Source organism: Hyla sarda, chromosome 2 (genome assembly GCF_029499605.1).
Source record: "Hyla sarda isolate aHylSar1 chromosome 2, aHylSar1.hap1, whole genome shotgun sequence".
NCBI lineage: Eukaryota > Metazoa > Chordata > Amphibia > Anura > Hylidae > Hyla > Hyla sarda.
In genome coordinates this window covers 65,350,383-65,422,471 of record NC_079190.1, presented here as the reverse complement: position 1 = coordinate 65,422,471, position 72,089 = coordinate 65,350,383, and the positions used below count along the sequence as shown (strand labels likewise).

The window sequence follows — 72,089 nt, the reverse complement described above, 5'->3', positions numbered from 1 at the left end:
GGCCGTGAAGTCTGGGGGCGGCCGATGAAATGCTTGAGTTCCCAAGAAGGCAATCCCACTGGGATGACATGTCAGTAAACTTACATAAGAGAATACAACTTAAGTTTCTATTGGCTTTTTGTTTTTGACCAGTAAGGAACAACACTTTCCATTGGTAGTACGTATGGTGTCATCATATTCAGGGGTTTTCTGACTGGAGTTTGCTGAGGTCATGGTGCATCAGCTAGAACTTATAAATAGCAGTGATGGCTGTGAATAGTTGCAATTGCTATAATTAGGGATGAGTGAATCAAATCTCAGGATACCAGACGGGGGATTAGACGGATGCAGGTATAAACAGATCCCAGCATGTGCCCCCATAGAGCCCTGGTTATATCCTCCCCTCATGTTTTTGTAGGAGGCTGCTCTGGTTAGAACAATTTTTATTGTTTTTAATTGTACTGTGTGTTTTTGTATCCATGTATTTTTGTACATCATTTGCAAAGAAAGATTAATATTTTATACAGAATATTGTTGTTATTGATAGGTGTGCACTGCACTTTAGTATATTTGATATTTTGGGAAGGCAAAAAAAAGCACTTTTTGCATTCTGTCTAGGATTTATATCAGAATACAATTGGATTAAAGATCACCACCAAATTTTTTTATTTTTTTTTCCAATTAAAGGTTTATTGAATTTTTGCAGTTACAGAAATAAGCAAACAAAAATAACTGGAAAACTTGTAGGTTAACAGAACAATGCAAAAGGGTGTAAATCACATAGCAAAAAAAAAATAAAAAATACAAGCTTCAGAGGTACCACTGATGAGTACACATATAAGAAGGAAACAACATCAATCCAATGTGGTAGGTTTGTAGTCACCTAAGGGAGGGGGCACTTCCAAAATTAACAAAGACCTCCTCTAATTCCCTACTGACCTTGGCCAGTTAGCATGCTCCTCCATGTGGATGTGGTATTCCAGTTTGGCAGTATCTACGAGTGCTTTTTTTGAAAAAAAATCCTTTCATAGGGCCTCAAATACACTATGAAAGGATTTGCTGCACTATAGCCAACAAGATTCAACTCTTTGGTTTATTGGCATGTGGCAGCCACAGGGAGTTAAACAGATTGTGGTATTGTACATGACTCAGTGTGGTGAGATGTATCACTTTGTGATGCCAGGGAACCGTTAACCTACACGGTCCGAGGTTAGGACAGCTTGTCCTGGGGCAGGCGTGGGATAATGAATACACTGATGCCAGGTTATGGATAACTGTCTTTACTGAGACAGAAGTACATGTTACAACCCTCACAGTGCAGATTAGAGTAGAGGAGATGTAGACTAACCCTTGGAAGCCCTGTAGACATGTTGTGACGTGTAGTTTATAACAGCCACTTGGCTTTACTTGTAGCAGGCTTGAGACTTTAGACTTAATGCTGAGGCCGCCAATGCTGATTAGAGTTCTGATAGTGTCCAATTAACACTACACCACCAGGGTATGAATTAGCACTGTGTGGCCCATCGACTCACCGACTCTGCCTGGGCGGGGAACACTTGCAGAATGGTGCAGTCACTTGCTTGAATGTTTACTTTGAGCTTCCCTTGAATCACCACACAGTCCTGCTGTCTCTTCTTCACACTGCAGCTCACACTGAGCTCTGCACTCTGAACTCTACACAACTGAACAGAATAACTCCTCCCCCTTCACTATATAGGGCTTAGCTAGAGGGCCTCCCATTGGCCAATCATGGTCACATGGGTACTCTGCATCATATATCCTAACAGATACCCTTCACCTGAGGAGCAGGACCTAGCACAGGCACCTGAAGCAATAATTACCTGAAAGGATGCACTCCAAATGCACTCCAATACTTGGACACCACGGGCACATTGGATTCAAGTTCAAAAGATATTGATTTAATAAAGATAAGACATGGTTTGCTAAATAAATGAATCTTGATGCACAATAATGGTTTATAAGGAATAACAATAACAATTCAGTAGAGGAAAACAGTAACCCAGAGTTGCAAGCAGTTACATTTATTTAAATATTAAAAAATGCATTACTGTAATGTCTGGTGACAAGATACATGGCCACCGGTGATTGGCCGTGAAGTCTGGGGGCGGCCGATGAAATGCTTGAGTTCCCAAGAAGGCAATCCCACTGGGATGACATGTCAGTAAACTTACATAAGAGAATACAACTTAAGTTTCTATTGGCTTTTTGTTTTTGACCAGTAAGGAACAACACTTTCCATTGGTAGTACGTATGGTGTCATCATATTCAGGGGTTTTCTGACTGGAGTTTGCTGAGGTCATGGTGCATCAGCTAGAACTTATAAATAGCAGTGATGGCTGTGAATAGTTGCAATTGCTATAATTAGGGATGAGTGAATCAAATCTCAGGATACCAGACGGGGGATTAGACGGATGCAGGTATAAACAGATCCCAGCATGTGCCCCCATAGAGCCCTGGTTATATCCTCCCCTCATGTTTTTGTAGGAGGCTGCTCTGGTTAGAACAATTTTTATTGTTTTTAATTGTACTGTGTGTTTTTGTATCCATGTATTTTTGTACATCATTTGCAAAGAAAGATTAATATTTTATACAGAATATTGTTGTTATTGATAGGTGTGCACTGCACTTTAGTATATTTGATATTTTGGGAAGGCAAAAAAAAGCACTTTTTGCATTCTGTCTAGGATTTATATCAGAATACAATTGGATTAAAGATCACCACCAAATTTTTTTATTTTTTTTTCCAATTAAAGGTTTATTGAATTTTTGCAGTTACAGAAATAAGCAAACAAAAATAACTGGAAAACTTGTAGGTTAACAGAACAATGCAAAAGGGTGTAAATCACATAGCAAAAAAAAAATAAAAAATACAAGCTTCAGAGGTACCACTGATGAGTACACATATAAGAAGGAAACAACATCAATCCAATGTGGTAGGTTTGTAGTCACCTAAGGGAGGGGGCACTTCCAAAATTAACAAAGACCTCCTCTAATTCCCTACTGACCTTGGCCAGTTAGCATGCTCCTCCATGTGGATGTGGTATTCCAGTTTGGCAGTATCTACGAGTGCTTTTTTTGAAAAAAAATCCTTTCATAGGGCCTCAAATACACTATGAAAGGATTTGCTGCACTATAGCCAACAAGATTCAACTCTTTGGTTTATTGGCATGTGGCAGCCACAGGGAGTTAAACAGATTGTGGTATTGTACGTGACTCAGTGTGGTGAGATGTATCACTTTGTGATGCCAGGGAACCGTTAACCTACACGGTCCGAGGTTAGGACAGCTTGTCCTGGGGCAGGCGTGGGATAATGAATACACTGATGCCAGGTTATGGATAACTGTCTTTACTGAGACAGAAGTACATGTTACAACCCTCACAGTGCAGATTAGAGTAGAGGAGATGTAGACTAACCCTTGGAAGCCCTGTAGACATGTTGTGACGTGTAGTTTATAACAGCCACTTGGCTTTACTTGTAGCAGGCTTGAGACTTTAGACTTAATGCTGAGGCCGCCAATGCTGATTAGAGTTCTGATAGTGTCCAATTAACACTACACCACCAGGGTATGAATTAGCACTGTGTGGCCCATCGACTCACCGACTCTGCCTGGGCGGGGAACACTTGCAGAATGGTGCAGTCACTTGCTTGAATGTTTACTTTGAGCTTCCCTTGAATCACCACACAGTCCTGCTGTCTCTTCTTCACACTGCAGCTCACACTGAGCTCTGCACTCTGAACTCTACACAACTGAACAGAATAACTCCTCCCCCTTCACTATATAGGGCTTAGCTAGAGGGCCTCCCATTGGCCAATCATGGTCACATGGGTACTCTGCATCATATATCCTAACAGATACCCTTCACCTGAGGAGCAGGACCTAGCACAGGCACCTGAAGCAATAATTACCTGAAAGGATGCACTCCAAATGCACTCCAATACTTGGACACCACGGGCACATTGGATTCAAGTTCAAAAGATATTGATTTAATAAAGATAAGACATGGTTTGCTAAATAAATGAATCTTGATGCACAATAATGGTTTATAAGGAATAACAATAACAATTCAGTAGAGGAAAACAGTAACCCAGAGTTGCAAGCAGTTACATTTATTTAAATATTAAAAAATGCATTACTGTAATGTCTGGTGACAAGATACATGGCCACCGGTGATTGGCCGTGAAGTCTGGGGGCGGCCGATGAAATGCTTGAGTTCCCAAGAAGGCAATCCCACTGGGATGACATGTCAGTAAACTTACATAAGAGAATACAACTTAAGTTTCTATTGGCTTTTTGTTTTTGACCAGTAAGGAACAACACTTTCCATTGGTAGTACGTATGGTGTCATCATATTCAGGGGTTTTCTGACTGGAGTTTGCTGAGGTCATGGTGCATCAGCTAGAACTTATAAATAGCAGTGATGGCTGTGAATAGTTGCAATTGCTATAATTAGGGATGAGTGAATCAAATCTCAGGATACCAGACGGGGGATTAGACGGATGCAGGTATAAACAGATCCCAGCATGTGCCCCCATAGAGCCCTGGTTATATCCTCCCCTCATGTTTTTGTAGGAGGCTGCTCTGGTTAGAACAATTTTTATTGTTTTTAATTGTACTGTGTGTTTTTGTATCCATGTATTTTTGTACATCATTTGCAAAGAAAGATTAATATTTTATACAGAATATTGTTGTTATTGATAGGTGTGCACTGCACTTTAGTATATTTGATATTTTGGGAAGGCAAAAAAAAGCACTTTTTGCATTCTGTCTAGGATTTATATCAGAATACAATTGGATTAAAGATCACCACCAAATTTTTTTATTTTTTTTTCCAATTAAAGGTTTATTGAATTTTTGCAGTTACAGAAATAAGCAAACAAAAATAACTGGAAAACTTGTAGGTTAACAGAACAATGCAAAAGGGTGTAAATCACATAGCAAAAAAAAAATAAAAAATACAAGCTTCAGAGGTACCACTGATGAGTACACATATAAGAAGGAAACAACATCAATCCAATGTGGTAGGTTTGTAGTCACCTAAGGGAGGGGGCACTTCCAAAATTAACAAAGACCTCCTCTAATTCCCTACTGACCTTGGCCAGTTAGCATGCTCCTCCATGTGGATGTGGTATTCCAGTTTGGCAGTATCTACGAGTGCTTTTTTTGAAAAAAAATCCTTTCATAGGGCCTCAAATACACTATGAAAGGATTTGCTGCACTATAGCCAACAAGATTCAACTCTTTGGTTTATTGGCATGTGGCAGCCACAGGGAGTTAAACAGATTGTGGTATTGTACATGACTCAGTGTGGTGAGATGTATCACTTTGTGATGCCAGGGAACCGTTAACCTACACGGTCCGAGGTTAGGACAGCTTGTCCTGGGGCAGGCGTGGGATAATGAATACACTGATGCCAGGTTATGGATAACTGTCTTTACTGAGACAGAAGTACATGTTACAACCCTCACAGTGCAGATTAGAGTAGAGGAGATGTAGACTAACCCTTGGAAGCCCTGTAGACATGTTGTGACGTGTAGTTTATAACAGCCACTTGGCTTTACTTGTAGCAGGCTTGAGACTTTAGACTTAATGCTGAGGCCGCCAATGCTGATTAGAGTTCTGATAGTGTCCAATTAACACTACACCACCAGGGTATGAATTAGCACTGTGTGGCCCATCGACTCACCGACTCTGCCTGGGCGGGGAACACTTGCAGAATGGTGCAGTCACTTGCTTGAATGTTTACTTTGAGCTTCCCTTGAATCACCACACAGTCCTGCTGTCTCTTCTTCACACTGCAGCTCACACTGAGCTCTGCACTCTGAACTCTACACAACTGAACAGAATAACTCCTCCCCCTTCACTATATAGGGCTTAGCTAGAGGGCCTCCCATTGGCCAATCATGGTCACATGGGTACTCTGCATCATATATCCTAACAGATACCCTTCACCTGAGGAGCAGGACCTAGCACAGGCACCTGAAGCAATAATTACCTGAAAGGATGCACTCCAAATGCACTCCAATACTTGGACACCACGGGCACATTGGATTCAAGTTCAAAAGACATTGATTTAATAAAGATAAGACATGGTTTGCTAAATAAATGAATCTTGATGCACAATAATGGTTTATAAGGAATAACAATAACAATTCAGTAGAGGAAAACAGTAACCCAGAGTTGCAAGCAGTTACATTTATTTAAATAGTTGCAATTGCTATAATTAGGGATGAGTGAATCAAATCTGACAAATCTGAATTTGTTACGAATTTCAGGAAAAATTTGATTCGTAATGAATGCGAATATCACCGAATATCAAACTATATTTAGTGTGGTCAAGGCTCCAGGGGCCAGGCATCTAAAATGGCGGATCCACATGTGTGGACATGGGGCAAGAAATCCTGGGAAGACAGCAACAAGGGTCGGCGGGATGACCCTTAAAGGGGTTATCCACCATAAAGTGATTTTAGTACGTACCTGGCAGGCAGTAATGGACATGCTTAGGAAATATCTGCACTTGTCTTGGGGCTAAATGGCTATGTTGTGAGATTACCTTAACACTGTGGCTAGCTGTTTATAAATTGGTATTTCCTGTTTGACTTTATTTTTATTTTTACTACAAATCCCACAATTCCATCTTCCTCCCTCCCACACATCAGCCACCCCACCTATTGAAACATAAATGAGCTGCATCCATTCAAAAAGACCTGTGTTTTTCAATCAGGGTGCCTACAGCTGTTGCTTTAGTTGCATATTGATCCCTGCACCCATTGAAGCAGACAGGCTCCCTGTCATCAGCTGACTTGTGAGGCAGGTCTCGGCTGCATTGCAAGCTGGGAAAAATCTGAGACAACAGTCATTTTGTATGCTGGTAAAAATAAATATTGGAGTGAAAATCATAAAAGAATTGTGAGAAAACCGTCACACACAGGTACAGAAACTATATTATGAACTCCACTAACTTTACAGCCCCTGTAGCATAGTCAAATAAAATAAAAAACCTGGAATACACCTTTAATCACATGCAGCCTATCAGCAGCCAGCCACCCCTGTGATGTCACAGCCCTATATAATCGGCAGCCATCTTGTGGCCAATCACATCAGCTTCTATTACAGAGAGAGAGAGAGACATACAACAGTGTGTGTTGCACAGAAAAGCATTTTTACAGCAGTGATTCACCTCTCAGTCACATCAGCGTTCTATTGCAGAGAGGGACAGAGAGCAGTGTGTTGCACAGAAAAGTTTTTTTACGGCAGCGATTCACCTCAAGCCCAAAACCAGCCTGGAAGCACTGATAGAGAAGGGAGTGAGATTTAATGTAACCTGTGTGTACACCTAAGTGGTGTACCATTTTGTTCCTGTTAAAGTTTTAAGGACCTAGATACTGTGAAAGGACAGGCAAAAGTACTCACCTGCTGGAGTTGTAGACAAATACTGTTTTAAGCGTAGTGGAGCGAATTGTCATCCCCATATTAGTACATACCAAATATGTACATTTAAGTGGTGTACCATTTTGTTCCTGTTAAAGTCATAAGGGCCTAGATACTGTGAAAGACCAGACAAAAGTACACAACTGCTGGTGTTGTAGACATATACTGTATTAAAACTTACTGGAGAGCATTGTCCTTCCCTCATAAATGCATACCACATACGTACATCTAAGTGGTGTACCATTTTGTTACTGTCAAAGTCCTAAGGGCCTGGATACTGTGAAAGGCCAGGCAAAAGTATACACCTGCTGGTGTTGTAGACAGATACTGTTTTAGGCGTACTGGAGCGTATTGTCCTCCCCTCATAAGTGCATACCACATACGTACATCTAAGTGGTGTACGATTTTGTTCCTGTTAAAATCTTAAGGGCCTAGATACTGTGAAAGGCCAGCCAAAAGTACACACCTACTGGTGTTGTAGACAAATATTGTGGAGCGTATTGTACTCCCCTCATATATGTACTAAGTATTTCAGGCAGATAAGTGCCAGGACATGCACAGAGGAGTGGCAGAGGCCTAATTTCATCACGCTGAGGTTGCAGCAGACTAGGGGTGAGTGGATGGAGGATTCGCAGAGAGAGGCCTGAGCTCCCGGTATCAGCTAGCGGTCGTGCCTCGACCAGCAACCCATCTGCCGTCATCGATTGGATAACACAGTTATCCATTTCATTACAAGTGACATCTGACACCCCCAGTCAATAGTCGGTGGGTTCCTCAGACACAACCCTCAGTTGGCATGGTCCGAGAGCAGTCCCTGTCCTCCCATTGGGAGCAGAAGGGGCTTCATCATCATCAGGAGAAGAGGGATGCAGGTTGCCCGTGAGGCAGCAGTTGAGCCAGCAAGGTGGTAGCATGGTTGGCAGTCAGCATGATGGCAGAAGTGGAAAGTATGGAGCCAAACATGCCGGGGTAGACCACCTGCTTCGCGGCAGCCTACCTTCCCGGGAGGTAGTGGGACAGGGGTTTCTGGAGTCGGTGGCAGTAGCAATCAATCATTGAGAACTGTTGGTGGGAAAATCAGCTACTCAGCAGTTTTTCATCAAGCATCCGGAGAATGTTAACCTGGCCTCATGTAAGATGTGTTGACAGAAGGTGAAGCGTGGTCAGGGTCCCAATGTTGGCACCACGGCCCTGCGTCAACATATGCAGAGTCACCATAAAGCGGTGACTCTGTGATGTGGTTGTTACGCCTAGCGCTCTGGGTCCCCGCTCCTCCCCGGAGCGCTCACGGCGTCTCTCTCCCCGCAGCGCCCCGGTCAGTCCCGCTGACCGGGAGCGCTGCACTGTCATGGCCGTCGGGGATGCGATTCGCACAGCGGGACGCGCCCGCTCGCGAATCGCATCCCAGGTCACTTACCCGTCCCGGTCCCCTGCTGTCTTGTGCTGGCGCGCGCGGCTCCGCTCTCTAGGGCGCGCGCGCGCCAGCTCTCTGAGACTTAAAGGGCCAGTGCACCAATGATTGGTGCCTGGCCCAATTAGCTTAATTGGCTTCCATCTGCTCCCTGGCTATATCTGATCACCTCCCCTGCACTCCCTCGCCGGATCTTGTTGCCTTGTGCCAGTGAAAGCGTTTAGTGTGTCCAAAGCCTGTGTTACCTGAACTTCTGCTATCCATCCTGACTACGAACCTTGCCGCCTGCCCCCGACCTTCTGCTACGTCTGACCTTGCCTCTGCCTAGTCCTTCTGTCCCACGCCTTCTCAGCAGTCAGCGAGGTTGAGCCGTTGCTAGTGGATACGACCTGGTTGCTACTGCCGCAGCAAGACCATCCCGCTTTGCGGCGGGCTCTGGTGAAAACCAGTAGCCTCTTAGAACCGGTCCACTAGCACGGTCCACGCCAATCCCTCGCTGACACAGCGGATCCACAAACCGCAAGCCGAATCGTGACAGTAGATCCGGCCATGGATCCCGCTGAGGTGCCGCTGCCAAGTCTCGCTGATCTTCCCACGGTGGTCGCTCAGCAATCGCAGCAGATTGCCCAACAAGGACAGCAGCTGTCGCAGTTGACCGCCATGTTACAGCAACTTCTGCCTCTGCTACAGCAGCAACCATCTCCTCCGCCAGCTCCTGCACCTCCTCCGCAGCGAGTGGCCGCTCCTAGCCTCCACTTGTCCCTGCCGGACAAATTTGATGGGGACTCTAAACTCTGCCGTGGATTTTTGTCTCAGTGTTCCCTGCATATGGAGATGTTGTCGGACTTGTTTCCTACAGAACGGTCTAAGGTGGCGTTTGTAGTAAGCCTTCTTTCAGGAAAGGCCTTGTCTTGGGCCACACCGCTCTGGGACCGCAATGATCCTGCCACAGCCACAGTTCAGGCCTTCTTCGCTGAAGTCCGGAGTGTCTTCGAGGAGCCAGCCCGAGCTTCTTCTGCCGAGACTGCCCTGTTGAACCTGGTCCAGGGTAATTCTTCAGTGGGCGAGTACGCCATCCAATTTCGTACTGTTGCTTCCGAGTTATCATGGAATAACGAGGCTCTCTGCGCGACCTTTAAAAAAGGCCTATCCAGTCGCATCAAGGATGTGCTGGCCGCACGAGAGATTCCTGCCAACCTCCAAGAACTCATCCATTTGGCTACCCGCATTGACATGCGTTTTTCTGAGCGACACCAAGAGCTCCGCCAGGAAAAAGACTTAGATCTCTGGGCACCTCTCCCACAGCATCCTTTGCAGTCTACGCCTGGGCCTCCCGCCGAGGAGGCCATGCAAGTGGATCGGTCTCGCCTGACCCAGGAAGAGAGGAATCGCCGTAGGGAAGAAAATCTCTGTCTTTACTGTGCCAGTACCGAGCATTTCTTGGTGGATTGCCCTATCCGTCCTCCACGTCTGGGAAACGCACGCACGCACCCAGCTCACGTGGGTGTGGCGTCTCTTGGTTCCAAGTCTGCTTCTCCACGTCTCACGGTGCCCGTGCGGATTTCTCCTTCAGCCAACTCCTCCCTCTCAGCCGTGGCCTGCTTGGACTCTGGTGCCTCTGGTAATTTTATTTTGGAGTCGTTTGTGAATAAATTCCGCATCCCGGTAACCCGTCTCGTCAAGCCGCTCTACATTTCCGCGGTCAATGGAGTCAGACTGGATTGCACCGTGCGTTACCGCACAGAACCCCTCCTGATGTGTATTGGACCCCACCACGAAAGGATTGAGCTCTTCGTCCTACCCAACTGTACCTCTGAGGTCCTCCTCGGTCTGCCATGGCTCCGGCTTCATTCCCCCACCCTTGATTGGACCACCGGGGAGATCAAGAACTGGGACTCTGCCTGCCATAGGAAGTGCCTCTTCCCCCCTCCCAGTCCCGTCAGGCAAACCTCAGTGCCTCCTCATGGCCCCCGTCCTGGTGACACACTGCCCCGTGCCAGGCTTCGCCCTCTGCCCTCCCTCCCCATTCCCACTCCTGCTGTACTGCCTGCCGTTGAGGAAACCCTCCAGTCTTTCTCGGTGTCCTCATCCCAGGGGAGGCTGTTACCGGACAAAGAAAAGGGGAGACCTAAGGGGGGGGGGTACTGTTACGCCTAGCGCTCCGGGTCCCCGCTCCTCCCCGGAGCGCTCACGGCGTCTCTCTCCCCGCAGCGCCCCGGTCAGTCCCGCTGACCGGGAGCGCTGCACTGTCATGGCCGTCGGGGATGTGATTCGCACAGCGGGACGCGCCCGCTCGCGAATCGCATCCCAGGTCACTTACCCGTCCCGGTCCCCTGCTGTCTTGTGCTGGCGCGCGCGGCTCCGCTCTCTAGGGCGCGCGCGCGCCAGCTCTCTGAGACTTAAAGGGCCAGTGCACCAATGATTGGTGCCTGGCCCAATTAGCTTAATTGGCTTCCATCTGATCCCTGGCTATATCTGATCACCTCCCCTGCACTCCCTCGCCGGATCTTGTTGCCTTGTGCCAGTGAAAGCGTTTAGTGTGTCCAAAGCCTGTGTTACCTGAACTTCTGCTATCCATCCTGACTACGAACCTTGCCGCCTGCCCCCGACCTTCTGCTACGTCTGACCTTGCCTCTGCCTAGTCCTTCTGTCCCACGCCTTCTCAGCAGTCAGCGAGGTTGAGCCGTTGCTAGTGGATACGACCTGGTTGCTACTGCCGCAGCAAGACCATCCCGCTTTGCGGCGGGCTCTGGTGAAAACCAGTAGCCTCTTAGAACCGGTCCACTAGCACGGTCCACGCCAATCCCTCGCTGACACAGCGGATCCACAACCCGCAAGCCGAATCGTGACAGTGGTGCTCCAGCCTGCTGCATCACCCAGTGGCACGCTGCTCCCTGTTTCAGCCAGCTAAGGCTCCACCACCTCAGCCGAAGGGAGCTGTGTGTCATACCCTCCTTCTGTTGCTCCAGATGCTCATGTTACTCCTACTTCGAGTCAGTCATTCCGCCAGCAATCCATCGGCGAAGCTATGTCCAAGAGACAACAGTATGTGTCCACTCATCCAACGGTGGAGAAGCTGAATGTGCTCCTGTCTAAGCTGCTGGTGCTGCAGTCCATTTCTTTTCAAGTGGTGGACTCTGCACATTTAAGAGAACTGATGGCTTGTGCTGAGCCGAGGTGGAGAGTCTCAAGCTGTAATTCCTTTGTGAAGAAGGCAGTACCAGCCCTGCACAATTTTGTGGAAGAGAAGGTAGTCCAGTCCTTGAGCCTGTCGGTGTGTACCAAAGTGCACTGCAGCGCCGACTTGTGGAGCCGTAACTATGGTCAGGGTCAATACATGTCCTTTGCGACCCACTGGGTGAATGTGGTTCCTGCACAGCCACAACAGAAACTTGGAAAGGTCACGCCGCTTCCACCTCCACGATCTCAGGCCATTAGTCCTTTGACAGTTTGTGACTCTGCCTCCTCATCCTCCACCATGTCCTCAGCCTCCACTGCACGGACAAGTCTCAGTGCCCCTCCAGCATACCATGTGTGCAGGGCATGGCGGTGTCACGCTGATCTTCACATGGTTTGCCTTGGCGAACGGAGTAGTGATGAGCGGCATTGCCCATATTCGAATTTGCAATTTTTTGCAAATATATAGACAAATTTCGCGTATTCATTATATTCGTATATTCACATATTCGCGTATTCGAGGAAGAAAACAGTGAGACGTGGGAAACTTTACTTTTGGTTGCTAGGGATGTTGTTGATAACCTCTGACAAGTGTATTTGCATCATTCTAATTGGCCCACAAGTGAAAAGAAGGAATATGCGAATGTTCACATATGCGAATATGCGCACATGCGAATATTCACATATGCGAATATGCGCATATGCGGAAAAAAACGAATATATAGTGAATATATTCACAATATTCGCGAATTTGCAATATTCGCGATAAATATTCGAAATGTGGATATTCGCGCCAAACACTAGAACAGAGTCACACATGGGAGGAACTGCTAAAAGTCATTCCTCAAGAAATAGAATCATGGCTTACTCCACGAAAACTGGAAATGGGAACCATGGTGACCGTCAACAGGAAGAACATCTTGTCTGTGCTGCAACAAGGAAGCCTGACATATGCGCCCTGCATGGCACACGTTTTAATCTTGTTGTCAAGCGGTTCCTGGAGTGTTTCCCCCATCTTCAAGTCATCCTAACAATGGGAAGGAAACTTTGAATTGACTTCAGCCACTCGTACACCGCAGAGCACACCCTCCTTGAGCTGCAGCGTCAGAACGGTATCTCCCAACATAGTCTGATTTGCGACGTTTCCACACCTTGGCAGTATGCAGTGGAGATGGAGGCAGGGAGTCCCTCCGAGTCACTTGCACAAATGGCACGATGCATGCTCACTTGCTTGCGTAGTGACTGCCGAATTGTCATCATTCGGCAGCGGGATGACTTCTGGCTCTCCACCTTGTTGGACCCTCGCTATCAGCACAATATGGGGGCCTTTTTTTTTACACCCTCTGAGAGGGGGGACAAACTGACCTACTATAGATACATCCTATGTAGACAGTTGGCCGATGCCTATCTGCGCCATTGTCCATCCTCTCACAGGTCTGACTCGGGGGCCCTCTGTGCTCACCTTCCACTGCCATGGCTGCTGGGGAGGGGTGGGGTGGCAGGAACAGTACCAGCTCCTTCAGCAGCAGCCTGAGTCTACAGTCGCTGATGAGTAGCTTTCTTCACCCGCATAGTGAAGCAACTCAGCAGCAGGTAGACCTGGAGCAGGACCTTAACCAGCAGGTGGTGGCATACCTTGACATGACCATGCCAACACACCTTGGCCTTCTGGGAAGCCAAACTTGATTTATGGCCACAACTAGCAGAGTTTGCCCTGGAAAAGCCAGTAGTACCAGTAGTGTGCCATCAGAGCGGGTGTATAGTGCCGCGGGAGCCATAGTCACCCCAAGGAGAACTGGTCTGTCCATGAAAAATGTGGAGAGACTGACCTTTGTGAAAATGAATCAGGCATGGATCAGCCAGGATTTCCACCTTCAATACTTATTTGTGCACACTAACACTTTTACAAAAGAGACCGTTTTCTTTTGCCTAACTGCATTATTTAATATTCTGATCTTGCCACCTTCCTGATGCCACACATCTGATGCCATATTCTCCTTTTTTCATCCACCTTCATCACCGGGAACTGGTATTGCTGCCCACTGTACCACTCTGTCACCGGGTCACTTTCAGGACTCCTGATGCTGTTGCTGCCACCTCCAGGCTGTCTCATTCTGCCACCACATGTTCTCCTCATGCTGATGCCAGCTCCAGGCTGTTTCATTCTGCCCCCATATGTTCTCCTCATGCTGATGCCAGCTCTAAGCTGTCTCAAACTGCCACCATATGTTCTCCTCATGCAGCTGCCACCTCCAGGCTGTGTCATTCAGCCACTATATGGTCTCCTCATACTTCCGCCAACTACAGGCTGTGTCATACAGTCACTATATGGTCTCCTCATGCTGCCGCTACCTCCACGTTGTGTCATTGTGCCACTATATGGTCTCCTCATGCTGCCACCAACTCCAAGCTGTGTCATTCAGGCACTATGGGGTCTCCTCATGCTGCCACCACCTCCACGCTGTGTCATTTAGCCACTATATGGTCTCATGCTGCCATCAACTCCACACTGTGTCATTCAGCCACTATATGGTCTCCTCATGCTGCTGCCACCTCCACGCTGTGTCATTCAGCCACTATATGGTCTCCTCATACTGATGCCACCTCCATGCCCTGTCATTGTGCCGCTCTGCTTTTCTGACTTTGGTTAAGAAGATAGCTTCCATCCTCTTCCTGCTCTATTTGAATTTCTAGGCAGTGAGTAATTTTCCCCAACTCTTTAGTATCAAAATTTTGTTTCAGTTTGTGAACTATTTGGTCATAGTCCCCTTCATGTTCAAAACACATCAAGATGTCATCAATGTAAATTAGGATGTCTATGTCTATTTGTTGTCTTGATTCTTTGAGTACAGGCATGGATCTGCTTTACTTCTTGAGAATCCTTCTTTGGTGAGTATTTAGTTCACCTTTTCATTCCACATTCTTGCCGCTTGCTTGAGTCCATAGATGCTCTTTTGCAGTTTGCATACAAGGTTCTTTTCCTTCTCAAATCCGGGTGGCTGTTCCATGTATAGATCCTCCTTGATATCTCCATGTAGAAAAGCATTTTTGATGTCTAGGTGCTTCACTTGCATTCCATTTCCGGCAGCAACGCTAAGGAGGGTTCTTACATAGTTACATAGTTACATAGTTAGTACGGTCGAAAAAAGACATATGTCCATCAAGTTCAACCAGGGAATTGAAGGGTAGGGGTGTGTCGTGATATTGGGGAAGGAATGGGATTTTATATTTCTTCATAAGCATTAACCCCTTAAGGACCAAGGACGTACCGGTACGTCCTTGGTCCTGCTCTTCTGATATAACGCGGGGTTACACAGTAACCCCGCGTCATATCATGGCGGGCCCAGCGTCATAGTGAAGCCGGGACCCGCCTCTAATAGCGCGCAGTGCCGATCGCGGCGCCGCGCGCTATTAACCCTTTAGCCGCGCGCTCAAAGCTGAGCCGCGCGGCTAAAAGTGAAAGTGAAAGTTCCCGGCTAGCTCAGTCGGGCTGTTCGGGATAGCCGCGGCTAATCGCGGCATCCCGAACAGCTGACAGGACAGCGGGAGGGCCCCTTCCTGCCTCCTCGCTGTCCGATCGCCGAATGACTGCTCAGTGCCTGAGATCCAGGCATGAGCAGTCATCCGGAAGAATCGTTGATCACTGGTTTCTTATGAGAAACCAGTGATCAACATAGAAGATCAGTGTGTGCAGTGTTATAGGTCCCTATGGGACCTATAACACTGCAAAAAAAAGTGAAAAAAAAAGTGAATAAAGATCATTTAACTCCTCCCCTATTAAAAGTTTGAATCACCCCCCTTTTCCAATAAAAAAAAAAACACAGTGTAAATAAAAATAAAAATAAACATATGTGGTATCACCGCGTGCGGAAATGTCCGAATTATAAAAATATATCATTAATTAAACCGCTCGGTCAATGGCGTGCGCACAAAAAAATTCCAAAGTCCAAAATAGTGCATTTTTGGTCACTTTTTATATAATTTAAAAATGAATAAAAAGTGATCGATAAGTCCTATCAATGCAAAAATGGTACCGTTAAAAACTTCAGATCACGGCGCAAAAAATGAGCACTCATACCGCCCCATACACGGAAAAATAAAAAAGTTATAGGGGTCAGAAGATGACAATTTTAAACGTATTAATTTTCCTGCATGTGGTTATGATTTTTTCCAGAAGTCCGACAAAATCAAACCTATATAAGTAGGGTATCATTTTAATCGTATGGACCTACAGAATACATATCAGGTGTCATTTTTACCGAAAAATGTACTACGTAGAAACGGAAGCCCCCAAAACAGCGTTTTTTTTTTCAATTTTGTCGCACAATGATTTTTTTTTCCCGCTTCACCATCGATTTTTGGGCAAAATGACTGACATCATTACAAAGTAGAATTGGTGGCGCAAAAAATAAGCCATCATATGGATTTTTAGGTGTAAATTTGAAAGAGTTATGATTTTTTAAAGGCAAGGAGCAAAAAACGAAAATGCAAAAACGGAAAAACCTCCGGTCCTTAAGGGGTTAATGTTATTTTGTTCCAGGAATGTATCTAATCCTGTTTTAAAGCTGTTAATTTTTCCTGCTGTGACCAGTTCCTGAGGTAGACTGTTCTATAAGTTCACAGTTCTTATGGTAAAGGAGGCGTGTCGCCCCTTGAGACTAAACTTTTTCTTCTCCAGACGGAGGGAGTGCCCCCTCGTCCTTTGGGGGGGGGATTTAACCTGGAACAGTTTTTCTCCATATTTTTTGTATGGGCCATTAATATACTTATATACGTTTATCATATCCCCCCTTAAACGTCTCTTCTCAAGACTAAACAATTGTAACTCCTTTAATCGCTCCTCATAGCTAAGATATTCCATGCCCAATATTAGTTTAGTCACGCGTCTCTGCACCCTTTCCAGCTCCACAGTTTCCTTTTATGTACAGGCGACCAAAACTGAACAGCATATTCCAGGTGAGGCATATTCCAGGTATGTTTTACAACTGGAGCAAATGCTTCATCATAATCTTCTCCAAATGTCTGGGAATATCCCTTGCCAACTAATCTTGCTTTGTATCTATAGATGTTTCCAAGCCCATTTTGACCCTAAGCACCAGAGCATTTTTTGCACTTCTGACCACTGTCACTTTAAGCATTAATAACTTTGGGATGCATGTACTTATGAATTTGATTCAGAGACAGTTTTTTCGTGACATATTCTACTTTATGTTAGTGGTAAATTTTCTTCGATACTTGCATAATATCTTGGTGAAAAATTCAAAAATTTCATGAAAAATTTGAAAATGTTGCATTTTTATAACTTTGAAACTCTCTGCTTGTAATAAAAATAGACATACCAAATAAATCATTTATTGATTCACATATACAATATGTCTACTTTATGTTGGCATCATAAAGTTGACATGTTTAGCAGAAGGGCTTCAAAGTATAGCAGAAATTTTCCAATTTTTCAAGTATATTTCAAACTCTGAATTTTTCCGGGACCAGTTCAGTTTTGAAGTTAATTTGAGGGTCTTTTTGTTAGAAATACCCCATAATGGACCCCATTATGAAAACTGCCCCCCCTCAACATATTCAAAATCTAATTCTGAAAGTTTGTTTACCCTTTAGGTGTTTTACAGGAATAGCAGCAAATTGGAGTCAAAAATTCAAAATCTTCCTTTTTTACACTAACAAGTTCTTGTAGACCCATATTTTTTTTTTTTTTACAAGGGATAAAAGGAGAAAAAGCCCCCCAAAATATGTAACCCAATTTCTCTCAAGTAATGAAATACCTCATATGTGGATGTAAAGTGCTTTTGGCGCACTAGAGGGCTCAAAATGGAAGGTGCGACAATGGGATTTTGGAGAGTGAATTTTGCTGAAATGGTCTTTGGGGGGCATGTCACATTTAAGAAGCCCCTATGGTGCCAGAACAGTGAAAAACACCCCACATGGCATACTACTTGGGAAGCTATACCCCTCAAGGAACGTAACAAATGGTACAGTGAGTCTTAACACCCCACAGGTGTTTGACGACTTTGCGTTGAAGTTGGACGTGAAAATGAAACATTTTTTTTTTTTTTACTAAAATGCTGATGTTACCCCAAATTTTTCATTTTCACAAGGGGTAATAGGTGAAAATGTCCCCCAAAATTTTAAACCCCATTTCTCTCGAGTAAGGAAATACCTCATATGTGGATGTAAAGTGAACTGTGGGGGCACTAGAGGGCTCAAAAGGGAGGGAGCGACATTGGGCTTTTGGAAAGTGAATCTTGCTGAAATGGTTTTTGGGGGGCATGGGCCATTTAGGAATCCCCCATGGTGCCAGAACAGTGAAAAACACCCCACATGGCACACTACTTGGAAACTACACCCCTCAAGGAATGTGACAAAGCATGCAATGAGCATTTACACCCCACTGGCATTTGACAGATCTTTGTAAAAGTGGACTGTGCAAATGAAAAATTACATTTTTCATTTTCATGGACCACTGTTTCAAAAATCTGTCAGTCACCTGTGGGGTGTAAATGCTCACAGTATCTCTTGTTACATTCTGTGAGGGGTGTAGTTTCCAAAATGGGGTCACATGTGGGTATTTGTTTTTTTGCATTTATATCAGAACCGCTGTAACCAGCAGCCACCCTTGTGAAAATCACCAGTTTAGGCCTCAAATGTACATAGTGCACTCTTATTCCTGAGCCTTGTTGTGCGCCTGCAGAGCATTTTACACCCACACATGGGGTATTTCCGTACTTGGGAGAAATTTTGTTGGTCTTTATTTCCTTTTACCTCTTATGAAAATGAAAAGTATAGGACAACACCAGCATGTTAGCGGTTGGAAGGCTAGTGTAGACCCCAACTTTACCTTTTCATGAGGGGTTAAAGCCCCCTCAAAATTTGTTAGGCAATTTCTCCAGAGTACAGAGATACCCCATATGTGGCCCATAAACTTTTGCCTTGAAATAAGACAGGGCTCTGAACTCCATGCGCATTTGAGGCCTCAATTTTTTTTCATAGGGGTGGACCCAGATGCAAGTGTTTCCCTTGCCTCCTCCACCAAAAATACTGTACGTCAGTTTTCCCCAAACAGAGTGCCTCCAGCTGTTGCAAAACTCCCAACATGCCTGGACAGTCAGTGGCTGTACTGGGAGATGTTATTTTGCAACAGTTGGAGGCTCCGTTTTGGAAAAACTGACGTACAAGACGTTTTTAATTTTTATTGCGGGAGGGGGGGGGGGCGATAGTGTAATGGTGTAGTGTATATGTAGTGTTTTACTCTTTATTTAGGGTTAGTGTAGTGTAGTGTTTTTAGGGTACATTCACACGGGCGGGGGTTTACAGTGAGTTTCCCGCTGCAGTGGAAAATTTGTCGCATCTCAAACTTGAAGCGGGAAACTTGCTGTAAACCCCTGCCCATATGAATGTACCCTGTACATTGACGTGGGGGGGGAACGAGGCGCGACTACAACTCCCAGCATGCACTGACAGACCGTGCATGCTGGGAGTTGTAGTTATGCAACAGCTAGAGGCACACTGGTTGGGATTTGGAAACACTGAGTTAGGTAACAGACTACTGCAGTGTTTCCGCACCACTGTCTGTTTCCAAACTCAGTGTTTCCCAATCCTTGTGCCTCCAGCTGTTGCAAAACTACAACTCCCAGCATGCATGGTCTGTCAATGCATGCTGGGAGTTATAGTTTTGCAACAGCAGGAGGCACACAGGTTGGGAAACATTGAGTTAGGAAATGGACAATGTTTCCCAACCAGTGTGCCTCCAGTTGTTGCAATACTACAACTCCCAGCATGCCCAGACAGGTGAAGGGCATGTTGGGAGTTGTAGTTATGCAGCAACTGTAGGAGAACAATTTGGAGATTACTGTGTAGTGGTCTCCAAACTGTAGCCCTCCAGATGTTGCAAGACTTCAACTCCAAGCATGCCCAGACTGCCCAGGCATGCTGGGAGTTGTAGTTTGGAAACATCTGAAGGGCCAGATGATGCCAAACTACAACTCCTAGCATGTCTGGACAGTCTCAGCATGCTTTGAATTGACATCTGGATCATTACAGCTTGGACAACACTCATAGGCGTGCGCACGGGGTGTGCCGGGTGTGCCCAGGCACACCCTAATCAAGCCCAGGGAGGCATCCGAGGCCACCATGAGCAGCCCGCAGAGGACCCCCCGTCACATTCGGGACATCCTTGTGTCCCGAAAGATCTTTTCGGGACACAAGGATGTCCCGGTTAACTTTCAAAACACAGGGGCCGCCGGGAAGTAGCGCACGCAGGGACGTCATTGACGTCCCGTGCGTGCGCCCATAGCAACAGAGGAGCGGAGATTCAAGGAAGAGGATGCGCGCGCCGGCCAGAATGGTAAGTGACCAACACGAGCTGGTGTGGGGGAAACTATGTGGGGGAAACTATACTGCACCTAATGTGGGGGAAACTATACTGCACCTAATGTGGGGGAAACTATACTGCACCTAATGTGGGGGAAACTATACTGCACCTAATGTGGGGAAACTGTACTGCACCTAATGTGGAAAGATATACTGCACCTAATGTGGGGAACTATACTGCACCTAATGTGGGGGAACTATACTGCACCTAATGTGGGGGAACTGTACAGCACCTAATGTGGAAAGATATACTGCACCTAATGTGGGGAGCTATACTGCACCTAATGTGGGGGAACTATACTGCACTTAATATGGGGTAACTATACTGCACCTAATGTGGGGGAACTATACTGCACCTAATGTGGGGGAACTATACTGCACCTAATGTGGGGGAACTATACTGCACCTAATGTGGGCGAACTATACTGCACCTAATGTGGGGGAACTATACTGCACCTAATGTGGGGGAACTATACTGCACCTAATGTGGGGGAACTATACTGCACCTAATGTGGGGGAACTATACTGCACCTAATGTGGGGGAACTATACTGCACCTAATGTGGGGGAACTATACTGCACCTAATGTGGGGGAACTATACTGAACCTAATGTGGGGGGACTTTACTGCACCTAATGTGGGGGGACTGTACTGCACCTAATGTGGGGAAACTATACTGCACCTAATGTGGGGAAACTATACTGCACCTAATGTGGGGGAACTATACTGCACCTAATGTAGGGGAACTGTACTGCACATAATGTGGGGAACTGTACTACACCTAATGTGGGGGAACTGTACTGCACTTAATGTAGGGGAACTGTACTGCACTTAATGTAGGGGAACTGTACTGGTGCAGTGCAGTTCCCCCACATTAGGTGCAGTACAGTTCCCCCGCATTAGGTGCAGTACAGTTCCCCCGCATTAGGTGCAGTACAGTTCCCCCACATTAGGTGCAGTACAGTTCCCCCGCATTAGGTGCAGTACAGTTCCCCTTCATTAGGTGTAGTACAGTTCCCCCACATTAGGTGCAGTACAGTTCCCCCGCATTAGGTGCAGTACAGTTCCCCTTCATATGGTGTAGTACAGTTCCCCCACATTAGGTGCAGTACAGTTCCCCCACATTAGGTGCAGTACAGTTCCCCCACATTAGGTGGCACCTAATGTGGGGGAACTGAACTGCACCTAATGTGGGGGAACTGTACTGCCAACCTAATGTGGGGGAACTGTACTGCCAACCTAATGTGGGGGAACTGTACTGCCAACCTAATGTGGGGGAACTGTACTGCCAACCTAATGTGGGGGAACTGTACTGCCAACCTAATGTGGGGGAACTGTACTGCCAACCTAATGTGGGGGAACTGTACTGCCAACCTAATGTGCGGGAACTGTACTGCCAACCTAATGTGCGGGGACTATACTGCCAACCTAATGTGGTGGGACTTATACTGCACCTAATGTGGGGGAACTATACTGCACCTAATGTGGCGGGACTTATACTGCACCTAATGTGGGGGGACTATACTGCACCTAATGTGGGGGAACTATACTAACTGTGTGTATGTGTGCGTATATATATATATATATACATATATATATATATATATATATATATACATATATGCACGCGCGCGGCGTGAGTTTGTGCTTTAGGGTGCACACCCTAATGCAATAGGCTGCGCACGCCTATGGCAACACTGTATAGTGGTCTCCAAACAGTGCCCTTCCAGATATTGAAAAACTACAACTCCCAGCATGGTGTGACTGTCCAAGCATGCTGGGAGTTGTAGTTCTGCAACATCTGAAGGGCCAGATGTTACATAACTACAACTCCCAGCATGCCTGGACAGTTTGGGCATGCCGAGAGTTGTAGTTTTGCAAAATTTGGAAGGACAATGGTCTCCAAACTGTGGCCCTCCAGATGTTGCAAAACTACAACTCCCAGCATGCACAGACAGCCTTTGACTGTCTGGGAATGCTGGGAGTTGTAGTTTTGAAACTCCTAGATACAGCAGTGAAGATCACTTTACGGCAATCTTCACTGCAGTATCTGGGAAACCGCCGCCGCTGCCTACACTTGCCTGCCACCTCCTGTCAGCCGCCGGTCCATGGTCCCTGGTCCCCGGTCCCCGCGTGAAGCCAGTTAACCGGCGCCGGCGGTCCCCACCGCATCCGCAGGCCCCCTTCCACATCGCTGCCATCTTCCCTTGCTCTTCCCCGACATACAGGGGCGGGCAGGCAGAGCAGGGGAAATTAACGTTCACCCCTGCCCTTCGCCCATCAGTCCTGATTGGCCAATCGCAGGGTATAGGAGGAGGTGGCACCCCTGCCACCTCACTCCTATCCTTTAGGATAATCAGGGCTGTCTATTTTCCGGGCTATCTGGTCATCAGAGACCCGATCAACAACATACAACATGGGGGGTCTCAGGACCATTTGCTTCCGATAGTTTTGTGGCCAGGAGGAAGTTCTGTTAGTGACCTAGTTTTATTTTCTTGAAGTGCTTTTATTTCTTCTTCAGCTGTAGTGTTGAGCGGCATAGGCCATATTCGAATTCGCGAATATTCGCGAATATATGGACGAATATTCGTCATATTCGCTAATATTCGCATATTCGTGATATTCTCGTTCTATTTTCGCATATGCGAATATTCGAGTGTACGAAAATTAACATATGCGAAAATTCGCGTATGCAAAAATTAGCATAAGCGAAAATTCGCATATACTAAAATTTACATATGCAAATTTTCGCATATGCGAAAATTTGCACACCGGTCTCAAACAGTAGTATTAGAGCCTTCTTACACCACATAAGCTGGAAGCAGAGAGGGATGATCACTGTGATGTGTACTGTGAAAAAAATAAAAATAAAAAAATAAAAAAAACGAATATTCGTAATTACGAATATATAGCGCTATATTCACGAATATTCGCGAATTCGCGAATATGCGATATTCGCGAATAAAATTCGAATTGCGAATATTCGCAAGCAACACTATTCAGCTGCTGTTCTCCACTGATTTGCTTCCATTCTCAGCAACATTTCTATGTCTTTCCAGGATGTTGGCTCCTGTGTTTGTTTGTTTTTTGCAGCGTATGATAACCTGCGGGGTGGTTTCCCTTTTGTCATTCAAGAGGATCTTCTAATTTCTTGTTGTTCAGTAGTGTTGAGCACAAATATTCGTAATGCTAATTTTTATCGCGACTATTGGCACTTTGCAATTTCGAATATTCTTTTTTTTTCACATGCAATTTTTTAAGCTAATTTTCCATGCAACAGGGAACAAACATAGCGAATATGCGAATTTCGTGAACATCGTCAATATATTCGCGAAATATCGCAAATTCGAATATGGCTCCTGCTGCTCATCACTATTGTTCAGTAGGTTCTACTGGCTTCTTCATTGTAAGTTCCACTTCTTGTTCTGTTTCACATTGGTCAGCGTCTCTTGCTGATTCAGTGCGCAAATCCTCTCCACATTTTTCAAGAATTGTATTATCTGGTGCTTCGCTTTCATCAAAATGAACACTGCAGCTTACTGTGACCTTGTTGGCTCTTGGACAAAGGATTCTATATCCTTTACTCTGCTCACTGTAACCCACTAGGATACCTTCTATGGCTTTGTTCTCCAACTTGGAGCATTTCTCACTTGGAATGTAGGCATATGCTTTACAGACAAACACTCTGATGTGCCGTATTTTGTGTTTTGATCCATTCCACATTTTATATGGTGTACTCTCTTTTCAATTCGGTTTTTATTAAACATTTTCAAGAATAAATGAACATGCAAATACATCAGTCGCATAGTTGTAAGTGAAGTGTGTACAAGTGATATGAAGCGGCTAACAATCCACATACATAAACACAAATGAAACATAATAGCTCAAGAGAGAGCAACAAAACAGAACTGAGGGAAGCATATTTCTCTTGGAGCACTCATAACTACCTGTTACGCTTAATATAAAATATTAACGTGAAGACAATAACAGCCTCGGAAGTGGTATATGGTGTACTCTCAATAGCTTTTGATGGGGGACTGTTTTGTAGGTATGTTGCAGTTATTATCACTTCTCCCCAGTATTTGTTAGGCAAGGCGGCATCTGAAATCATACATCTGGTCATTTCTACAAGAGTGCGATTCTTTCTTTCTGCTACACTATTTTGCTCAGGAGTGTATGGTACAATTGTTTGGTGTACGATACCTTGTTTCGTTAGGTAGGATTCCATCTCTTTGCTCATATATTCCCATCCATTGTCAGTACGTATTATTCCAGCTTTCCTTTGAAACTTCTTGCTTGTCAAAGCTACAAACTCTTGAAGTTTTTCTAATGTCTCACTTTTGTGCTTCATTAGATACGTTATTGTATACCTGGAATAGTCGTCTTTGAAAGTCAGTAAATATCTGTTCCCGCTGGGTGTGGTGGTTTTCTTTGGTCCGCACACAGCACTGTGGTGGTTTTTCTGTGACTGGTCTGTTGTAGGGAGGTTCGGGAGGGTCGGGTGGTCTTTTTAATGCAACATGTGCACTTGCTAAGTGTCTGGCAGGGCAATATTTCTTCTTTTAACCTTCATTTAACCTTTCTCTTGCTAGAATTTTCTTTCCATTTTGAATTGTGCATTAATTACTTCTGAACGGTACAGTGAGTCCATTGTTTGCAAGGGTTTTAACTGAGAGAAGGCTTCCTACTAGGCTTGGAACATATAGAACATTCTTTACAAGGATGCCTTGCTTGCCCCCTGATGGTGTTTTGCAGTTCAGAAACCCCTGACCATTGCCTTCCACTGTAATACTTTTCCCATTTGCTAGGAAGACTTTGTCTTTTGCACTAAAACCAACTTCTGCAAAGAATGTCTTGTCACTTGTCATGTGACTTGTTGCCCCTGAATCAATGTACCATCCGTATGAGTTACTATTCTGAGTCACTTTAAAAGTACCGCTCCATGATCCACGATCCATGAAGGGGAGGGATTTTTAGTATGGACTATGTTTGGGGAACATGTTGTATGCAATCATAATGTGAAGTATTGTATACTGCAAAACAATTTTTGAGGTATAACATGTCCAGGTTGAAAATGTTCAACTTCTCCCTTTTTGTAAATTGAAATTTACTAATAAAAAGATAAAAAAAAAAAAAAAACACTATCATTACCACAATGGAGAGAAATAAACGTGAACCACCCATTGTTTCGCTCAAGGCTTCATCCGGTGCGTGGATTGGGTGGTGGAGACTTGCATAGTCTCTACATGTTAGTCGGTTCCTCCAGCACCTTTGATTTTAAATGTATGTCACAATAAGCATATTTGTTCAATAAAGTATTTTTATTAATTTAAATTTTTTGGATCATCATGGGCTCATTTCTGGTGTTTTTTTTTTTTATAACTGTCACAAACTTTGTGTCATCAGCAAAAAGACCAATATCTCACCATCAAGACCTTCTGCAATATCACTGATAAAGATATTAAACAGAATGGGTCCCAGTAGAGACCCCTGAGGTACCCCACTGGTAACAAGACCTTGCTCTTAATATACTCCATTGACTACAACCCTATGTTGTCTGTCCCTCAGCCACTGCCTAATCCATTCAACAATGTGGGAGTCCAAGCTCAATGACTGCAGTTTATTGATAAGTTTTCCATGTGGGACAGTGTCAAAAGCATAACTACAATCTAGGTAAGTGATGTCTACTGCCCCTCCACCATTTATTATTGTAGTCACCCAATCCCAAAAAAATCTATAAGATTAGTTTGACATGATCTCCCTGAAGTAAACCCATGTTGTTTTTCATCTTGCAATCCATGGGATTTTAGATGTTCCACAATCCTATTCTTTAGTAGAGTTCCCATGAATGAATGAATTAATTAAATCATTAATTAATGAATACATACTGTAATTAATTTATACTGTATTCATCATTCCTTAAAGGGACTCACCATTTCATAGCTGATGTAAACAATGAATGTTTATAATGCGTGTATGCAACTTACTAATACAAGGTGATTTATAAAGCATGGTGCAAAATTATAGCCTTGGTTTTCACCATACCAAGAAAATATAAAAACTTTATTATAAGGAAAAGACACACTATCAATCCAATATATGCAACAAATGTTCAAAGTGACTTCCATTGGTGACCCAGGCTAGTCTGTAGTCCAGTTCTGTCCAGACACGTGACAGCATATCCCATGATATGGACTCCATTGTTTTAGTGATACCTTATCATCCAAATGGAAATGGCAGAGGTGCACCAGGATGGTGATAGAAAACAATGGGCAGATCTTCCTCAATCCCAGTGGTTTTTAATTGTTTCAGAAATGTATTCAGAAAGTTTGACTGTAGTTTCACAATAGACCCTGTTCTTGCCATCCTCTTATATCACACTAGATAAGCACATTTTAAATCATTTAAATCACTCTGTATATCATATTCTCTGCATTGTGCTTTATTAGTATAGCTGTGTCCCCTTGTTTGGAAAGCTTTGTCCCTTCTAGAAAAGAAGAGGGTGTCCAGCTCCCAAGAAGTGGTAGATTAAAACTTCACATTTAAAAAGTCTGAATTAAAATATGGACATGGCCATGACTAAGTGCTATTAATAGCTCAAAACGCTTTGGAGTTTCACTGCCTCTTTTATTGTATTGTCCATATTTTAATTCAGACTCATTAAATGTGAAGTTTTAATCTACCACTTCTTGGGAGCTGGACACCCTTTTCTTTTCAAGTTTTCTACTGTATCCACAGGAGACAACCCACTCAGTACGAGCTCTACAGATGAAACATGCCGACTTTGCCCTTGGAACATGTTCACATTGGGTGGGAAGCTGAGTTGCATTGTTCTATTTTTTTGCATTTCTGTCCCTTCAACTCAGCTTCAACATCTATAAGATGGTTTCAAATGGAAGGGCATTTGAACTGAAACATCATTTAGTTTCTACTATTGAAACACAAACTGTCTGATTTTCCCATAACAACCAATCACAGCTCAGCTTTAATATCTCAATGAACTGATCTGTGATTGGTTGTTATGGGCAAAATCAGACCATTTTAGTTTCAGGCAGATTGATAATTCTTGGATCCTGTCTTGCTGGTGAAATACAAGTGTCTGACTTTTAAAGGATAACAGTGTATAGTGTGCAAGTGTGAGTCCATTAGACAGGTTACATATTTACCATAAAGTCCATGGTGCAGAAAGGAACAGAGAATTTCACCCTCTAAAAGCTGTACTAGGAATGATGTACCTGAAGCAGTGGTAGATCCTCCCTTTCCTGCAATCCAAACCTGACAGGAAGCAGGGTGTAAAAGATTGAAATGTCTTTACAACCCCCAAAAAGGTGTGAATTTAACCGTATAAAATCATTAGGTTTGTGGCATCCAGAATAGGCTGGACTTAACGCCTACAAAGTACAGATGAACCAGTAGGGATCTGCAAACTGAAGACAAGAGTATCAGGGTAGTGTGCATAGGCAATGTCCCTTAAAGGAGTAGTCCGCTCAGCATTTGGAAACAAACTCTTCCGAACGCTGGAACCAGCACCGGAAGCTCGTGATGTCATAGCCCCGCCCCCTCATGATGCCACGCCCCACCCCCTCAATGCAAGTCTATGGGAGGGGGTTTAACATTATTCCTCAGTTACTGGCCTTATCATGATTCCTGGTTTGTTAGGATATCTCAGCCCAACACATTACTGTGTTGGGTTATCACCATGGCTACATCTTCATTTTAAAAGTTTATGATATTTTATATTGTAGAGATAAGCCAGACCATATATGTAATGCAATGTTTGTAAAACCCCCAAGATGTCCATCACCGTACACAATCTGTCTATAGGTCAGATATAATTGTTTAATAGAGGAAGACCCACCAGAGAAGCAGTACGTTATCTAGGGTTACGCATAGGGGGAGATTTATCAAAACCTGTCCAAGGGAAAAATTGCCCAGTTGCCCATAGCAACCAATCAGTTCACTTCTTTCATTTTTAACGAGGCCTCTGCAAAATGAAAGAAGCGATCTGATTGGTTGCTATGGGTGACTGGGCAACTGGGCAACTTTTCCTCTGGGCAGGTTTTGATAAATCTCCCCCATAGTGTCTTGCTACTGTAGGATAGGCAGCCATTGATGATGCCAACATAGCAGTGAGTGATTAGATTGCTTGAGGTTTTCACTTTCGCTGCTTGGAATACCATGGGACATCTAAGAAAGGCCAAAGTAATCCAATGGGTCATACTTTTAGGTTTCATTATACATTTTAGGAGCTAGACTATAACACTGTGGTTTTCTGTTAATTTTGTGTACTTCGAAGTTCAGACAGGAACTCATAAAATATAATCCACTCTTCATTTAGGGCATGTAAAATAAATATTTGGTTTTACACATGATCATAAGGACATATTTTAAAGTAAATTGTATCAATTATACAGAAATTAGATGGAGTTTCCATTATACATTCTGGTTTGTTTGGCCTTTTTCTATCTTCTACCAGAATAAAGCCTTCCTTATTACTAAATCTTGCGGTTCTGGAAAAGAATATGCATTTCCACAGTAATTATATATGATATCATAGCAAACATTCAGCTGCATCTTCATTATAATGTTTGCATGATAATCCAGTTACAGTAGTGATCTGGGGAAATTATATTGGTTACTAATTCTTTATATTTAGAATTATGTCATCTTGATACTTTAAATGTATATAATTATAGGGAAATTATATATCCATAAAATATTGTATTTATCAACGTTGCAGTCGGAAATTGAACAACGTAACTGAAAGTTACATAACTTTAAGTTATTATTTTAGAACATCATCATGTGATTTATCTTATATTTTAGTTACCTATAATAACTAGATTGTCATGCTGTATAGGGCTAAATAATGAAGCCAGCAGAGTTATCTATCTGAATGTCCTTTAACCCCTTAACGACGCAGGACGTATATTTACGTCCTGCGCCGGCTCCCGCGATATGAAGCGGGATCGCGCCGCGATCCCGCATCATATCGCGTCGGTCCTGGCGCTAATCAACGGCCGGGACCCGCGGCTAATACCACACATCGCCGATCGCGGCGATGTGCGGTATTAACCCTTTAGAAGCGGCGGTCAAAGCTGACCGCCGCTTCTAAAGTGAAAGTGAAAGTGACCCGGCTGCTCAGTCGGGCTGTTCGGGACCGCCGCGGTGAAATCGCGGCGTCCCGAACAGCTGATCGGACACCGGGAGGGCTCTTACCTGCCTCCCCGGTGTCCGATCGACAAATGACTGCTCCGTGCCTGAGATCCAGGCAGGAGCAGTCAAGCGCCGATAATGCTGATCACAGGCGTGTTAATGCATGCCAGTGATCAGCATTAGAGATCAGTGTGTGCAGTGTTATAGGTCCCTATGGGACCTATAACACTGCAAAAAAAATGTTAAAAAAAAGTGTTAATAAAGGTCATTTAACCCCTTCCCTAATAAAAGTTTGAATCACCCCCCTTTTCCCATAAAAAAAATAAAACAGTGTAAAAAAAATAAAAAATAAACATATGTGGTATCGCCACGTGCGTAAATGTCCGAACTATAAAAATATATCATTAATTAAGCCGTACGGTCAATGGCGTACGCGCAAAAAAATTCCAAAGTCCTAAAAAGCGTATTTTGGTCACTTTTTATATCATTAAAAAATGAATAAAAAGTGATCAAAAAGTCCGATCAAAACAAAAATCATACCGATAAAAACTTCAGATCACGGCGCAAAAAATGAGTCCTCATACCGCCCCGTACGTGGAAAAATAAAAAAGTTATAGGGGTCAGAAGATGACATTTTTAAACGTATAAATTTTCCTGCATGTAGTTATGATTTTTTCCAGAAGTGCGACAAAATCAAACCTATATAAGTAGGGGATCATTTTAACCGTATGGACCTACAGAATAAAGATAAGGTGTAATTTTTACCGAAATATGCACTGCGTAGAAACAAAAGCCCCCAAAAGTTACAAAATGGCGTTTTTTTTTCGATTTTGTCGCACAATGATTTTTTTTTCCGTTTCGCCGTGCATTTTTGGGTAAAATGACTAATGTCACTGCAAAGTAGAATTGGCGACGCAAAAAATAAGCCATAATATGGATTTTTAGGTGGAAAATTGAAAGGGTTATGATTTTTAAAAGGTAAGGAGGAAAAAACGAAAGTGCAAAAACGGAAAAACCCTGAGTCCTTAAGGGGTTAAGTATCTGCTCATAAGTCTCAACCCTTGGGATAACCAAGATTTATAATGACAAGTTTAAGTTAAGAATGGAATTTAGGAGTCATCATAGCAAAGGTCATAGAGTAAGAATCCTGATAATGAAAGCTTTTAAATCTTATGAGCAATACAGGGACAAACTAACAACATATTTATTGTTGTCTAAACTATAGGCATCAACAACAGTAAGAGAAGGTACAAGGAAAGACAGTGGCCCGGATTTACTACTGGAGTAGAGTTTTCTTTGTGGGTTTTCATTCCCTACAATATTTTTTCCACAGTATTTACTAATGTTTCCCTACATTTTACAGTTTTCCCTACATTTTGCTTTTTTACACATGCTCTGATCTGTGGGGGTTTCCTCAGCTCAAATCCACCACATTTTCTGTGGAAACTTTAGTAAATATGTTGTTTTTTGTGTGAAAATGTTGGGGATACGCCTCCTTTTTGGTGGCCACGCCCACTTTCCCCCAAATGACCACATCCCTTTTTCGGGTTTTCTAAGTAAAATGGAGAGTCGGTCGGGTTATTTTCAATTCTGGTGCAGAATCTTGTGCACAACCCGACAATACATGTCAGGTTTACAATAGTAAATCAGAGCCAGTGTGTGTTGTTGACTTAGGATAGATATGGTTTTAAAACCTTGGCCAAGTTGATATAATACTACATATTAAAACATCGGGCTCCAAGACTTTTTGAGTAGATTTTGTAGGGTATTTGTGTGTTGTGCACCAGATTTCCAAAAAAAAAAAACCCTACTAACACGACATCAGGGAAAATTGGTGTGTCCCAAAAATAAACCTACATTTTCAAAAGAAACCTACAGATTTTCTAGTGATTCCACATAAAATGTAGTGGATTTTAGCTCTGAAAGGTCAGAGCATGTGTAAATAGAGCAAAACATAGGGAACATCACCAAATTCAAGATACATACCATGGAAAAATACCTGTCGGAAACAAAAACCCACAAAGAAAACTACACTCCACTCTTAGTAAAAGAGCCCCATTGTTTTTCTGTTTAAAGGGAATTTCTCTTTGAAGTAAATGTTATCTATTTTGTCCACTGTAGCTTGAAATTATCCAGAATCGGCACCTGGAGAGAAGAGTGGCACTGTTTGACAGGCGATGGTAAGCAGGGGTAGATATAAATTTTGCCGCAAAGTTGGGCAGCCCTTGCCATGCACTATCCCCACCATTGTGCAATGGGATCCCAAAGCAGTTCACCGGATGGGAGTGATTGTAGATGCAATTACCTCATCCACTGTCCAATCTTCCACCACAATCCAATTCCTCATTGGAAGTTCCATAGAGATAGTTCCGACGTGAACAGAGCAGCAGAATCTTATTGATATCAACGGAAGCTGCTAAAAGCGGATTTCATGTGGAATTTCCACATGTAAATTTTATGCTGAATCTCCTGATTGCAATCTCTTTATAGTCCACGGTCATTTCCTTAAATTGGAACCCACAACCAGCCTTCAATTGCATGTGAAAAAGCCATTGGTTAGTAGAGCAGTTTGAGACATTTTTATAGAATGCACTGTAACATAGTAACATGGTTCATAAGGTTGAAAAAAGACCAGAGTCCATCTAGTTCAACCTATATCCCTAATGAGTCCCTACTGAGTTGATCCAGGGGAAGGCAAAAAACCCTCATACTAGACGGCTAAATATCTAGTATACATAACCATCAATGTTATTATTCTCCAAAAATGCATCCAGACCCCTTTGAACTCTTTTACAGAGTTCACCATGACCACCTCCTCCGGGAGAGAATTCCACAGTCTCTCTGCTCTCACAGTAAAAAAAAAAAACATCTGTGGTGGTGTAGAAACCTTCTTTCCTCTAAACGTAGAGGATGCCCCCTTGTTATCGATACAGTCCTGAGCATAATAGATCATGGGAGAGATCTCTGTACGGCCCCCTGATATATTTATACATAGTTATTAGGTCACCCCTAAGCCTTCTTTTTTCTAAACTAAATAACCCCAATTCTGATAATCTTTCTGGATACTGTAATCCTCCCATTCCCTGTATTACTCTGGTTGCCCGTCTTTGAACCCTCTCCAGCTCCACTATATCTTTCTTGTACACTGGTGCCCAGTACTGTCCACAGTATTCTATGTGTGGTCTGACTAGTGATTTGTACAGCAGTAGAATTATTTCCTTGTCGTGGGCATCTGTGCCCCTATTGATGCACCCCATGATTTTATTTGCCTTGGCAGCAGCTGCCCAACACTGATCACTACAGCTAAGTTTACTATTAACTAAGACCCCTAAGTCCTTTTCCACGTCAGTCGTCCCAAGTGTGCTCCCATTTAATATAAAACCCTGTCCCAGATTTTTCCTCCCCATGTGCATTACCTTACATTTATCAGTGTTAAACCTCATCTGCCACTTCTCAGCCCAAACACCCAAACTATCCAGATCCATTTGCAACAGTGCATTGTCCTCTATTGTGTTTACCGCTTTACAGAGTTTAGTATCATCTGTAAAGATTGCTACTTTACTATTCAACCCCTCTACAAGGTCATTAATAAATATATTAAATAGAACAGGACCCAAGACTGACCCCTGTGGTACCCCATTAGTAACAGTCACCCAATAAGAATAAGTACCATTAATAACCACCCTCTGTTTCTTATCGCTGAGCCAGTTACTTACCCACTTACACACATGCTCCCCCAGCCCAATCCTTTTCATTTTATGCATCAATCTTTTATGTGGCACCGTATCAAATGCTTTGGAAAAATCCAGATATCCAGATATACGACATCCAGCGATTGCCCCTGGTCCAGTCTGTAGCTCACCTCCTCATAAAAGCTGATCAGGTTAGTTTGACAGGACTGATCCCTCATAAAGCCATGCTGATATGGTGTCATACATTTATTTTTATCAATATACTCCAAAATAGCATCTCTTAGAAAACCCTGAAACAATTTACATGCAACGGAGGTTAAACTAACAGGTCTGTAATTCCCAGGGTTACCTTTTGTCCCCTTTTTAAATATTGGCACCACATTTGCCATGTGCCAGTCCTGGGGAACAGTCCCTGTTAATATAGAGTCCCTGAATATTAAAAATAGTGGTCTGTCTATTACATTACTTAATTCCTATAGAACTCGGGGGTGAATGTCATCTGGACCTGGTGATTTGTCTATTTTGATTTTTTGTAGGCGGCACTGTACTTCTTCCTGGGTTGGACAGGTGACCTGTACTGGGGATTTTACCTTATCACACTGTATTTCACCTGGCATTTCATTTTCCTCGGTGAATACAGTGGAGAAGAATTTGTTTAGTATATTTGCTTTTTCCTGATGCCCGTCTATAATTTCTTCCTCATAATTTTTTAAAGGGCCTACACTTTCATTTTTGGCCTTTTTGCTATTTATATAGTTAAAGAACATTTTGGGGTTAGTTTTACTCTTTTTGGCAATGAGTCTTTCTGTCTCTATTTTTGCGGCTTTTATCTGTATTTTACATATTTTAACTTTTTCTCTATTGCTTTTTCATGCTTCTTCACTGCCATCCTGTTTTAGTAGTTTTGTCATTTATTGACCCCTTAACATTTTTATTCATCCATATTGGTTTTCTTTCATTTCTGACCCATTATTCCCATTGGGTATATACATCTTACAGTGAGAATTTAAGATATTCCTAAAAGTCTCCCATTTGGTGTCAGTATTCATATTTTTGAGGACATTATCCCATTTTATACAGTAACCCCCCGACATGCGATGGCCCCGACATATGATCAAATGGACATACGATGGCCTCTCAGAGGCCATCGCATGTCGATGTCAGCATCGACATACGATGCTTTTATATGTCGGGGCCATCGCATTAACTGCTATCCGACAGCGCAAAATGCTTAAGCTGCTGTCTGATAGCAGTTTAAGCATCCCGGACAGGTTCACTTACCTATCCCAGCTGCTCCGGGTCCACTTCGCTATCCTCCGGCGTTTTCTGCATCTTCTCCGGGGTCCGGGCCTTGCTTTCCGGCGTCGTTATTACGTCGCTGCACACTCCGTCCTGGCGCCGCAACGTAATAATGTCACCAGAAAGCAAGGCCCGGACACCGGAGAAGGTGCGGGAAAAGCCGGAGGATCCCGAAGAAGACGCCGGAGCAGCGGGACAGCATCGGGAGCCCCTGGGACAGCATCGGGAGCGGGGAGGACGCGGTCCGGAGCGGCGGGGACAGGTGAGTATAACTTCCTATACTTTACATTGTACGAATCCCTCAACATACAATGGATTCGACAAACGATGGGTCGTTTGGAACGAATTACCATCGTATGTTGAGGGACCACTGTATTGTTAAGGGCTTCTCTGAGTTGATTGAACTTTGCTTTCCTAAAGTTCATTGTTTTTGTGGCACCTCGAGAGATTCCCTTATTGAAGAACAAGTTATAATGTATTATATTATGATCACTATTTCCTAGGTATCCTTCTACTTGCACATCAATTACTCTATCAGATCTGTTGGTTAATATTAAGTCTAGTAGGGTGCCCCCCTCTGGTCGGGCCCTGTACCATTTGGGACAGATAATTGTCTTTAGCTATAGTCAGAAACCTGTTTCCTTTATGAGATTCACAGCTGTCAGTCTCCCAGTTTGTATCAGGATAGTTAAAGTCCCCCATTATTATCACCACATTCTGATTTGCTGATTTATTTATTTGCCTCAGTAATTGATCTTCTGCCTCTTCCATTATGTTTGGTGGCTTATAACAAACCCCTTCCAGAATTCTTTTATTTTTATCTCCATATATTTCTACCCATAATGACTCCACATCATCATTTTCCTCCCATATATCCTCCCGCAGTGTGGCCTTCAGACTCGATTTCACATAAAGACAAACTCCTCCCCCTTTCCGTTTTGTTCGGTCCTACCTGAATAGACTATATACCCGGATTTGTTGACCACCCAGTCACAGCTATCGTCCAACCAAGTCTCTGTTATACCTACTGTGTCATAATTTTCTTCAGACATCAACCACTCTAGTTCTTCTGTTTTATTGGACAGACTTCTGGCATTAGTCATCATGCAATTCAATGGTGTATGATTTTTCTTCCTATGAAACCTATCCCTATTAACTATTATATTACTAAGTCCCCCCTCTCTATCTACACTATCTTCCCCCTCTACGTTGTAGGTTCCCTACCCCCTGTCACGATTCGGCTTCCAGGTAGTGGATCCTCTGTGTCAGCGAGGGATTGGCGTGGACCGTGCTAGTGGACCGGTTCTAAGAGGCTACTGGTTTTCACCAGAGCCCGCCGCAAAGCGGGATGGTCTTGCTGCGGCAGTAGCAACCAGGTCGTATCCACTAGCAACGGCTCTACCTCGCTGACTGCTGAGAAGGCGTGGAACAGAAGGACTAGGCAGAGGCAAGGTCAGACGTAGCAGAAGGTCGGGGGCAGGCGGCAAGGTTCGTAGTCAGGATGGGTAGCAGAAGTTCAGGTACACAGGCTTTGGACAACACTAAACGCTTTCACTGGCACAAGGCAACAAGATCCGGCAAGGGAGTGCAAGGGAGGAGACTAGATATAGCCAGGGAACAGGTGGGAGCCAATTAAGCTAATTGGGCCAGGCACCAATCATTGGTGCACTGGCCCTTTAAGTCTCAGAGAGCTGGCGCGCGCGCGCCCTAGAGAGCGGAGCCGCGCGCGCCAGCACAAGACAGCAGGGGACCGGGACGGGTAAGTGACCTGGGATGCGATTCGCGAGCGGGCGCGTCCCGCTGTGCGAATCGCATCCCCAACGGCCATGACAGTGCGGCGCTCCCGGTCAGCGGGACCGACCGGAGCGCTGCAGGGAGAAAGACGCCGTGAGCGCTCCGGGGAGGAGCGGGGACCCGGAGCGCTAGGCGTAACAGTACCCCCCCCCTTAGGTCTCCCCTTCTCTTTGTCCAGTAACTGCCTCCCCTGGGATGAGGACACCGGGAAAGAATGGAGGGTTTCCTCAACGGCAGGCAGTACAGCAGGAGTGGGAATGGGGAGGGAGGGCAGAGGGCGAGGCCTGGCACGGGGCAGTGTGACACCAGGACGGGGGCCATGGGGTGGCACAGAGGCTTGCCTGACGGGACTGGGAGGGGGGGAGAGGCACTTCCTGTGGCAGGCAGAGTCCCAGTTCCTGATCTCCCCGGTGGTCCAATCAATGGTGGGGGAATGAAGCCGGAGCCAAGGCAGACCGAGGAGAACCTCAGAGGTACAGTTGGGGAGAATGAAGAATTCAATCCTCTCAAGGTGGGGTCCAATAGACATGAGGAGGGGCTCTGTGCGGTAACGCACGGTGCAGTCCAATCTGGCTCCGTTGACCGCGGAAATGTAGAGCGGCTTGACGAGACGGGTCACCGGGATGCTGAATTTATTAACAAACGACTCCAAAATAAAATTTCCTGAGGCACCGGAGTCCAAGCAGGCCACGGCTGAGAGGGAGGAGCTGGCTGAAGAAGAAATCCGCACGGGTACCGTGAGACGTGGAGGAGCAGACTTGGAACCAAGAGACGCCACACCCACGTGAGCTGGGTGCGTGCGTGCGTCCCCCAGGCGTGGAGGACGGATAGGGCAATCCACCAAGAAATGCTCGGTACTGGCACAGTAAAGACAGAGATTTTCTTCCCTGCGGCGATTCCTCTCTTCCTGGGTCAGGCGAGACTTATCCACTTGCATGGCCTCCTCGGCGGGAGGCCCAGGCGTAGATTGCAACGGATACTGTGGGAGAGGTGCCCAGAGATCTAAGTCTTTTTCCTGGCGGAGCTCTTGGTGTCGCTCAGAAAAACGCATGTCAATGCGGGTAGCTAGATGGATGAGTTCTTGCAGATTGGCAGGAATCTCTCGTGCGGCCAGCACATCCTTGATGCGACTGGATAGGCCTTTTTTAAAGGTCGCGCAGAGAGCCTCGTTATTCCAGGATAATTCTGAAGCAAGAGTACAGAATTGTACGGCATACTCGCCAACGGAAGAATTACCCTGGACCAGGTTCAACAGGGCAGTCTCGGCAGAAGAAGCTCGGGCTGGCTCCTCGAAGACACTCCGGAGTTCAGTGAAGAAGGCCTGGACTGTGGCTGTGGCAGGATCATTGCGGTCCCAGAGCGGAGTGGCCCAAGACAAGGCCTTTCCTGAAAGAAGGCTTACTACGAACGCCACCTTAGACCGTTCTGAAGGAAACAAGTCCGACATCATCTCCATATGCAGGGAACACTGAGACAAAAATCCACGGCAGAGTCTGGAGTCCCCATCAAATTTGTCCGGCAGGGACAAGCGGAGGCTAGGAGCGGCCACTCGCTGCGGAGGAGGTGCAGGAGCTGGCGGAGGAGATGGTTGCTGCTGTAGCAGGGGCAGAAGTTGCTGTAACGTGGCGGTCAACTGCGACAGCTGCTGTCCTTGTTGGGCAATCTGCTGCGATTGCTGAGCGACCACCGTGGTAAGGTCAGCGAGACTTGGCAGGGGCACCTCAGCGGGATCCATGGCCGGATCTACTGTCACGATTCGGCTTCCAGGTAGTGGATCCTCTGTGTCAGCGAGGGATTGGCGTGGACCGTGCTAGTGGACCGGTTCTAAGAGGCTACTGGTTTTCACCAGAGCCCGCCGCAAAGCGGGATGGTCTTGCTGCGGCAGTAGCAACCAGGTCGTATCCACTAGCAACGGCTCTACCTCGCTGACTGCTGAGAAGGCGTGGAACAGAAGGACTAGGCAGAGGCAAGGTCAGACGTAGCAGAAGGTCGGGGGCAGGCGGCAAGGTTCGTAGTCAGGATGGGTAGCAGAAGTTCAGGTACACAGGCTTTGGACAACACTAAACGCTTTCACTGGCACAAGGCAACAAGATCCGGCAAGGGAGTGCAAGGGAGGAGACTAGATATAGCCAGGGAACAGGTGGGAGCCAATTAAGCTAATTGGGCCAGGCACCAATCATTGGTGCACTGGCCCTTTAAGTCTCAGAGAGCTGGCGCGCGCGCGCCCTAGAGAGCGGAGCCGCGCGCGCCAGCACAAGACAGCAGGGGACCGGGACGGGTAAGTGACCTGGGATGCGATTCGCGAGCGGGCGCGTCCCGCTGTGCGAATCGCATCCCCAACGGCCATGACAGTGCGGCGCTCCCGGTCAGCGGGACCGACCGGAGCGCTGCAGGGAGAAAGACGCCGTGAGCGCTCCGGGGAGGAGCGGGGACCCGGAGCGCTAGGCGTAACACCCCCCAGTCCCTAGTTTAAACACTCCTCTACCCTTCTAGCCTTCTTCTCCCCCAAGCATAGCTGCACCCTCCCCATTGAGGTGCAGCCCATCCCTACGGTAGAGCCCCATGAACCCAAACCCCTCCTTCCTACACCAGCTTCTGAGCCACTTGTTTACCTCCCTGATCTCCCGCTGCCTCTCTAGTGGGGCTCGTGGTATAGATAATATTTCAGAAAATGTTACCTTGGAGGTCCTTGCCTTCAGCTTGTAGCCTAAGTCCCTGAAATCCCTGAAACTGTTCGGCTATCCCGGTCTTTGTGACAGATCGCACTGTCTGTCTCCCTAATAATAGAGTCCCCCAGTACCTGTCTGGCCTGCCCTGCACTCCTCCCTCCCTCCTTACTGGAGCAGACACCCCCCCTGGTGATCAGAGGCAGTATCTTGCTGCAGTACTGCTAGCTCTAAAATGGCATCCCCCTCATCTGCCAACTGGGCAAACATATTGGGGTATGCCAGTTCAGGACAAGCCTCCCTGACACTTTTACCTCTACCCCGTTTTCTAACTGTAACCCAGCTAGCTGCCTGACTGTCCTGCACCTCCGTCCCACTATCCTCCCCCATCTCTACCCCATAGAGTACTTGCTCAGTGAGCAGGAGACTCCTCTCCTAGTTGTCAATGCTTCTCAGTGTTGCCAGTCGCTTTTCTAGATCCAGGATCTGGGCTTCCAAATGAGCAACTCGCAAACATCTTGCACAACAATATGTACCCTCAAACTGCTGTTCAAGGATTACATACATTGCGCAAGTTGTGCACTGGACTGCATTTTCCAACATGGAGGCCATACTAGATTTGGGGTTTGCAAGTATTAACAGTATAAAAAAAAAAAAATCAAATATTTCAATTAAACTCAGGCAAGAGCATCACACGAGAAGAGCGCATACAATATATGTTTAATGCCAAGGATAACATCACCTAGGACTCTTTGGATCTAAAGATTATGATGCGAGAACTGGAGAACGCCATGGTCAAGGAAACAAAGATTTGGTGGGATATGTCCACACTAAAGAAGTATACTGGACAATCTATGATCCCACGAGGCTTACGCCTCAGGAAATTTCCTACGACCATTTTCTCACCAGAGTTTAAGGCGGACTGGGAGTTTTTACTGGCCGATTCTTCACAGAGATTTATGAATTTAATCATCCAATATGAAGAAAAAGCCCTAACTGAGGTGAATGAAAAAATCTCCACAATACGTACATCGTTGGAACAGTATAAAGACACTCCAAACTATAAAAATTTGGAAGAACAAATAACAGACAACATCTCAAAGTTAGAGACCATAATTGTGGAGACCAAACAACAAAAATTCTTACGCGATTTGGAGGATTACCAGACCCAGTCCGTTTTTCTATGGCCTAATCAGGAACCTGGCACACAAACCCCCAAGTCTATATTAAAGAAGAGGAGATACAACCGGGGTAAGAAAGGCAAGCGCCCTGAAAGAAAGGACTCCAGGGTCAGCTTTTCTTCTCCTGAAGCCAGTGAATTGGATTCGGGCGAATGTGATACCAACCTCCATTCCACGATTCCGAATGCCGCATCTTCACCCCTGCTGACTCCCAGAAACCCCAGAGTGCAGAATAAACAGCAGTCAAAAAACGACGTGCGGGGAGGAAACACCGCACCGGAAAAAAGACTCACACGCCAGAACAAGAGGTAACCTGTATCCCTATATTCAATTTATCAGCTACCGTTATTACTCAGACTCAGTTATCTTTGCTTTCTCGGGGACTATCATTTTCACCTACCCACAGATTGGACTTTTCCAAACTATGCTGGACGTGAATCGTTTTGTTAGAAATATTACTATACGTAAACACTTTTCATGCATAGAGAGTAATTGTATTTACGATAATGTGTTGGATGTCTCTACACCATCGATAAATGATTTGCAGCAACAAGCTTTGCATGAGGGTGTTGATTATACTTACATTCCAACAGGTGTATGTGGGTCGGAGTTCAGGGATCTAGTAGTCAGTACGCAGCTACAGGAGTTATATGATGGTAATTCCGAATATAGGGTTCCTGAATTCCATACCTCCAACCCTGGCTTCTACCCCATTGCCTCATGCTCCCCGGTATTGGACTTGTTCCAGGAGTCCGTGGAGCGTGAGATACTTTTGGTTCTGTCTGATAACAAAAACATCCACCACAACCTAACCGCACAAGAACGTCTGGCTTTAACTGAACTACACAAATTAGACCAGATTGTGATTAGGCAGGCCGATTAGGGGGGGGGCTGTGGTGATTCTGGACAGTGGTCTGTATCATAAATTGAACATGCGAATGTTGGAAGATATTGATACATACAGACCCCTGTCCAGTAATCCCACAGCCCAATTCAAAAATCACCTTATGTCTCTTGTGCGCCTTGGGGTCGAGAGTGGATGTATGACTGAAAAGATTGCAGATTACATTATTATTCAGGATCCGGTCATACCTATATTCCACTCCCTCCCCAAGGTGCACAAGGACACTTTTCCTCCCCCGCTTAGGCCCATTGTGGCAGGCATCTCGTCATTGAACGAAAGATTATGTGAATGGGTTGATTCTCTGTTACAGCCCCTTATACCCATGATACCTGGCCATATTAAGGATACTAAACATCTCTTAAGCATGATGAATTCTATACAGTGGCGACCTGAGTGCAGATGGATCACAGCTGATGTGACCTCTCTGTACTCGGTCATTCCACATAGATTAGCCATCAGTGCACTTACATGGTTTCTAAACACTTATTCTCAATATCCAGTCAACTTACGTGAATTTATAATTTTGGCCGTTGAATATTTCCTTGGTCGCAATTTCTTTATGTTTGATTCTAAGTTCTTTCTGCAGGTGACAGGAGCGTCTATGGGGGCGAAGTTCTCCCCCTCTCTCGCTAACATTTATATGTGTTGGTGGGAGAGGGGGATTCTCTTCGCCCCCACTAACCCCTTCTCCCCTGGTTTGTTGTGGTATGGCCGCTACATCGATGACCTCCTGTTTATCTGGGGGTCCGATGTGGCGGTCATACAGGGGTTTGAAGAGTTCATGAACTCAAATGAGCTTAACCTCCATTTTACAATCGGCCTGGGGAGTAGTGTGGTTAATTTTTTGGATCTTACTTTGCGAGGTGACAGCGATACCGGCAATATCATTACATGCACATTTAGAAAATCTACTGCAGTAAATTCCATTCTGCATGCCGGTTCCTGTCACCCCTCACATGTAATCGAGAACTTACCCACAGGAGAAATGATCAGGGCACGCCGCAATTGCTCGCTCGATGAGGATTTTTCGAACGAAGTGGTTGCTATTAGCAACAGACTCAAGCAACGCGGCTACCCTGAATGGACTATTAAAAAGGCGCACAATATTGCTACTAAAAAGGGTCATTGTGATCTAATAAAAGAAAATACACATAGCAAGAAAATCCATAGCCTTAGTTCACCTGTGGTCTTTTCTACTCAATACAGTACTGAGTTCAAAGCAATCAGCAACATCATTAAAAAGAATATGCCGATTATACACACAGATCCTGAGTTTCGGACGGCATTGAAGGGGGGCATTAGGTGTGTATCCAGGAGAGCCCCAACTTTGGGCCAGACTTTATCCCCCAGCCTCTTCTCTACCTCTCCGAAAAAAGCCTCTACTTGGCTTAATTACCAAGGTACATACAAATGTGGATCTAGAAAGTGTATTTCTTGTAATTACATGAACAATTCAGTGTCATTTACATCTACTAGCAACAATAAGTTATTTAACATCAGACAATACATCAATTGCAACACAGCTGGAGTTGTTTATTTGTTTACGTGCCGTGCCTGCAATGTGCAATATGTGGGTTGCACTATAAAACCCACTAAAAATTTGAGTACGAAAACATCTATCAGATATTGCACATTTTCAGGCACGGCACGTATCAATGGTCAGCAAGCATTGTGCTGAGGTACATGGTGGAAATACCTCTAGTCTGGTGGTACAAGGTATCGAGAGGGTGGACAAACCACTGAGAGGTGGAAACCTGAGACAGAAGGTGTTGGATCGTGAAATATACTGGATTCTCACCCTTTAGACTAGGATACCGCTAGGTCTGAACAGGAGACTGGATACGATCTTGCACTATTAAATGAGTGGGTTGTTATGACCGTGGCACTATGATAATCCGAATACTACTATGCATGTCTTAGTTGCTTCACGTTTTCCAGTCACCTGTTCAATATCTCTCCTCCCCCCCCCCTTTTTCTCATATTTTTCATATTTACATAGGTGCAAAAAAATAATGATTAAAATAACCCCCTTTTTTTTGCATCTGTTTCTGTCATGAGATTTAACAAACTGCATCTCTTGCTCTGTTAAATAACCGTTCTCTCAGTACAGCATCATAATTCTTCAGGTCCTAGTGCTAGTTGTGTATCACCGTCTGATATATTCTTAAAAGGATGGAGTCTGGTTCTCTAGGTTTTGAACCAAACATATACAACTGAAAGGCAGACAAGGTAAGAGCCAGCTCACCCCGCCCCAAACAGTAGAGCACGGATCCGGGCGCTGGACGGCACCAGCCAATGAGAAAATGAAAGAGATCGGATCCAGCTCAATGCAGATAAAATCGGGTTTAATCCATAGGACAAGGAAGGAACAAGTTACGCGTTTCAAGCGCTGCAAGCGCTCTTAGTCATACATATACAACTGGTGCATAAGATTTATTTTAACAATGTCTTAATTCTTTTATATAATGAATTTTGTTATAAATGTGATGAAATAAAGATTTGATACGTACGTTTTAACATTGTTTGTAATTATATGTGCAGGTGGGATGTCACATGATTCGGGGCTTAGCCCCGTCCGAGACACTACCACCCTGCATATATAAACGATCTAAGTGCTTGTAACATGTGTATGACTAAGGCCTTGCTGGCCGAAACGCGTCACGTTACCTGAGTGTCTGATGTTTCCCATGGCAACTATGCAATAAAGCAGCTCAGTTTTATACGTGTGTGCGCTGGACATTCTTCTTCTTTTGAATTAAACTTCCTGGATTTAAAGTCCCTTAAATTTTAAGTCCCTCACTTTTATACTTACTCGTATACTCTTGTACACTCTTGTATACAGACACACAATCACTAGCTCAAACAATCGCTAGATATACTTGGTTTTATAGTTACCAAACAACACCTCTCTCCTCACAGCCTGGAAGTGAATGCAACTGTACAGACTTGTATCAAATGTGACAACATAAAATTAAAGTTTTTACTATGGAAAGTATTACATGGTCATTTATATAATATTTTATAAATGGAGCCAGTTTTACAGTCTTTAATGTTGTAAATGAGGCAAATTTATCTGGTTTTGTTCTATGTAAGATTCAAATAATGACAAAAACTCTAGTGATATATGAAGTGCTACTTTATGTCAGACTAGCTGGAGTCATGGAGTGTAAAGGCTTAGTGAATGAACCCCTCCTGGCAGTTTTGTATACAAACATACAAACCATATTGGAAACTTCTTTTATTGAGTGCTAAATTTTATACCGTATTTTCCAGCATATAAGACGACTTTTTAAAATGTTCCCAAAAGTCGGGGGTCGTCTTATACACCGGGCATTTTTTCCAGTCATCTGACAGGAGAGGAGGAGCAGGAGCAGTCAGAGGAGCTAGAGGGTTATGAGGAAGGCGAGACAGAGAACCCAGACACACAGTGGCAGTATGCAGCGGAGATGGAGGCAGGGAGTCTCTCTGAGTCACTTGCATAAATGGCATGATGCATGCTCACTTTCTTGCCTAGAATTGTCACCATTCGGCAGCGGGATGACTTCTCGCTCTCCACTTTATTGGACCCTCACTACCGCCACAAAATGGGTGCCTTTTTTTACATCCACTGAGATGGAGGACAAACTGACCTGCTACAGAGACATCCTATGTAGTAAGTTGGCCAATACCTATCGGCGCCATAGTCCATCATCTGGCAGGTCTGACTCGGGGGCCCTATGTGCTCACCTTCCACTGCCATGGCTGCTGGAGAGAGGTGTGGTGGCAGGAGTAGTACCAGCTCCATCAGCACCAGCCTGAGTCTACAGTCGCTGATGATTAGCTTTCTTCACCCGCATAGTGAAGCAACTCATCAGCAGCAGGTACACCTGGAGCAAGACCTGAACCAGCAGGTGGTGGCATACCTTGACATGCCCATGCCAAAACATCTTGAAGATCCGCTGGACTTCTGGGCAGCCAAACTTGATTTGTGGACGCAACTAGCAGAGTTTGCCCAGGAAATGCTGTCCTGCCTGGCCCGTAGTGTGCCATCAGAGCGGGTGTTTAGTGCGGCGGGGGCCATAGTCACCCCAAGGAGAACTCGCCTGTCTGCGAAAAATGTGGAGAGACTGATCTTTGAGAAGATGAATCAGGCATGGATCAGCCAGGATTTCTACTCGCCAATGCCTGATGCATCAGAGTAGATTGACCATGGTGCCACACCAACACTTTATTAATATGGATAGTGCCAAACAGATTTAAGGCAATGCTCCCTAGTTAGAAACATTTCTCTGCATTAGACCTATTTTCACCAACCTTTGTCACCGGATACTGGTATTGCCACCCACCGCACCACTCTGTCAATGGGTCACTTTCAGGACTCCTGATGCTGCTGCTGCAAACTCCAGGCTGTTTTATTCAGCCACTAAATGTTCTCCTCATGCTGCCACCAGCTCCAGGCTGTGCCAGTCACTATATGGTCTCCTCATGCTGCCACCACCTCCATGCTGTGTCATTCAGCCACTATTTGTTCTACTCATGCTGCCGCCAACTCCAGGCTGTGCCATTTAGCTACTATATTTCCTCCTCATTCTGTTGCAAACTCCAGGCGGTGTCATTCAGTCACTATATGTTCTACTCATGCTGCCGCCAACTCCAGGCTTTGCCATTCAGCCACTATATGTTCTCCTCATACTGCTGCCAACTCCAGGCTGTGCCATTGAGACACTATATGGTCTCCTCATGCTGCTGCCACCTACATGCGTTGTAATTCAGCCACTATATGTTCTACTCCTGCTGCCGCCAACTCCAGGCTGTGCCATTTAGCCACTATATGTTCTGCTCATGCTCCCGCCACCACCATGCTGTGTCATTCAGCCACTATATGTTCTCCTCATGATTCTGCCACCCACAGGCTGTGTCATTCAGCCACTATATGTTCTCTTCATGCTGCCACAAACTCCAGGCTGTGTCATTCAATCACTATATGTTCTCCTCATGCTTATGCCAACTCCAGGCTGTGCCATGAGGCAAGGCATTGAGAGGCACGGGCTGGAACAGGTGGTAGCTCGCCTCACGGCGAACCACCAGCTCGATGCTCACCAGAATGGGTACTCAAAAAATGTAAATAAATTCAAATTGAATTAAAGAAAAATTACATAAAAAAATCTATTTATTCCCTTCAATTTTGATGCCAAATGTTTTCCCTGCTGACACATCCAGAAGCTCTGCCGCAGTGATTCTAATAGCGATGCCTGTAATCTGCATGTCATACTGAATAACAGTATTATTTCACTAACACATCACACTCCCTATGTGTGTTAGGAGAAAGCAAACTGTTCTACACACCTATTGAGGCTCTCTGCAGGCCAGAAATTGCTGTTTTTAATAGTGATTCGCCACAAATAAATTCAACCTGAACCAAATTTTTTTTGCGAAAATTCGGCAAATCATCCAAATCGCATTTTTCTAAAATGGGCTCATCTCTGCTTATGATTTTGATGTGTCTCAAAAGTGAGACCCGGTGCAATCAACAACTTTTCACATGTCTGATCGACATGTCAAAAGCTGTTTTTTAATGACAGTAACGCTTCTAATATAAGTCAAATAGCTAAGCACAATACAGTATATTCTGCAACTAACATTTATTTTTAAAAACTAGTTGACCTCAGTAACTGCACAGAAGGGATTGTATGTTTGCATAGCATATACATGTATGTACCCTTTAAAGCAATCAATGTGCAATTATTTGTAGACCAACCCATGTAACCACCACTGAATGTAGTGGCTGAAGCAGTAACTGATGCCTAACAGGAGCTCAGCCCTGAATAACCCCATGATGACTATACCACATTAAAAGAAAACTGTCATTAGTGTCACCGCATTAACCTGTTGGTACAGGCGTGTAATGTGGGAGACATACACGCCTTGCCCGGATCCATGGTCCCGTTCTCCTGCTATGTTCCTCCATTCCTTCCATTCGGGTGGCAGGCTTGGGGCACAGGCGGAACTTCTTAGCATCACCACTGCTGTTTCTCCAAGCCTGCTCGCAGCAGAGTCCAGCAGAGAAGAAGCAGCAGTGATGTCAGGAAGCTCGGCCCGTGCCCCAACCCTTTAATTATGGGCCAAACAGTCCAACAATTGGCACAGGTATCAAGTCATTTGTCTGCTGGTGCATGGATTTACCCTGCAAAAAGTCCTGTTTTGTTGGTCGTACATTGCCCTATGTAATATGGGATGTGCAACCGACAAGTGAAAGAAGTAAAGGGACACCCAATGACTAAGTAATATGTTTGTTAAATGAGTGAGATCAGTGATTGCATTGGGCACGGGTAGGGCTGTATAACACAGTCCTTACTGTTGTCCACAGAAATTGTGAGTATTAAGGCAATGTTCTGATCTGATGTATAGAGTGAATTATAAAGTCTACAGAATTCTTCTTTCAAGAAGAATCTGCACCATATTCCTGGACAGAATTATGAGTCCACAAATGACCAGATGCTCCTGACAAAATGCCAAGAGTCTGAATAAATTCTGTGCTAGGAAAACCAGTTACAAGGGAACTGCCATAAATCTATGAGTCATTGTACACAGTTCACCTCAAGAATACAATATTTTCAAGGAATTTTCCAATTTTGTACTTGTTTGTTCTTAGTTACCTTGCGTTGTTAGCATACAGCTATGTGTTCAATTTAGAAGCACTGAATGTCGATGTCTGTGAATGGAACCATGAAATTGTTTAGAAGCTGATAACCTGTCCTGATATAGTCTTAATCATAGAGAAAGTCAGTGCAGGCACTACTCGCTGTTTAAGTATAGCGGTCTATGGGGGGCTGATGGTGATTAGAAAAAAGTTCAAAGGCACTCACCTTATGCTGTGTAAATTCTTCTTTATTTCTTTAGCTCATGTGCAAAAACAGGACGCTGGCATCTTGCCGCAGTGAGTTCAGAACGCCAATGTGTGAGATTGCTGGTGACAGCTGTTTCCTTCCAAAAGGAACTTCAATGGACCATTTCCCCGGACCTGTGCACTCCTCTCTTAAAGGGGTTATCCAGGAAAAAACTTTTTTTTATATATATATATCAACTGGCTCCAGAAAGTTAAACAGATTTGTATATTACTTCTATTAAAAAATCTTAATCCTTTCAGTACTTATGAGCTTCTGAAGTTGAGCTGTTCTTTTCTAAGTGATCTCTGATGACACGTGTCTCGGGAACCACCCAGTTTAGAAGAGGTTTGCTATGGGGATTTTCTTCTAAACTGGGTGGTTCTCGAGACACGTGTCATCAGAGAGCACTTAGAAAAGAGCAGCTCAACTTCAGAAGCTCATAAGTACTGAAAGGATTAAGATTTTTTAATATAAGTAATTTACAAATCTGTTTAACTTTCTGAAGCCAGTTGATATTTAAAAAATATTTTAAAAGATATTTTTCCTGGATAACCCCTTTAAGTACACTCCCCTTCTAGTGACGTGGAAACACAGGTGAGTGGAAATTAGTTTACAAGTAGAAACAATAAAGTGCAGTTCTACCATTTAAATGCGATTTCATTACTAAAAAGTGTCATGTGCATTACATACTACTTTAAAAGTACTATTATCTTCTACTTACTTTCTTACTTACGCAATGTTATAGGAAAACTCTCATGTCTATTCTATCATTAAGACCTGCTTTTTCTTGCGCTTGATTGCGCAATATCCATCTGGCTTCCAATTCACGTAGTCTTTGTCTTTTAATGTTGTCACATCCTTCTATTAGATCTAGCTTCTGTATACCGATGAACATAAGTTTTTTAGTGTTGCCATTATGTGAATTTTTAATATGGTTTATTAACCGTGAAGACCCTTTACCTGTACTGACCGATTTTATGTGTTCACGAAACCTGATGTTGACCGGCCTGATAGTACTCCCTACATAAAATCTTTTGCACTCACAAATAATGGCATTTGTGCTCAGGCTCCATACATGTACTAGTGACAGGAAAGATTGCCTACAAGATCTTACCCTAGCATAGTGGTCTAAGCTGTGCCATAACCGTGCAATGAGGGCACGCCTATAGAAGGCATGCCCTATAGTGAAGGAATAAAATAAGGGAGGGTTGGGAGGGTTCCACAAACGACACGTGGTCCGCCCCTGTAGGAGAGGGGGAAGTTATATACACACGCCCCCGCCTGTTCCCAATAAGCCCCACCTGAAAATGCAAGGAGCAATTAATTACTTCTGCCCCTCGCACAAATACAGCCCTGCGGGCTTAATACTTGTGCTCAGGCTCCATACATGTACTAGTGACAAGAAAGATTGCCTACATACCTATACAAGATCTTACCCTAGCATAGCGGTCTGAGTTGTGCCATAACACGCCTATAGAGGGCAAAAAGCAACCATGCTAGGATAAATACAATTCCTGAAATAACACATCCTACACCCAGCATTAATCTTCACATACCCGAAGTAGACTATTCCTTGTGTGCAGAAAAAGTAGCCTCGACCAACTAGTGGCTACTAGAGGTGGTAACCGTACCTTGGAAACTGTGGTAGTAACGTCCATCTTTAAAGTAACGACCTGAGAATGATAACATGCCCTGCCAAATATACTAACTGAACTCTACCTATTACCATCCCTACTTGTGACATTACTTCAAATGGACACGAAAAGGCTAACTACATGGCAGGTCTGACAAGCACCAATCCCCTGCTATTTAAGAGGCAAAAACTAAACTGACAGGTAAATGACAAGAAATACCTATCTACCTGATAGACCGTGTGGGTCATGTCGCCTGACAAGGTTCACAAAGGCACCTTACCTGATTGAGACTGTAACAACAGACATACCTAACTAGCCAATGTACTAACCCAACTGGACTTGGGAGTGATCAACCTGCGTGAGCAACGTACCTGCAGACGTGACCAGTGTTTAGGTGCACCATCATGCCTGTAGACCTGACAGGTCTTTGTGACACCATCGTGCCTGAACCTGTCACAGGTCCCCGCGAAACCATCAAACCTGTAGACATGACAGGTCTTTGTGAAATCATCGTGCCTGTAAACGTAACCGGTCTTTGTAAACCATTATTATTTTTTTTCAAATACGTAAGTGTGAAATGTCATAGTGAGATTGTATGCGATCTGAAATGTGTCATATTACCTCCCCACCACGTCAGTAAACTAACTATGAAACATGCCTAGACCTCTCTGAAGACATGTCAGTAGTCGGTGATAGCGTGGTTTTGCTTTGAAGACTTGTCAGTAACAATCGGCCATGCCTGGACCCTAGATTAACCTGCAGATGAGTCGGTAGACTGTCGCATGATAGCGTGGTATTGCTCTGAAGACGTGTCAGTAACAATCGGCCATGCCTGGACCCTAGATTTAACCTGCAGACGTGTCGGTAGACAGTCGCATGATAGCGTGGTATTGCTCTGAAGACGTGTCAGTAACAATCGGCCATGCCTGGACCCTAGATTAACCTGCAAACGTGTCGGTAGACAGTCACATGATAGCGTGGTATTGCTCTGAAGACGTGTCAGTAACAATTGGCCATGCCTTTTTTAATTTTCTTTAAAAAAATTGTAGAAAATCATTTTTCTTCTTTTTTTATATTTTTCTTATTTCTTTATCTTTTTTTGTTTTATCTATTTTTCCTTTTTTTTTTTTATAATTTTTTTTTTTTTTTTTTTTAAACCAGCAAGCACTACCAAATTGCGGAGCTAGGTTCAGGCCAGGAGCTACCTGTACTGAACTACCCACCCAGCGAGTGCACTACACACAGAGTAACCATTACACTACACACCTTCTGTGTATCCGAGGTAAGCAGGAGTTGACACGAAGTAACTGGGATATAACAAGCAAATAAATGTGAATAATACTGAACGACCGTACACCACATGCCTGCCCCCCCAGGCCTATTAACCCCTGGGGCGACCACCGTGGCTCTGAGGAAGCACCGAGTTGGTGCCAGCTGAGCCAGGAGCGTCCAGACAGGTGATTTGGGCAGAAAAGGGGTTAATTGGCAGGTGAAAATGACCCCCAGCCTGCTGCACTGCACCGTGCAGCAGTGCAGGACCAGCAGACACTGCAGCAGAATGCCCTGAGAGGGAATTTTTATTTAATTTTTTTACAGCACAGCAACATCGGCAGCGCCCCAGCTCACACTAAGCGGCGCAAGCCGCTGCCTGCCCTCCCCTAAAACTACGCCCCAGAGAAAACCGGCTGTAAAGAACCGCCTCCCCTGCAAGGGACGCGACCGCCGGGTGTAGACACACCCCGAACGGCGTCCCCTCTACACAGCTATGCCGCGCCGGCCGCTCCTTAACCGGCGGCGCGACACACTGCGAAGCGGAGCACACCAAGAGGTACGTGGGAAACCAAGCACGAGGCCCTGTGAGTACCCGCACCCATCCCCGGAGCCCCCCTCCCCCCCGTCCTGACTTGACACGTAGCGTGCCCCCCTGCTGCTGCAAGCGAGTAAAGCCCGCAGTGGGGGAGACACTGATCACAACAGAACTGGGCACAATTAGGAGTGAAATGAGAGGGATGTGAGCAGAGCAGGGACCCCTTGGGGACAGCGGCTGGCACGGCGGCCAGTGACATGTAGACAACATAGCAGGGCCGAGACGGCGCTTACCTGACAAAACCAGGAACAAAACACACGGAGGAACACACGGACACATGGACACGTGGAACAGCACCGGTAATGTATGATCTATCAAACCGTGAAGATGCTCTACTCGTGTGCACCAGTAATGCGTGTATGCCCATTATAAACCAAGCGTATGAATCATATAGATACCATGATCGTGTAAATAACGAGTATTACACTGTGTATACTATGATTTAATCAGATGTAGCCTATGTTATATCTCTACAGAGCATTGCACCCGACTGTATACCGTATGCTATATTGAAACAAGACACTCTGCAGAGCACTGCATCACCACACACAGCATATGCTACCCTGCAACGAGATCCTCTGCAGAGTATTGCACCACACCAAACACAGTACAAGCCACCCTGTGTTGCAACGAGACCCTTTGCAGAGCACTGCACCACACTGCACATGCTAACTGTAACGACCCTCTGCAGAGCATTGCACTATACCCTATGTAGTATGTTACATTGAACCCATCCCATCTGCAGCATTGCACTGTAAAAAGTTTGTTTGTAACGAGACCATCTGCAGAGCATTGCACCATAACTATATGTCATGTATACTATATTGTAACGAGACCATCTGCAGAGCACTGCACCATAACTATATGTCATGTATACTATATTATAACGAGACAATCTGCAGAGCACTGCACTATACTGTTATATTGTAACGAGACCCTTTGCAGAGCATTACACTGTACCGTATACTGCAAGGGCACCGTATACCCCGCAGAGCAATGCAGCACACAGCAAAAGTTATATTTGAAACGATTCTTTGCAGAGCATTGCACCACACTGTATACAGCAAACGTTATATTGGAACAACCCTACGCAGAGCATTGCACTATACTTTAGATTAACAATAGCAGACAAGCTGACAGGACCGCCTACCGAGCGGCCATGCAGAGAACTGGGCAGCTGCCGCAACCTGTCCCAAGGACATAGACAATTGTAGCTGTGCGGGTGGCCAGCGGTCAACATGCCACCATGAGGCAGCTAGCGGGCTGCGCGAGATGCTGAGGCCGCGCAACCCCCAGCACCGATTTAACTCACCTGCTTGCGGCTCCTGGACTCCACTACTGCTGCGGGCAGAGCCAGCCAGCACCATACCTGCCCTATATTACCTTATAATCAGAGTGAGACATCATCCCCAGATAAGACAGCCAGTGGAGCTGCCAGGGATGCCACACCTGCACCGCCCAAGCCAGACTCATGATCAGCGAGGCCTCGGCACCGTGAGCAGCAGCTCTGAAGATTTTGCGGAAGATTCAAACCCAGACTGCCACAGGAAGCAGAGATTCCACAAACGACACTTGCTCCGCCCCTGTAGGAGAGGAGGAAGTTATATACACATGCCCCCACCTGTTCCCAATAAGCCCCTCCTGAAAATGCAAGGAGCGATTAATTACTTCCGCCCCTCGCACAAATACAGCCCTGCAGGCTTAATACATACAACATATTTAGACCTGCAACAAATTGTTTCTTTTAATTCTCTGGTGACACCTCCTATATCCACATATCTTCCTGTTAGGTAGTGTGCACACCAGTTACAGTGTCCACACTTGCGATTTCCTTTACTTTGCATTTTTTGCAACCAATTTTCAGACCTATTAGTATTTGCAGAGAAACAACTTCTCACCAGCACATCTTTCAAATTTTTAGTACGTTTGAACGTGACCATAGGAAATAAATATAGTACCCCTACCATACACAAAAGAGTCATGGTATGTCACCTTTAAGAAAAATGTTACTAATTATGTACCATGTGAATATGTATATGTTTTAATACTGTTTACATACCCTGTAAGGTGTGCCCTGTCATGTGCCTGCTGCACTTTGTGTATTAAATTGTAATTGGCTGAGCATGGCATGAAGGGCGTCCCCATGTTTTGGCAGTTGCTGTAGTTACGAGTTCTAGTGAGAATATTTAGAGGGCAATGATCCATGCAAATCGGATATAACAAACAAGAGACTTCAGAGAGAGGACAGGATCTTTTGGCGCTGAATGGATAAGAGAAGCGGGACAGCAGGACCTTCAGGTAAGTATCTTTTATTATAGTCTCAGCATGCAATGCGTTTAGTTGTGCATGCTGATGAAGCTGCGCATGCGCACAGAAACGCGTTGCATGCTGGAACTACAATAAAAAAGATATTTACCTGAAGGTACTGCTGTCCTGTTTCTCTGATACATTCAGCGCCGATAGATCCTGTCCTCTCTCTAAAGTCTCTTGTTTGTTATACACGCTTTGGACGGGACGGCTGCAGATGGAAATTGTATACTCGCACTTCACATTGTTGTGTATGGTACACAACCAACTCTGGTGAGCGACTGCCTTCCCCTTTTCCCCTCCCTGTGGGACTTCTTGGAAATCCTGCACATGAAAGTGCCTTCTTCCTCCTCTCTCTATGCAAATCGTATGGGAGTGAGTGGTAGAACTGTATGAGGTGCCTGATAGACCTCTTTCTCTAGCTATGATGCTCTGCCTCTTTGGTTAGTGGTTGGGCACTACCCAGTTCCTGCAGATTCTACGTGGCTTCCTCTTAGCTGGCCACGTGCCTCTCTGGTCTCACCCGTCTTGCTGCATTCTTTGGTAGCACTTCATGTCCCCAGAAATGGATGCCTCCTCCTACATACTTCTCTTGTATGTGTCCATGGTGACTCTGCGGCCTCCACACTCTGCAGCCGCACAGATGGGCTCTCTCTCCAGGCAGACATTGGGGTGACTAAATGTTGGTAAATGTGGTTTTTTAAACAAGGCAACCCCTCCATCAAAACTTTCAACATTTAAAGGGGTACTCCAGTTTTTAAATCAACTAGAGCCAGAAAGTTAAACAGATTTGCTCCAGAGGAAGTTCTTTTCTTTTTGAATTTTTTTTCTGTCTGACCACAGTGCTCCGTGCTGACACCTCTTTCCATGTCAGGAACTGTCCAGAGCAAGAGCAAATCCCCATAGCAAACCTATACTGCTCTGGACAGTTCCTTACATCAACAGAGGTGTCAGCAGAGAGCACTGTGGTCAAACAGAAAGAAATTTCAAAAAGAAAATAACTTCCTGTGGAGCATACAGCAGCTGATAAGTACTACAAGGATTAAGATTTTTTAATAGAAGTAATTTACAAATCTGTTTAACTTTCTGGCACCAGTGTGTTGAAAAAAATGTTTTCCACGGAGTACCCCTTTAACCTCGCCTATTGCCAATAGTAACCCATCATAGTACCGTTGCCTTTTTTTCCGAGCTAATTGTTGCTATGTGCAATGAGGCTAATTTTTCTGTCAGGCAGTTTTGACAGATGAGGCCACAAGTTGCAGAAAACTGGAAACATTCATATTATTAATGGTTATCCAAATGTTTTTTTTTCCTCTTTCACCAGCACTACAAGAGAAACGACATTCATAGATTTTTGGAGAATGTTGAATAAAAATATCTGAATGAAAATACAGATGGTTTCTGTAGACATGAATGTAGGATCACGTCTGGCAGCTGTTACTGGACACCCACCACAACGGGGGAAGCATTTCGAGTTACATAGAATGGCTGTCATGAAAAAATCTTTTGTTCACAATCATTTGTTCTCAGACATTGTGTAAACTAATATACGTAGGAGAAATAAATATGTTATAATATATGTTCTGTAATTTGGCATGTAATCCAACATTGTACTGGAATTTTGTAGACAGTTGGACATTGAAATAAAGCATCCAAAGGGTTATATCAAAGGTCCTGGTCCCTTGTACAAAATCTAAAACAGTGGCCAAACAACCGCTGTCCCTGTAGATATCACCATAAGAAGTTGGCACAGACATATACTACTATTAAAGAAGCACTCTGGAGATTTTTTTTTTCACTCATATAGTGCAGCCTAGGCTATTATTAGAGAATAATGTAGAGATTCTGATCTCATCTGATCTAGCAGGCATTAGATTGGCTTCATGTGTGTCTTCAATTTCACACTAAAGGGATTTTGTAATGCAGCCTCCATTTCCCATAAATTCTCTGACTGATGGGGAGGTGTTTGATTACTGCAGTTAGTCATCAATTAGGCTGCTAGTGCTGGAGCTTACTCAAGTGAACACATTAGGCTGTTGAGGTTACTTCACATTATATGCAGTTTTGATGTATTTTTTTAGAGAACTATTGCCATAAGGCAAAAGTGATTTGACTCATAATCACAACTGTATAACTGCCATTTTCATACATGTACAAAATTACACGTTTTTACCATAATTTGCACACTTGCGCTAAAATATGTATAGTGTAACTACTATAGTATAAGTACGATATAGTTTGATCCCTTAGAAATAGCAGCAGCAGTATACAGATCTGGGGGGAGAGGGGTCTGGGAGCTGGAAGTAGGGGATCTGGTAGGTGATAATGTGATTCTGTAGTTCACAGGAAGTCAGCTGACCCAGGACTGATATCCTCTGACACATTACGCCAAGTAACTTTTAGTGAGTTCACAAACCCCTTCAGGGCTGACGCTTATTAAATCCCAAGGTGCTCCAAAAATAAGGGTGTATTAAAAATACAAGTAGGTTGAATATGAGGCACAAATTTCCCTCTTTTCATTGGGATCTCTCCAGCCTCCACTAGGTACAGTTTTATGTATAATGCTGCAGCATTTTACAGTGTAGTGCAGTGTTTTTTAACCACTGTGCCGCGGCACACTAGTGTGCCGTGACATAGTGTAAGGTGTGCCGTGGGAAAAACACCCGCCGGGTGTTTTTGCCGCGGGACATCTCTGTGTCCCGAAAGTTGCTTTCGGGACACAGGGATGCCTCTATTAAGTCCCTGGGGCCCCGCGTTTACACTGACGTCCCATCCGTGCGCCCATAGCAACAATTGCGGAGGACAACAATTGCGGTCCCGGGACCTACTGCTATAGCCGGAACGGAGGAGCGGTGCTCGGAACACCGAAGTGGGGCAGTACACAGGCATACAGCCTTCAGTAATACACAGTATGGCTGAAGGCTGTATGTCTGTGGGGGAACTATACTGCACCTAATGTGGGGGGAAGGGACTATACTGGACCTAATGTGGGGGGACTATACTGCACCTAATGTGGGGGGACTATACTGCACCTAATGTTGGGGGACTATACTGGGCCTAATGTGGGGGAACTATACTGGACCTAATGTGGGGGACTATATTGGACCTAATGTGGGGGAACTACAACCTAATGTGGGGGTAACTATACTGCCAACCTAATGTGGGGGGAAATAAGATATATGCAAGATAAAATATATGCAGTGTGCATAGGAATTTGTTCATTACTTTATTTGTATTTGTATATTACTTTATATATAGTCAATATAGGCCAGTGTTTCCCAATCAGTGTGCCTCCAGCTGTTGCAAAACTACAATTCCCAGCATGCCCGGACAGCCAAAGCGGGCACGCTGGGAGTTGCAGTTTTGCAACAGCTGGAGGCACACTGGTTGGGAAATACTGATATAGGCACAGAGTTACATTTTTTTTTAACATTTTCTGATTTCATGAAAAAAGTGTGCCTTTGCACAAAAAAGGATGGAAAACACTGGTGTAGTGTATAATAACCTTCTAGATGATTAGGAATTCCCATGTATATTGCCTCAATATTTGCCTCCTTGCTATTTAAAACATACACTAGTGGACCTCCCTTACGTTTCACCAGACGGACCGGCTTTGTCAAGAGCAGAAGTGCTAAATCCTATCCAGAGATTTTTTTATTTTTTGTTTTTGTTTAGTCAGACTGGTGATCAAATGACCAAGTTATAATAATAAAACACATGGCTGCAGCTGTAGTAAAATTTAGCAAATGGCGCTGTACCATTAGTGATGTTGAGTGTGCCTCATTAAAGGGGTACTAAGCTGAAAAATATTTTATTTTTTAAATCAACGAATGCCAGAAAGTTAAACAGATTTGTAAAATACTTCAATTTAAAAATCTTAATCCTTGCAGTACTTATTAGCTGCTGTATACTAAAGAGGAAGTTCTTTTCTTTTTCAATTTCCTTTCTGTCTGACCACAGTGCTCTCTGCTGACATCTCTGTCCATTTTAGGAACTGTGCAGAGTATGAGCAAATCCCCATACCAAACCTCTCCTGCTCTGGACAGTTCCTGACAGGGACCGCGTTGTCAGCAGAGAGCACTGTGGTCAGACAGAAAGGAAATTCAATAAGAAAAGAACTTCCTCTGTAGTATATAGCAGCTGTTGATTAACCCCTTAAGGACCAAGGACGTACTGGTACGTCCTGAGTCTCTCCCTTACTATAATGCAGAGGCCATGGCCGGGACCCGTAGCTGCTAGCGCATTGCACTGATTGTGGTGCCGCGCATTATTAACCCTTTAGCCGCGGCGTTCAAAGTTGAACGCTGCATCTAAAATGAAAGTAAACTGCTGCCAGTTAGCTCAGTGGGCTGTTCGGGGTCACCAGGGCGAAATTGTGGCATCCCAAACAGCTGTAGGACAATAGGAGGGTCCCCTACCTTCCTTCTCGCTGTCCGATCGCCGAATGACTGCTCAGTGCCTGAGATCCAGGCATGAGCAGTCAAGCGGCAGAATCATTGATCAATGGTTTCCTATGAGAAACCATTGATCAATGTAAAAGATCAGTGTGTACAGTGTTATAGCCCCCTATGGGAGCTATAACACTGCAAAAAAAAAGTGAAAAAAATTAGTGACTAAAGATCATTTAACCCCTTCCCTAATAAAAGTTTGAATCACCCCCTTTTTCCCATTTAAAAAAAACTGTGTAAATAAAAATAAACATATGTGGTATCTTCGCATGTGGAAATGTCCGAATTATAAAAATATATCGTTAATAAAACGCACGGTCAATGGTGTATGCGCAAAAAAATTCCAAAGTCCAAAATAATGTATTTTTGGTCACTTTTTATATCATGAAAAAATGAATAAAAAGATATCAAAAAGTCTGATCAATTCAAATATGATACCACTAAAAACTTCAGATCACTCTACAAAAAAATGAGCCCTCATACCGCCCCGTACGCGGAAAAATAAAAAAGTTATAGGGGTCAGAACATGACAATTTTAAACATATACATTTTCCTGCATGTAGTTATGATTTTTTCCAGAAGTACGACAAAATCAAACCTATATAACTATGATATCATTTTTATTGTATGGACCTGCAGAATAAAGATAAAGTGTAATTTTTACTGAAAAATTTGCTGCGTAGAAACGGAAGCCCCCAAAATTTACAAAAAGTCGTTTTTTTTTCCAATTTTGTCACACAATGATTATTTTTTTCCATTTCGCCGTAGATTTTTGGGTAAAATGACTGATGTCATTACAAATTTGAATTGGTGGCACAAAAAATAAGCCATCATATGGAATTTTAGGTGCAAAATTGAAAGGGTTATGATTTTTAAAATGTAGGGAAGAAAAAACGAAAGTGCAAAAAATTGATAAGTTTGGTCCTTAAGGGGGAACTCCGGTGGAATTTTTTTTGACAAATCAACTGGTGCCAGAAAGGTAAACAGATTTGTAATTTACTTCTATTTAAAAATCTTAACCCTTCTAGTACTTATCAGCTGCTGTATACTACAGAGAAATTTGTGAATTTCTTTTCTGCCTGACAACAGTGCTCTCTGTTGACACCTCTGTCCGTGTCAGGAACTGTCAGGTTAGAAGCAAATCCCCATAGAAAACCTCCTGTTCTGGACAGTCCTGACACGGACAGAGGTGTCAGTAGAGAGCACTGTTGTCAGGCAGAAAAGAAATTCACAAATTTATCTGTGGTATATCTGTAGTATACAGCAGCTGATAAGTACTAGAAGGGTTAAGATTTTTAAATAGAAGAAATTTACAAATCTGTTTAACTTTCTGGCACCAGTTGATTTGTCAAAAAAAATAAATCCACTGGAGTTCCCCTTTAAGGGATTAAAAAAATATTTTTACAGTGTAGTACCCCTTTAAAGAGAAACAGTTAGCCATCCTGATACATTGTTTTAGGGAATACTTATATACATTTCATTAGGCTGTTCCTTTGATATTCCTGGAAAGTATGGATAAATTGCCAGCTGGACATTGCAGTTCCCCTTTTTAAATGGGCATTAGCCAACAAAATGGCAGATAAATGAAGAGAAATGTATCACTCACAAAACTAAAAGTTGCCAAAGGCAGAAACAGAGATATTTCACTTTGGCATAAGCTTGGTGGCCATTCCTTTGTATCTGCCCTTGACACAATAAGGTTTTCTTTCCTCATATGTTATACATTTCTTGTTATCAGTGATATTAAACAAACATTGCTTATGGTTCCAAGCCTGAGTCAGATTTCCGTCTTTTAACAGGGGGATCTGGATCTACATCTTGGCTCTGGCTTTGATTTTACAATTGCTAATCCGTTTAGTAGTAATTGTTTGCTTAAACAGTTTGACCTGTGCCATTTATGAACTAAGATTAACAGATTCTTAGTGTAGAAAGAAGTTGTAGGTCTAGCACACGTTTTACAAGAAATAGCCCAAAAGACCTGCCTAAACAAGGTCTACCGAATAGACAACGGCAATAATTCTATGAGGCAGAGCTGTGCACACATAGACTCAAAAGAGGGGTTGAGCCCCTGCCCTTTTGATTGGGACTTCCAAGAAGTGATGCGGGTCCTATTCAGCTGACATGACTGCTCCCTTAATTCAGGAATTGTGTTGTGTTAATGATGAGAAGTGCCATTTTTTCTACTTGAACCCCTGCCCCCCAAAATGTCTGTGCACGGCCCTGCTACGAGGAGCTAGAGTTCTCCATGTTAGGAATTTGTGATCTGGAGGAATTCTTGGTAAAGGTCGAAGAAGAGCGCCTGCCAGTGCACTGTGGAGGTTTATTGAAACATACAGCATTATCGGAAACCAGTTCATGATCAAGTTTGCTCAAGTAGTGAATATTACAGTCATCTAATATTCCGAGACACTAAGATGACTGCATGATGAATGAATGCTATGATGCTGTTACTTTTCCCTTTAATAATGGACACCTCATTTATTTTCTACTGTACTAAGCAATGGATCACATTTTCCATATCTTACAGGGACAAGACTTGCAACTACTATACACAGCTTTGACAAGTCAGTAATTATTAGTTTTATGTGGAACATATAGGTTACATGACTTTTTCAACAATGTTCATCGGCCCCAAGGGAGCAGGTGGTGATCCTAGTTGCTAGACATTCACTGTTCCGAGATAACAGCCTTTTTTTGCCTTGAGGTGTATTTCATTCTGAATCTAAATGTTCTGGAATGTTTTGCATGCACTTTAATAGAGAAAAAAATAACATTCTGCAGATGCTTTTAGGATCAGATGGTAAATAGATTCAGTACATCATGTAAGGTGTTATCTAATACATACTGTACTTACTGGATTTAATATAGGAAATCATTTTTTTAGAATAAATAAAATGAATAAATCTATGTTAAATGGAAAATCTTAACCTCATAAGGAAGTAGGGCATAGCTGTATGCCCTAAGCCCGGTCCCGGTGTCAACGTTGACCACCGCGTCTGAAAGGGAAAGTAAACGCTTCCCGGCAGCTCAGTCGGGCTAATCAGGACATCCCGATAAAATCGCGATGTTCCGAACAGCTAGGACGTGAGCGGAGGTCCCCTTAACTAGCTCCGCCACGTCCGATCTGGGCTTGATTGCTCCAAGCCTGAGCTACAGGCTTGAGCAATCGAGCCCCTATCTCCCTGATCCATACAAAGCTATGGCTTTGCAGGGATCAGGGTAAAAGATCAGTATATGCAGTGTTATAGGTCCCTATGGGAGCTATGACACTGCAAAAAAAAAAGTGAAAAAGAAAAAGTTAACAAAGGTCATTTCACCCCTTCCCTAATAAAAGTTTGAATTACTCCCCTTTTCCCATAAAAAAAACTGTAATTAAAAATAAAAATAAACATATGTGGTATCGCCGCCTGCGTAAATGTCCGAACTATAAAAATATATTGTTAATTAAACCGCACGGTCACGTTTTATATTATAAAAAAAATGAACAAAAAGCGATCAAAAAGTCCGATCAATGCAAAAATGGTACCGATAAAAACTTCAGAACACAGCACAAAAAAATTTGCCCTCATACCGGCCCGTACACGGAAAAATAAAAAAGTTATAGGGGTCAGAAGATGACAATCAAACCTATATAAGTAGGGTATAATTTTAACCTTATGGACCTACAGAATAAAGATAAGGTGTGATTTTTACCAAAAAATGCACTGCGTAGAAACGGAAGCCCCCAAAATTTACAAAATGGCATTTTTTCTTCAATTTTGTCGCACAATTAATTTTTTTTCCATTTCGTCATGGGTTTTTATTAAAATGACTAATGTCACTGCAAAGTAGAATTGGTGGCGCAAAAAATAAGCAATCATATGGAATTTTATCTGCAAAATTGAAAGCGTTATGATTTTTAGAAGGTGATGAGGAAAAAATGAAAATGCAAAAATTGAAAAACCCTGCGTCCTTAAGGGGTTATGGGAATCTGTCACCAGGACTTGAGACACATAAAAAGAGTTATATTTTTATTTAAATGAAAGATGACTTTGTTACTCTGTAATGTCTTATTTCATCTCTACATATCTCCTCTGTAGTGTAAAGTGCTACAGAATATGTTGGCACTTTATACAGTGAAGGAAAAAAATATCTGACCCCCCTGCTGATTTTGTTTGTTTGTCCACTGATAGAGAAATGATCGGTCTATAATTTTAACGATAGGTTTATTTGAATAGTAAGAAGCAGGATAACAACAACAAAAAATGTATTAATTGATTTACATTTTATTCAGTGACATAAGAATTAAATTCCCTATCATTCAGCAAGATTTCTGACTCCCAGGTGTCTTGAGGTGAGATTCAAAGCACTTTGTTAAAGGGAGTGCTCTTAATCTCAGCTTGTTACCTGTATAACAAAAGTAATTGATCATTCAGATTCCAAGCTCCCCACCATGGCCAAGACCAAAGAGCTGTTCAAGGATGTCAGGGACAAAATTGTAGACATTCACAAGACTGGAATGAGCTACATGACCATTGCCAAGCAGCTTGGCAATCTCCATCGGTCAGAGGCTACATGTGAGATCCCACCTCATGGAGGATCAATGATCATGAGACCGGTGAGGAATCTGCCCAGAACTACACATGAGGATCTTGTCAATGAACTCAAAGCAGCTGGCACTACAGTCACCAAGAAAACAATTGTTAACACATTACACTGTGAAGGACTGAAATCCAGCATTGCCCGCAAGGTTCTCCTGTTTAAGAAAGCCCATGTACAGGCCCCTCTGGAGTTTGCCAATGAATATCTGGATCTTTGCGCCATCTGCCCCATCCTGAATATTTTAACCACCAATATTCTATTTTCAATTGTGTTTGTAAACTTATTATTATATATGTTATTCATCTGTGATTGCCTCTTTTCTTTAAAAAAAAAAAAAAACATTCGGAAAACCACATTACAACCAGAAGAGATATTTACCAGGTCATATTCAGCCAATGCCGCTGGGCACATTCTTGGCATCCTGTAGACCACATCTCTATCAACTTGTCAGGTATTAAAAGATTTAAGGTACAATAAATATTCTGAACTTTATCTCATCTGTGTGCCATCTTTTGCCATATTATTAGTCATCATCTTCAGGCCCTGGCAGTGCTGATATGGTTTGGATGTTCTACCTCTCATAAATCATGATGGAGTTGTTATCGGATTTTATTTATTTATTTGCCGACGTTAACGGGAATTGTTGGCAAAATGAGATTATCTGACACATGACAAAGTTCAGAAAAGACAGTGCTGATTCAATTTTCCATATGGAAATCTCCAAACTACTACATCATAGTGATAGGAAAACATAGATGTAAATCAGCCATCAGTCCTCAAACTTTGATTTCAATAAGTATAAGCATCTTTTAAAGGGATTCTCTGCTTTGGACAATCTTCTTTTGTTACAAATGCCATTTGAAGATCTCCTTTGTAGCACAGGGGGAATTAAGGGGGTTATCCAGGAATCGAAAAACTGTGGTAATTTCTCCCTGTCTCTATCCAAGACCGCTCCCTGTCTGTCTCCAGGTTAAATGTGGTTCTGCAGCTCAGTTCCATTGAAGTGAATGGAGCCAAGTTGCCACACCCAAACTGGAGACAGATGTGGAGCAGTTTTTGAAAAAAATTGCTCTGTTTTTCGATTACTGGATAACCCCTTTAAGCATTATACAGTGTGTAATAAAATTAATAGTAATGCATTAAAGAGAACCAGTTAGTTCCCTTATGGTGCATGAACACTGACCAGTACCTTTTAGCAGCCGAACACAGCACCGGTAAGTCTCCTGAGATGCAGCATTTTCAGAATAAACAGCTTTAATGGGATACTCCAGTGGAAAACATTTTTTTTTTCATATCAACTGGCTCCATAAAGTTAAACTAGTAAATTAGTTATATATAATAATCTTAATCCATACAGTACTTACAGTACTTATCAACTGCTGTATACTACAGAGGAAGTTGAGTTGTTCTTTTCCGTCTGACCATAGTGCCCCCTGCAGACACCTCTGTCCATGTCAAGAACTGTCCAGAGTAGGAGCAAATCCCCATAGCAAACCTGCTCCGACAGTTCCTGACACATACAGAGGTGTCAGCAGAGAGCACTGCGGTCAGACTGAAAAGAACTACACAACTTCCTGAGGAGCAGCTGATAAGTATTGGAAGGAATAAGGTTTTTATATAGAGGTAATTTATAAATCTGTTTAACTTTGTGGCACTAGTTCATTTGAAAAAAAAAAACATTTCCACCGGAATACCGCTCCTGGAACCCAGTAAGTAGTCATGAAGACAGAGCCACAGCAACATGTTGTCACGCTGCCTTCACCCTCCTCCCAGCCACTAAAGTTTTATTGACACCCTATGTGCTGGGAACTTTATGCAAAGCTTATTCAGGGTGTCATTCAAGCCTGGGTATCTGTAAAGAGGTTGGAGGCAGCATGACAGCATACCACTAATGATCTGCCCTCATGCCTACTTACTGGGTGCCAAGATCAGGGGTTAAAGCTGTTTACAGTAGTATTCTTGCACACAGGTAAGTCGACAATTTGGAGAGGAGCAACAATACTGTTGAACACTCAAACACATTTGCAATTTATGAGAATAGTGACTTCCTAGTAGTGAGTTTGTTATTTTTTTCACTATGTGGTTGAGGTGGGGTAAGGGGTATAAATGCTGGGCAGCTGTCTGCCATTGAGCTACTTCTCCACAAATTGGAGATTGGCGTCCTATCCATCAAACTTCTAGCCCTGTAAATGTACAGAGCTTCAGCGTTCTATTTTGCACATAGTGCTATACATTTATGACGCAGCTATAAAGTGAGCGCAGAAGCTGCACTTGCTTCATTACGGGTGAGTTACGGCTGCTATTGGCGTGCATCAGAGAATGAGAAGATCACATATAGTACTGATTAGGGATGAGCAAATCGAATCTTACAAATCCAATTTCATAACAAATTTCATGAAAAATTCGATTAGCAACGATTGTGAATATCGCCGCGATTCAATCGTACAAATTGCTTCATTAAACTCCATTTAGTGCGGTCCAGGCTCCAGGGCATCTAAAATGGCGGATCCACATGTGAGGACATGGGGCAAGGAATCCTGGAAAGGCGGGAACAAGGGTGCAGCCTATCAGCAGCCAGAGAGAGAGAGGGACAGACAGCAGTATATGTTGCACAGAAAAGCATTTTTTCAGGAACAATTTCCCTCCCAGTCCCATCAGCGTTCTATTGGAGAGAGAGATGGACAGAGAGCAGTGTGTGTTGCACAGAAAAGCTTTTTTACAGCAGGGATTCACCTCAAGCCCAAATCCAGCCTAGAAGCACTCATAGGGAAGGGAGTGAGATTGAGAGAGGGAGTGCAATTTTGGGTGTAGTACACAGCGCCTGTGTGCTGCACCACTGGTGTGTACAACAAATGAAAAGCTAATAGTAGCTAACCAGTTAGGGTGAGCAGAGCACTAAAAGCATATTGTCCTCTATTAAGTGTAACCTGTGCATACATCTAAGTGGTGTACCATTTTGTTCCTGTTAAAGTCTTAAAGGCCTAGATACTGTGAAAGGCAAGGCAAAAAGTACACACCTGCTGCTGTTGTAGACAAATACAGTTTTAAGCATACTGGAGCACATTGTCCTCCCCTTATAAGTGCATACCACATACGTACATCTAAGTGGTGTACCATTTTGTTCCTGTTAAAGTCTTAAGGGCTTAGATACTGTTAAAGGCCAGGCAAAAGTACAAACCTGCTGGTGTTGTAGACAAATACTGTTTTAAGTCTAGTGAAGTGTTTTGTACTCCCCTCATATACGCACTAAGTATGTCAGGCAGAGAAGTGCCAGGATGTCCAGGGGCCTAAATTCATCAGGCAGAGGTCGCAACAGACTAGGGGCGAGTGGCAGCAGGAGTCACAGCGAGAGGCCTGAGATCCCGGTAGCAGCTAGCGGTCGTGTCTTTACCAGCAACCCATCTGCCGTCATCGATTGGTTAACATGGTCATCCACTTCCTCACAAGTGACATCTGACACACCCAGATAACAGTCGGTGGGTTCCTCAGACACAACCCTCAGTTGGCATGGCCTGGGAGCAGTCCCTGTCCTTCCATTGCCTCTGCCCTATGATGTTCCCTCCCCCACAGAAGTATTTTATGCTGTGGGTTCAGCTCCACTATTTAGTGAGGACGATCTACTAGGGGACAGTCAGCAGCTACTGCCCAGCTAAGAAATGGAGGAGACATCTAGAGATGAGCGAATTTACAGTAAATTCGATTCGTCACAAACTTCTCGGCTCGGCAGTTGATGACTTATCCTGCATAAATGAGTTCAGCTTTCAGGTGCTATGGTGGGCTGGAAAAGGTGGATACAGTCCTAGGAAAGAGTCTCCTAGGACTGTATCCTTCTTTTCCAGCCCACGGGAGCACCTGAAAGCTGAACTTATTTATGCAGGATAAGTCATCAACTGCCGCGCCGAGAAGTTCGTGACGAATCAAATTTACTGTAAATTCGCTCATCTCTAGAGACATCCGCTGCTTCCTCCGCTACGTGGGCAAGTTGTGATGAGGAGTGGGTTGTGAGAGGTGGTGTTGCGAGCGTTTAGGCTCCTGAAGCAGACACTGTTGAGGGACCTGAGGAGGACATCAGTGACGTGCAGACACAACTCGATGATGATGAAGCCAATCGCAATTGGGAGCCGGGTGCAGAAGGGGCTTCATTATCCTCAGGAGAAGGCAACAGCTGAGCCAGCAAGGTGGTAGCATGGTTGGCAGTCAGCATGGTGGCAGAAGTGGGAAGTGGCAGAACCCTTGACATGTAAAAATCCAGCAAGGACACACAGATCAAGCAAATAAATGAAGAACATGATTGTTCTTCATTTGGGTAGCGGAACAGGGATTCGGCGGCAGTAGCAGTCAATCAGTGCGGACTGTTGGTGGGAGAATCAGCTACTTGGTGGTGGGGCAGTTTTTCATCAAGCATCTGGAGGATGTTAACCTGGCCACATGAAAGATGTGTCAGCAGAAGGTGAAGTGTGGCCAGGGTCCCATTGTTGGCACCACGGTCCTGCGTTAACATTTGCAGCATCACCATAAAGCGGCCTGGGCTCCGATGCGGAGGTCCAGCCTGCTGCATCACCCAATGGCACTCCGCTCCCCGTTTCAGCCAGCCAAGGCTCCACCACCTCAGCTAAAGGGAGCTGTCTGTCATACCCATCTTCTGTCGCTCCAGATGCTCCTGCTCCTCCTATTTCGAGTCAGTCATTCCGCCAGCAATCCATCGGTGAAGCCATGTCCAAGAGACAACAGTATGTGCCCATACGGCCCATAAGTTGAATGTGCTCCTGTCTAAGTTGCTGGTGCTGCAGTCCCTCCCTTTTAAAGTGGTGGACTCTAAGAGAACTGATGGCTTGTGCGGAGCCAAGGTGTACCGTCCCAAACAATCATTTCTTTGCGAAAATGGCAGTACCAGCTCTGAACTATCTGTCGGTGTGTACCAAAGTGCATGGAAGTGAAGACGTGTGGAGCTGTAACTATGGTCAGGGACAACACATGTCCTTTACGGCCCACTGGGTGAATGTGGTTCCTGCACAGCAACAACAGCAACTTGGACAGGTCACACCGCTTCCGCCTCCATACTCTCAGGCCGTTGGTCCTGTGACATTGTGCGACTCCGGCAAAGATAGGTAGGCCAGCTCAACGCAAAAAAAAAAGTCCCATTTATTGTAATAAAATCCAGAGACACAAAGTGAACAAGGTAACGCATTTCAATGAATTTTAGTCATTCATCTTGCACAGTGATATTCTTCAGTTAAACAGGGGAAGCACTTCAGGAAAGATGGCATGCACCTGTCCCAAGTTGCTGAACCCTTGACATGTAAAAGTCCAGCAAGGACACACAGATCAAGCAAAAAAATGAAGAACATGATTGTATGCTGCTGAAATCAGATAAATAAACTACATATAACAATACTAGAGATGAGCAAATCGAAGCAGACGAACCCGAATTTGTTACGAATGCAAATATTGCTGTGATTCTATCACGCGAATCGCTTCATTAAACTCTATTTAACAGCGTTCCAGGCTCCAGGACACCTAAAATGGTGGATCCACATGGCAGTACATGGGGCAGGGGATGCTGGGAAGGTGGGAAGGCAAGGTGGGAAGGGAGGTAGGAGGGATGACCCTGAATCACATGCAGGATTGCATGCAGGATGCAGCTTATCAGCATTCATTCACTCCTCTTATGTCACAGCCATATATAATCTGCAGCCATTTTGCGGCTGCTCATTTCATGCCAACTGCTAGTCACATCAGCGTCGTCGACAAAGAGCAGTGCTTGTTCTCACTGAGAAGGATTTTTACGCCAGCCATTAAGCTCCCAGTCACTTTCTTCAGCATTTTATCAGAGAGGGCCAAATAGCTTTTCGTTGACTCATACATATCAACAAGCTGCCTTAACTTTATGAACCTTATCACAGGAGGCAAGAATGATTTTTCAGCGCAATTCTGTGTATTTTTTCCACAAGAAATCATCTGCTGCTTATACTAGTCCTTACACGGTATAATAACCAGCAGTTCACACCATTCTTAATACTCTGTGACAGAGTGCAATTTTGGGTTTAATACGCTTTTTTTATTTTTATTTTTTGTGGTGCTGCACTGTTGTGTCCTGCTGCTGTGCAAAAAAAAAATTTCAGTGGACTGTAGTGCATTTTTTTGCACTCATACGTGCATACCACATACCTACATCAAAGCAGTCTACTATTTTGTATCTGTAAATCTGTAACAAGTCTAGATACTGGGAAAGTCTAGGCAAAAGTAATCACTGGCTCATGTTTTACAAAAATACATTTTCCAAGTGTACTGTAGCGCATTTTTTTGCCCTCATACATGCATACCACATACCTACATCTAAGTAGTGTACCATTTTGTACCTGTTAATCTGTCCAGGGCCTACATACTGTGAAAGCCCAAGCAAAAGTACTCACCGGCTGGTGTTTTTAACAAAAATACTGAGTTTTTAGGAATATTATAGCGCATTTTTCTGCCCTCATACATGCATACCACATACCTACATCTAAGTAGTGTACCATTTTGTACCGGTCAATCTGTCAAGGGCCTACATACTGTGAAAGTCCAAGCAAAAGCAATCACCGGCTGGTGTTTTCCGAAAATACGTTTTCGAAGTGTACTGTAGCGCATTTTTTGCCCTCATACGTGCATACCACATACCTACATCTAAGTAGTGCACTTTTTTGTACCTGTTAATCTGTAACAAGCGTACATACAGTGAAAGGCCAGGGAAAAGTAATCACTGGCTGTAGTTTTATGAAAATACGTTTTCCAAGTGTACTGTAGCGCATTTTTTCGCCCTCATACGTGTATATCACATATCTACATCTAAGTAGTGTACCATTTTGTACCTATTAATCTGTCAAGGGCCTACATACTGTGAAAGGACAGCCAAAAGTAATCACCGGCTGGTGTTTTACAAAAATTTGAGTTTTTAGGCAAAAATACGTTTTCCAAGTGTACTGTAGCGCATTTTTTTGCCCTCATACGTGTATATCACATACCTACATCTAAGTAGTGTACTATTTTGTACTTGTTAATCTGTCAAGGCCCCAGCTGCGGGACTCCCGCGATCAGGCATCTTATCCCCTATCCTTTGGATAGGGGATAAGATGTGTAAGCACCGGAGTACCCCTTTAAGTGTAGTGAAGTGTATTGTACTCCGCACATATACTCAATAAGTATGTCAGTATGTCAGAAGAGTATTGCCAGGACGTGCCCAAGGGAGTGGCAGAGGCCTAAATTCATCAGGCACAGGCAGAGGTCACAGCAGAGTAGGGGTGTGTGGGCGCCGGAGTCGCAGCAAGAGGTCTGAGCTCCCGGTGTCAGCTAGCAGTTGTGTCGAGCCCAGCAACCCAGCAGCTGAGATTGATCGATTCACTCGATTCACATCTCAAGTGACATCCGACACCCCCAGTCAACGGTCGGTGGGTTTCTCACACTCAACCCTCAGTTGGCATGGCCCTCATACTGCTGCTGCCACCTCCAAGCTCTGTCATTGTGCTGCTCTATGGTCTCCTCCTGCTATTGCTACCACCTCCACGCTCTGTCACTGTGCCCCCATATGGTCTCCTCATGCTGATGCTGCCACCTCCAGGCACTGTCATTGTGCTGCCATATGGTCTCCTCATGCTGATGCTGCCATCTCCAGGCTCTATAATTGTGCTGCTCTATGATCTCCTCGTGCTGATGCTGCCACTTCCAGGCTCTATAATTGTGCTGGTCTATGATCTCCTCATGCTGATGCTACCACCTCCAGGCTCTCTCATTGTGCTGCCATGGATACTGCAAAACATAATTAAGATGCTGGTCCCCAGTTTCAGAAATTCCTTGCATTAGGGTCACTTTCAGGACTCCTGATGCCACATCCAGGCTGTGCCATTCAGCCACTATATGGTATCCTCATAATTCAGCCACCTCCAGGCTGTGCCATTCAGACACTATATGGCTCCTTATGCTTTCCCCACCTCCAGGCTTTGTCATTCAGCCAATATATTGTTTTCTGATGCTGCTGGGACTGTCTTGGATATTACCTACAATTTGTTATGGTAACACTAGCAAACATACATGCTCAATAAAGATTTTAGCATTGATCTTTTAATGTTAGGGGTTGTGAAGTCCCCTTATGTACACATCCTGCTGCCTGATCCAGGCTGTGTGTTTCAGGAACTACTTGGCTTACTGATGCTGCTGGGCCTGTTCCTAAATTTTTTGATGTTAGCACTAGCTTACATACATGCCTAATTGAGATTTCAACATTGATCTTTCAATCTTAGGGGTTATGAAACCCTCTTGTGCACTCCTGCTGCTGACTGCTCCTGTCTGTTCATTTAGCAACTACATGGTTTAATGATGATGCTGGGACTAGGACATTACCTATATATGTTTATGGTAGCACTAGGTACCCTACATCTTCAAAGGAAATTTCAAAATTCATCTTTTATTCTTAGAGATTGTGAGGCCCTATTGTCTCCTCATCTGCTGCCAACTCCAGGTTGTGCCATTCAGACACTATATGGTCTCCTCATGCTTCAGCCACCTCCAGGCTGTGTCATTCAGCCACTATATGGTCTCCATATATTGACTGTATATTGTAGGAAACATGTGGCTATCCTTGAGTTACTCTCCCAGCATCATTGCCATGTTGATACCAGACCAGTAATAAAAGGAAAATTGCCAAAGACTAGCAGAAACAGGGAACTATGGATACTGACCAACGGCTGTTGGAATTGACTGAATATCCCAGGTGGTAGATTTACCATTTTGAAGTTCCTCAGTTCCAGTAGGCTTTAAGTCATTCATTCTTTGTTGTGGTTCTTCAGTTGCAGAATTAAGTTGTATCATGTTTTCCTGTTCCTCCGATGAGCTAATGTCACTGGAACACACAATACTCATATTGTCATCTAATGAATGATCCTTTTCTTCAGAGAACATATCTATCATTTTATTATTTTGAATGTCAGGTGGTATTCTGACAATTTCCCACTAATCTGGGACACAGATAAAAATAAGTATTTTTAAGCTTACTGTAGCACATTTTTCTGCCCTCATTAGTGCATACCACATACCTACATCTACGTATTATACTATTTTGTACCTGTTAAGGGTCTATATACTGTGGAAGCACAGGCAAAAGCAATCACTGGCTGGTGTTTTACTCCAATACTTTTTAAGCATGATGTAGCGCATTTTTCTGCCCTCTTTGTTCTACAAAAAATGGTCTGCTGGTTATACTAGTCTGTAGACGGTGTAATACACACCCAGTCCATTCCTAATAGTCTGTGAAGGAGTGCAATTT

At 44.1% G+C, this 72,089-nt stretch overlaps 1 long non-coding RNA gene across 1 annotated transcript; it reads left to right on the top strand.

Annotated features, from left to right (window-relative positions):
- Positions 1-28,439: 28,439 nt before the first annotated feature.
- LOC130357625 (uncharacterized) lies at positions 28,440-48,133 on the top strand. Its single transcript, XR_008889199.1, has 3 exons — positions 28,440-28,528; positions 31,677-31,735; positions 47,971-48,133. It is a non-coding gene; the product is annotated as an uncharacterized LOC130357625 (long non-coding RNA).
- Positions 48,134-72,089: the final 23,956 nt, after the last annotated feature.